The sequence below is a fragment of the Lycium ferocissimum genome, chromosome 12 (genome assembly GCF_029784015.1).
Source record: "Lycium ferocissimum isolate CSIRO_LF1 chromosome 12, AGI_CSIRO_Lferr_CH_V1, whole genome shotgun sequence".
Lineage (NCBI taxonomy): Eukaryota > Viridiplantae > Streptophyta > Magnoliopsida > Solanales > Solanaceae > Lycium > Lycium ferocissimum.
Window position 1 is genome coordinate 6,540,280 of NC_081353.1, and position 56,820 is coordinate 6,597,099.

At 38.6% G+C, this 56,820-nt stretch overlaps 2 protein-coding genes across 14 annotated transcripts; one reads left to right on the forward strand and one right to left on the reverse strand.

Moving 5' to 3' along the window:
- Nucleotides 1–25,212: 25,212 nt before the first annotated feature.
- LOC132041133 (probable plastidic glucose transporter 2) lies at nucleotides 25,213–46,853 on the forward strand. Of its 13 annotated transcripts, none has more exons than XM_059431935.1 (15): nucleotides 25,213–25,230; nucleotides 25,357–25,533; nucleotides 27,109–27,208; nucleotides 27,525–27,636; nucleotides 27,780–27,847; nucleotides 27,926–28,058; nucleotides 30,047–30,146; nucleotides 30,234–30,346; nucleotides 30,449–30,542; nucleotides 35,653–35,806; nucleotides 35,990–36,133; nucleotides 36,256–36,380; nucleotides 41,723–41,811; nucleotides 45,199–45,313; nucleotides 45,501–45,935. In XM_059431935.1, the coding sequence occupies exons 2-15, from the start codon at nucleotides 25,528–25,530 to the stop codon at nucleotides 45,681–45,683; spliced, it is 1,536 nt and encodes a 511-aa protein (XP_059287918.1). In that variant the 5' UTR covers nucleotides 25,213–25,230; nucleotides 25,357–25,527; the 3' UTR covers nucleotides 45,684–45,935. The 13 variants fall into 13 exon arrangements, 11 of the variants coding, with proteins under 11 accessions (XP_059287918.1, XP_059287921.1, XP_059287923.1 ...); XM_059431938.1 differs by having other exon boundaries at nucleotides 25,357–25,523; XR_009410915.1 differs by lacking the exons at nucleotides 25,213–25,230; nucleotides 25,357–25,533 and adding exons at nucleotides 26,522–26,804; nucleotides 45,986–46,202 and having other exon boundaries at nucleotides 45,501–45,827.
- Nucleotides 46,854–52,963: 6,110 nt separating this feature from the next.
- LOC132039038 (cyclin-dependent kinase F-1-like) lies at nucleotides 52,964–56,337 on the reverse strand. The gene is made up of 2 exons (XM_059429589.1): nucleotides 55,789–56,337; nucleotides 52,964–53,506 (listed from the first exon to the last, which is right to left on the reverse strand). The coding sequence occupies exons 1-2, from the start codon at nucleotides 55,909–55,911 to the stop codon at nucleotides 52,964–52,966; spliced, it is 666 nt and encodes a 221-aa protein (XP_059285572.1). The 5' UTR covers nucleotides 55,912–56,337.
- Between the last annotated feature and the right edge of the window lie 483 nt (nucleotides 56,338–56,820).

Genomic DNA, 56,820 nt, shown 5'->3' on the forward strand with positions numbered 1-56,820 from the left:
AAATTAATTTTCGCCCCAAAATTTATATTTTTTTTTTTAATTAAAGGCCACCATAAAGGTGGAATTTTATTAATAAAGAAAATATGTACACATCAATCCAAAAGAGATTGATCCAGTAAATACAAAGCAAAGAAAAAAGAAAAGATCAATCCAACAAGATTGATCCGTAGAAAGAGAAAGAAAATCTAAGACTTAGAAATAGACATGACACACCAACTTAGAATCCAAGAGCCTTGGCTTGATAACTTCTATCACACCTCGCAGTCTCACAGAGCTTCAAGTCAACCGAATCATTCTTCTGTGCAACATGAAAGTAGTTGTATAACGTCGTGTATATCACCTTCTCGCATGGAAACTGCATCACTATGATGCTTGATCCATAGCTAGTATACCGCTACTAGATCATGATCATTACAACATTTGTATTAAGGAATGATATGACAAGCACACCGATACCACCCTAATACATATACGTCGCAATAGCTCACAATCATTTAAAAACCGAACTTAGCAATGGTTTATAGTTCTCGTATAAAGCCTTTAATCGTGTGCTTTGTCTTGACGAGTTCTCGATTCTCAAGTTAGAATTCCTATTTTTTCCAAATTCGAATCTTCTTAGCTTGACTTTGGTAATTCTTGAAATTATGAAACCGAATCCGTACCTCGCAAAATCAAAAAACAAAGTTAGTTAAAAAATAGGTCACCTTCGTATATATGTCTACGCTCACTCTTTGATCTTCCATCATCCTTCGATATCATCCATCAACATTGAAATGCACCATGGCATCTTCCATTCAAGATTGATAATCATCTTCACTAATAATCACTTATGATTAATGGAAAGAGTCGCTTTTCCACACAATACAACAGACTATTCTAATAGATCTAAATTTCAAAGAACTATATTTGATCCATCACTCGTAGTTTTCATCGACGTACAAATCTCCATCTTCATATTTTACAAAATGCAGCAAAAAATTGGCCCCGGATTTCTTGTGCCCATCGCATTACACTAGAGAACCGACGCCTCATCCATTTTGTCACACCCCAATCTTGAATACATAGTCCCGAAGCGAACCCGTCCACCTCTACTACGTACTCAAATTTATTTTTTTTTTCAAACCTTTTAAGACAAGTAAACATAAATAGTTTATTGAAATATCCTTTTGTTGTTCTTAAATCAAGTAAAACATGCAATCGTATATAACTCGTATCCTAATACAAACCGACTCCCGAACCCATGACTATCGCAAAGTCTCTATCCGTTTAATACGCTAGCTCGGCGACACCTGCAAGCGGAGCTTCGCTAAAGCATCTTCTCGTCCCGGTCGCTATTCCTCCGGGAGTACCGCGTGTACGAATTCGAAGAAAAGGGGTCAAGACGAGCATTGTACCGAGTATGTAAGACATGAATAGTCCGATAAAGGCATTTTTTCCAAGTTAGATATAACTCGTACTAATGCCTTTCGTGCGGACGCCATGCATGCTTAGTTTCTTTCCGGTACCTCTTATTTACGTATGAAAATCGAACATTTCGGGGAACAAGCGTCCTTACTTATTCACGTACGCCGAGTACCTCGCCTCCCACCAACGTTGTCCCAACATAGTATACATGTCACATAACAGAAGCAAGATTTCCGTGTTCTACACTTACATTTCACACGCCGAGTGCATCGGCTCTCCCACCCCCATCCCCGCAAGTTGTCATAGAGTATATATCACAGATACGTACGCCGCTCTCGCTCTCCCATAAATCCCGCGTCCGGCATCCCGCGTCCGGATGATAAGCCACTCGAATCAGTTTGCCCTCCCCACTTCCATATACATACACATTTACATACTCACATTCATACACATATGTCATAGTAAAACATAGTCATAAATATATTCATGGTAGGTACATGCTCTTGACATACTCGTCATAGACATTTCCTTCCATATCTAGCATCATCGTTGTCATTATAAAATCATATTCGTCGTTTTAGTCGTAAAAACTATCAAAACGTAAAACTTGGATTTTGGAGAAAAATGAATATTTTTGAAAACATTTATAAACTTTTTTAAGAAGAAAAGTCACGCTTTAAAGTCATAATTTCTAACTTTTGAAAATAAGGACGTTGTAGTTACTTTCTCATATCTGGCATCTCTATTGCCATCATAGGAATATCCTTGTTAGCATAGTTACAGTACTCTTTCGATGACGGAATAAGAATCAAAAGTTTCCATTGGATTCTACATTATAATGAGTCAATAGAACAACAAAGAAATCCAGGAACAAAGGGGCCCACCTCGGGTCAAATGAGGCGGCGTATCAAGTTTACGTATATTACAACTTATGACGTCACTTGTAAGGATCTTAGGGTACCGGGTCTTATATATGCGAGTTGTTATATCCCGCACTTTTGTACGTCGGGACGTTTCGAGCTAATTATGAAAAGTTAAGGACAAGACTATTCAGAGACGCAAAGTTGAGAATTTTAACCACGATTTTTATTTTAAAGCATAAGTTGCTTGTTAATTTGTTGGAATGGGATAGTAAGAAAACGTGGGGTCGAAAGTGGAATTATGGAAACGAGTGTTTCATGAAATATGGAGCCAAAGTGAAGACTTGGAGAATTAATTTTCATGAAATTAAAAGCCATGTGACTTGCACATGACTTGTGGACCATGACACTTATATTATAAGATGACTTAGCTAACATTTAGTCATCTTCATAACTCTAGAAAGATGAAGAAATATGGAGAAAAAAAAAGGAGTTGTTCGGTTTGAAGGGGTGGTCGAGATTTGGCCATGGAGGATTCACCACAATAAATTATTTTCTTCCATGTTTTCCACTCCTTGGAAGGTGCTAAACAACATGAAGTAGTTGTTGAATCAAGCAAAGTTCTTATTCTAGCAAATCTTTGCCATAGCCGAATGAAGAAGGAGGAGGAAGAAGGTGAGTTCTAATCTTATTTTTCATATGATATAGATGATTTGTTGATGTTGTAGTACGTATGGAAATGAATGAAAAATCATGGAATATTGAAGTTGAGCTTGTGGCCTGGATAATGTATGTGTGGCCGTGCAAATATGTGTATTGTGTAGGAATGGAGAGAAATTGAATTCAACATGTTTATGTGTTGTTGTGATGTGTAGAAAATGAATGAAAATTATGAGAATATAAGATGTTGTGTGGTAAGGACACTTGGCCGTGCATAGGTATTGTATGATTGGGAATAATGAAATTGTATTTAGCATGTGTAGAGTGCGGAAAATGAATGAAACTCACGAAATGTTACTTGTGGATGATTGTGTGGTTTTTGGGGCAGCCATGGTGAGCTGATGTTATATGGTATTTTGGTCATTGTCGCCATGCGTTACATAAAAATGATGGTTAATGATCCCTAGTTGAAGCAAAATTGGTGCGGGCTGATTTAGGGATTAATATGACGTAATGCGGTTTCTTGAACTTTTAAGAATAATATTGTTAAAGCATGGTTTGTTGATGTAATTTGTGAATTATGAAGGAAGAAAATATGTTGTCGATATCCTTAATGTAGTTGATGGATTTCGGGTAAGTTGACTTGTTGTTTGAGTTGTTTGAACATTTTATAGATTCCTTGGGATGTTCCTAAGACGTATTTGAATGGCCTCGGATTATTGTTTGCATACGTAAGCATTGATGATAGTTTGAATATATGAAGTTGAATTGAACATTTGGAATGTTGTTGAAATATTTGGATAAGAGTTATTGGCATCATGATATATTTTGAATTGAATGGTAATGTTGTTAGAATGTTTGGTTGGTATTGTGTTGATGTAATTGGCCGAGTTTAATTCTCGGGGTGGCGTATTTATAGGGGAAGTGCTGCCGAAATTTCGGTAGCCAAATAGAAACCAAAGATTGGAAATGTCAACTCGCATGAATAGTAACTGGTAAAAGTGACCATTTGCAGATTTTTGACGAAACGGGACCGGAGTTTTGGAGAGCGTAAAAGGCGCAAAAGGTATGTAAAGCTTCGTTTTCCTTCTCTTGGCACGTCCTAGGTAAACTAGGCTTGAATTCGTACTTCAGGGACAACTCTACTCCTTGTAATCCCCGTTTGAAATTGTCCCACTTTCTTTCAGTAGAATTGAATTAGTTAAGTTGTAAGTAGTTAAGGAAGTGCTTAAACGCCTAAAACTTTTGTAAGTAAAATCCGATTACTTCAAGAACTTTCATAAGCAACTCCATAAAGCCTATTGTACATAATTTGTGTCCACCCCCTCGGTTGACCGAGGTGGGCCCCTTATTTCTCGATTTTACTCTTTTGTACCTATGATTTGTCTTCGAGCGGTTTTAAGAAATGTTTTAGCTACTAAACAAAAAATCATTTAAAATATTCCGTTAAGTCCTATGATGTTTTCGATATGTATCACGAATCCGAACGTTCGTTCCGACTTAACTCTCCGCGTGATGTCCGAAAGGTACGCACTATGACTCCGTCCGATTTCATTGATTCGATTTGTCATTTGATATGCCTCATGAGTCTCGGAAATATGCATGTCATTTTTATTGCATTAGTTTCTCACTACTCCACTCGTGGATGCCTCAATGTTTCCCACACCGAGCCGGGCCGGGATATGTTCTCAAGCGTATGTCTCGCATTGTTCGCCGCGCCCGGTGTGAGGGGGGCGGTATATACGTACATGGGTTGTGGTGTATGATGTGCCATGTACGCTTATGCCGATATCTCGTTGATTTTGTTCGATGTGGCCACTTGGTATGTTACGATCTCTGTTTCGGAGATATTCCCTACTCGAAGTATGATGTGTTTTGGCGCGGGACGAAGGGAGCGCCTGCTCGTTCACCGAGTCCCATAGCGGGGCCGGCTTTTGCATATGTTTTTCGTATGCATTACGTATGATTTCGGTACGCATTTTTGATTAGCTATGCGCCTCGTTCGTTTTCCGCACATTCTCGTTCGATTTTAGTTTTGTTTATTACATTTTTCGCTTTTTACATATTCAAGACATTTTCCGTACCGACCCCTTTCTTCGGGGGCCGTTTCGTGCCACGCAGTACGTACGTCCGAGTTGTTGATCATTCGCTTAGGTTATTTGCTCAATTTTCGAAGTGCTCCTTTGTCGGAGCCCATATTTTGGTATAGACTTTTTTGTTACATTTGTACATATTTATTCGGGTACGTGCGGGCCCCGTCCCGTCATATGATTACGTTTTGTTCCGTAGAGGTCCGTAGACATGTGGTGTGGGTTTCGTATATGTTCGTGAGTTTGCGTACGATTATAGCTTATCTATGTGTTGTAACGGCCTTATCGGCCTTCGTGCGCTATATCTGCTTGACCTGATTAAATTATTGTTTCCGTTTACTTTTAATATTTTGCTAATTTAGGGTAAGGTACGTATAAGTGCCCAGCTAGGGTACGAGTCGCGGCCTACGGAGTTGGGTCGTGACAAAAGTGGTATCAGAGCGGTTAGGTCCTCGGAATGTCTACAGACCGTGTCCGCGAGTCCTGTTTATGGTGTGAAGCCGGCCACACTTATAAACAGGGGGCTGCGGGGCATTTAGGAATCAATGACCTTTCTTCTGTCTTAGATCGTGCGATAGAGCCAAGTCATAGGAAATGAAATTCCTCGTACTAACATTTGATTTCAGCAGAAGACGACGCCAACAGAAGGAGGCGATTGATAATATTGGAGGTTACGAGCACGCGCGGTAAGCAACGCACGACAGTATATGTCAAATAAATATAGCGGAGTACGAGGAATGTAGAGCCAAAAATTTTGAAAAGGAAAAGTAAGCAGAAAAGCGTAACAGGTGCAGTCCAAGACGGACATACGAGGTAAAATTCCCTATTTTCATGCTATTGTCGATGCTGGGAGCCCTGTGTGGCTGTGATTTGGTGTGATATGTATATATATGTTGTTGGCCCCGTGAGGCAGTGTTGGTATTTCCTGTGTACAGGTTTTGCGATAGTCAGAGATATAGAGGAAACTCTGCCGAAATTCTCCCAGGAATAAAACGAGAATAAGGTAGGGATTTGTAATATGTCGTGAAAGGTCGTGTTAATGGTAAAGACAGAATACGCCTAAGTTGCAAATATGGTGGACCTAGAAAAAAACATGATATGGTAAAAAGAATTCGAAAAGGGATTGTGACATTGAGAAATGAGTTAAAGGAGGTTGGCAAATCTCGATAGAGTATTATATTAAGGTAACGAATTGATAAGCATGAATAAATTATGACGATTTTATGGCTAGGAGAAATAATAGCATGGTTAGGACAAGAGTACAGGCAAGGTAGTAATTGTGCTACGAGGGTGTTCGAGAGCGGGTAAGGCTCCGGTTTACTCCGGATTGTGTATTGAAGGTCATGCGGCGTGGTGGACGTTGTCCGACTAGCATTAAAGCCTCGTATTCCACCGGAATTCGAAGTTAAGCGTCTTTGGAGTAAGGGAAATTTCGGGATGGGTGACCCGCGGGAAGTTTCGGAAAATTTTACAACTTCGCCAAAGAAGCAAATGGGAAGTCGGAGTAGTCTAAAGGGACTTGCAATATACGAGTAGACGAAGATTTTAAGAGGTCACGTAGAATAAGGCAAATTAGACCGGTAAGGAAGAAGGAGATGTGTCACGATTTTGGAATTGAGGTGAGTTCGGCGTTGTTTGGAAATATTAGGTAAGTGAGACGATAGCGACTACGTGTCCGCGTAGTGTGTGTGTCCCATATATGGTTATATCAACAGATATGTGTATCCCGGCAATTCTCAGGGCGGCATGGAAAAGCTCTTAAGCGGACAGGGTAGCAAAGCTTAAGTGGGAAATAGTATAAGTGGCACAAATGTTATAAGACAGGTTGATGTTGTTTACCACGGGTTAAGTTTGGAAAGTTCGAATGCAATAATAGTTGGAAAGGAAAGAAAGCAAGTAGGTGGAAGGTCAGAGGACCAGAACATCAGAATCAAAATACCGCCGGATTGAAACTGGAAACTTAGGCATAGGGCAAAGTATAATCGGGAATTATACTAAGTACGCCCCTAAAGGGGGGAAGCGAGGGCGAAGGAAGCAATGTAAAATAGAGATAATCGACCCTACGACATCCTGGATAGGGTGCCGGGGGCTACGGTTAAGCTTCTAGCCAATGCGAGTCAATAAGATCCGAGAGCTGGCAATGGAGATAAAAAGTAAGAAAGGAAAGGAAAAGTTCAACTCGGAATGTATTGGATCTCGTTGCATTACTCGTGGGGTAAGCAGGTTGCGTGCCGAAGATGTGATGTGTGTTAAGGTGCTATGGCAGAATAATAGCGGAGAGGTAGGGACTTGAATAGCTGAAGAGAAAGTGGAGAAGGAGGAATAAGTGGTAGCTGAGACTGCAAATTATAGTAATAATGGTAGCCCCCCCCCGAGATGCTTATAAGACCTTGCAAGATAAAATTGAACATTCGAGGACGAATGTTCTAAAGGGGGGAAGGATGTTATATCCCGCACTTTTGTACGTCGGGACGTTTCGAGCTAATTATGAAAAGTTAAGGACAAGACTATTCAGAGACGCAAAGTTGAGAATTTTAACCACGATTTTTATTTTAAAGCATAAGTTGCTTGTTAATTTGTTGGAATGGGATAGTAAGAAAAACGTGGGGTCGAAAGTGGAATTATGGAAACGAGTGTTTCATGAAATATGGAGCCAAAGTGAAGACTTGGAGAATTAATTTTCATGAAATTAAAAGCCATGTGACTTGCACATGACTTGTGGACCATGACACTTATATTATAAGATGACTTAGCTAACATTTAGTCATCTTCATAACTCTAGAAAGATGAAGAAATATGGAGAAAAAAAAGAGGAGCTGTTCGGTTTGAAGGCCGAATTTGGCCATGGAGGATTCACCACAATAAATTATTTTCTTCCATGTTTTCCACTCCTTTGGAAGGTGCTAAACAACATGAAGTAGTTGTTGAATCAAGTAAAGCTCTTGTTCTAGCAAATCTTTGCCATAGCCGAATGAAGAAGGAGGAGGAAGAAGGTGAGTTCTAATCTTATTTTTCATATGATATAGATGATTTGTATGTGTTGTGAAGTATGGAAATGAATGAAAAATCATGGAATATTGAAGTTGAGCTTGTGGCCGAGTATGTATGTGTGGCCGTGCAAATATGTATATTGTGTAGGAATGGAGAGAAATTGAATTCAACATGCTTATGTGTTGTTGTGATGTGTAGAAAATGAATGAAAATTATGAGAATATAAGATGTTGTGTTATGGTGGGTAAGGACACTTGGCCGTGCATAGGTATTGTATGATTGGGAATAATGAAATTGTATTTAGCATGTTGTTGTAGAGTGCGGAAAATGAATGAAACTCACGAAATGTTACTTGTGGATGATGGCCGTGTGTAGACTGTTTTGGGGCAGCCATGGTGAGCTGATGTTATATGGTATTTTGGTCATTGTCGCCATGCGTTACATAATGTAAAAATGATGGTTAATGATCCCTAGTTGAAGCAAAATTGGTGCGGGCTGATTTTAGGGATTAATATGACGTAATGCGGTTTCTTGAACTTTTAAGAATAATATTGTTAAAGCATGGTTTGTTGATGTAATTTGTGAATTATGAAGGAAGAAAATATGTTGTCGATATCCTTAATGTAGTTGATGGATTTCGGGTAAGTTGACTTGTTGTTTGAGTTGTTTGAACATTTTATAGATTCCTTGGGATGTTCCTAAGACGTATTTGAATGGCCTCGGATTATTGTTTGCATACGTAAGCATTGATGATAGTTTGAATATATGAAGTTGAATTGAACATTTGGAATGTTGTTGAAATATTTGGATAAGAGTTATTGGCATCATGATATATTTTGAATTGAATGGTAATGTTGTTAGAATGTTTGGTTGGTATTGTGTTGATGTAATTGGCCGAGTTTAATTCTCGGGGTGGCGTATTTATAGGGGGAAGTCCGCCGAAATTTCGGTAGCCAAATAGAAACCAAAGATTGGAAATGTCAACTCGCATGAATAGTAAGCGGTAAAAGTGACCATTTGCGGATTTTTGACGAAACGGGACCGGAGTTTTGGAGAGCGTAAAGGCGCAAAAAGGTATGTAAAGCTTCGTTTTCCTTCTCTTGGCACGTCCTAGGTAAACTAGGCTTGAATTCGTACTTCAGGGACAACTCTACTCCTTGTAATCCCCGTTTGAAATTGTCCCACTTTCTTTCAGTAGAATTGAATTAGTTAAGTTGTAAGTAGTTAAGGAAGTGCTTAAACGCCTAAAACTTTTGTAAGTAAAATCCGATTACTTCAAGAACTTTCATAAGCAACTCCATAAAGCCTATTGTACATAATTTGTGTCCACCCCCTCGGTTGACCCGAGGTGGGCCCCTTATTTCTGATTTTACTCTTTTGTACCTATGATTTGTCTTCGAGCGGCTTTAAGAAATGTTTTAGCTACTAAACAAAAATCATTTAAAATATTCCGTTAAGTCCTATGATGTGTTCTGATATGTATCACGAATCCGAACGTTCTGTTCCGACTTAACTCTCCGCGATGTCCGAAAGGTACGCACTATGACTCCGTCCGATTTCATTGATTCGATTTGTCATTTGATATGCCTCATCGAGTCTCTGGAAATATGCATGTCATTTTTATTGCATTAGTTTCTCACTACTCCACTCGTGGATGCCTCAATGTTTCCCACACCGAGCCCGGGCTGGGATATGTTCTCAAGCGTATGTCTCCGCATTGTTCGCCGCGCCCCGTGTGAGGGGGGGCGTGTATATACGTACATGGGTTGTGGTGTATGATGTGCCATGTACGCTTATTTGATATCCGTTGATTTTGTTACGATGTGGCCACTTGGTATGTTCGATCCTGTTTCGGAGATATTCCCTACTCCGAAGTATGATGTGTTTTGGCGCGGGACGAAGGGAGCGCCTCGCTCTCGTTCACCGAGTCCCATAGCGGGGCCGGCTTTTGCATATGTTTTTTCGTATGCATTACGTATGATTTCGGCACGCATTTTTGATTAGCTATGCGCCTCGTTCGTTTTCCGCACATTCTTTCGATTTTAGTTTTGTTTATTACATTTTCTCGCTTTACATATTCAGTACATTTTCCCGCATCGACCCCCCCTCTTCGGGGGGCTGCGTTTCGTGCCACGCGGTACGTACGTCCGAGTTGTTGATCCGTCGCTTAGGTTATTTGCTCGGTCACTCGAAGTGCTCCTTTGTCCGGAGCCCATATTTTGGTATAGACTTTTCTGTTACATTTGTACATATTTATTCTGGGTACGGCGGGGCCCTGTCCCGTCATATGATTACGTTTTGTTCCGTAGAGGTCTGTAGACATGTGGTGTGGGTTCTGTATATGTTCGTGAGTTTGCGTACGATTATAGCTTATCTATGTGTTGTAACGGCCTTATCGGCCTTCGTGCGCTATATCTGCTTGACCTGATTAAATTATTGTTTCCGTTTACTTTTAATATTTTGCTAATTTAGGGTAAGGTACGTATAAGTGCCCAGCTAGGGTACGAGTCGCGGCCTACGGAGTTGGGTCGTGACACGAGTTCTAGAGGTCTAGGAAGTTTTTCTCACATTTTGCACAATTTCTATTTCAATTTTACTGAATGAATAGTAACTATTTTCAATCTAAGATTTCTGGGAAAGGAATTGTTCCCGAGGCCCGTGCTCAAGCCTACTATGTCTAGGACATGCCAAAGAAAGAAAGTGAAGTCTTACATACCTTTTTCTGCTCCTTCTGCTACTCCAAATCCGAGTTGCAAATCCGCCAAAATCTACAATTTGGTCATGTTTACCAAATGTTAACTTGAGCATCTAAGAGTAAATTCTCAAAGTAACACTCGTCTACCAAAATTTCGGCAAACATTTTCCCGTAAAATGCGCCATCCCCGAGATTCTAACTCGGCTAATTTTAATCAACAACAATCCGGGAATGTAACCCGGCCACATTATCAACAACAATACCAACGATTATATTCAATTCAACAAAAACAATAGCGACTTAATTCCTTCTTTCAACTTCAATCACCGCAACTCAACTTACGATCTTCCAAACAAATATTTCACTCCTAAGCTCATGCATTAAGTTTATTCTACACATTATCAATCTCATTCTTACAATTATGAGAAACCACACCAAAGTCACACTAACTTCTTCAATAATTCTCCAATGATTCCAAATTCACTTCGAAATCATCCCACCTTCATTCTCACCATATAATCCACAACTACGATAATCAAAATACTAAATAAAATTAATTCATCATTTTTACACAAACAACACTCCATTCGGCCACAACCAAGCATGCATATATTTCATGAATTTTTCATGCCTTATTATCCATATCTATACATTCCAACAACAACCAACATACTACACATATTTAATCCATTCTTTCCACATAACATTACATATACACTACCAACCATGCACTCCACACGGCTACAACACAATTTTTACAATTCATGGATTTCATTCATTCCTTTATAGTACAACATATACCAATCACCCATAATCACAACAACAATCAAAATACTAAATAGAAATTTATTCATCACATCCTACCATCACCACCATACGGCCAACACACACACAACACACCCTATTAACATGATTTCCATTCATTTCTATATACCATAACATACATAAACCTTCTAAAACATATAAGGGAGTCTAGTTCTTACCTTATTCCCTTCAAGTTTCCTCTTGGTTGATGTCATGAACTTTCCCAAATACATGATTTTCATATTCCAACAATTCTTCCATGTTGTAGAGGGCCTCCAAATGAGCTAGAATATTAGGAGGAAATAATTTTTCCTTATCAATTTCCCATGGCTAGATTTTTCTAGCCATGGCCGAACCTCCCTAAGTCTCCTCTCTTCATCTTTTTTTTTTTTTTTGTTCTCTCTTTCTCTTCAATTAAAATGATGACTTCCTATATATATACTTGTCTTCCACCAATTTCCCTTATTTATGCTTTAGCCCCTCAATTATGGCCTTATATCCTCCTTCTCCCTTTCTAGATTTTTCTTCTTTTCTCTTGATTTTTCTTTCCTTCTCTTGAATTTTTCTTGGAGCAAAAGATGACACATTTTTCTCTCTTATTATTTTTTTTTTCTTTTCAAAATTCGGCCAACATGGCCCCTTTAATGAAGCTTCTTGAATTCTTGTAAAATGACCATTTTGCCCCTCGCCTTTTTAAATATTTCCATGAACCATTTTTTTGTGAATTTTCCTTTTTCGCCCTCAACCTTTCTCAATATTCCATACCAACAATATTCACAATTAATATTCACAACCCACTTGTTTATTAAAATAATTTTTGAAACATAGCCTCGTCCTTACTTCTTACCATTATCTCGCAACACCCGAACGTACGAAGTACGGGCTATAACATCCTTCCCCCCTTTAGAACATTCGTCCTCGAATGTTCAACTAATCGTACGGAGTCTCATAACCACCTCGGGGGAGCTCCCTTTTATAGCCACTTTCCATCCTTCATATTAGCTCTTGAGCTATCCAATACCGTTCTTTTTGTCATACTGTTTCTCTTTATATACGTCCATTTCCTGGCGTCGCACTACTCAAAGTTCGTGCAAACTTCTCATATTACCTTAAATATTATCCAGACTTCTATCCATTTGGTGTCGGTTTTTCCCGACCTTACAATTCGCTTCAAGAAGGGGGGGGGGGGTCTCATTTGTAGCTCAAGCGTCCATATCACACATACTACCATATCAACTGTTTCCATCTCATCCTTGCGTTCCTCTCACCCGCTTCCCCCCTTTTTGGGGTGTACCTGTACCATTATCCGTTTATACTCCGTCTCATATCCTCATACCCAATCTTAATCTATAATGGACTAACAATAGCTTACTTAGCAACACTTGTACCATTTACTCTTGCTGTCGCTCGAACTTCGGTGCCCTTACTCGACTAATGCCTTTTGTATCATAACTTCGGTTGCTGGTATTCACATGTCCACCGATACAATCATATCTGAGATATCCTACACTTTCATATATGCATATTTAATTACTATTAACTAGCCCACAAAATACGTCCAGACGCTGTTCAAGCCTATCCTAATTCTAGGGCTGTGATGCGCCTCCGTCCCTTTACCGAAGTAGTGTCTCGTCTCACGCATCCTCTTATAGTCTCCAACCATTCCGTATGCTCTGATTTCCTTAGATCACTCTTAGCTTCTCATTTGTCCCTTATACCTCACTTTGTAAAACTTTTGGTTCGCTTCCCAGGGGGTCACCCATCCTGGATTTGCTCCCACCTGAGCACGCTTAACCCCGAAACTTTGGTGGAATTCAGTGCCTTAACACTGATAGAATCGCGTCCACTTTCTCATATGACCGGTTTCACATGATCTGAAGCCAGTTGAAGCCTTACGCCTTCCGAAACGTTTTCGTACTACGTCCTTTCTTCTACAATGACCGTTTTGCCCTTTTCTCTTCTCGATATTCACTTTCCGCCGGTGTATATTTATTTTCCTATCCGGCTCCCAAACTTCACATAACGGAACAAATATATCCATCCAGTCCCACCTCCGTTGACTTTCATGTCATCCCTCGCCTTTTTCCGCCGATACTGGATGTCTGCGGAATCCCACGATTAGTATAAGGGATCTTATTTCCTATGACTTGGCTCTATCGCACGATCTTATGACAAAAAGAAGGTCAACCATTCCTAAATGCCCCGTAGCCTCCTGTTTATAAATGTGGCCGGCTTCACACCCATAAACAGGACTCTACCTGGACACGACTTTGCGTACAACCCTTGGACCGACCCGCTCTGATACCACTTTGTCACACCCCAATCTTGATCAGGGTGTGATGGGCACCCGACCCCGTAACCGGAGCCGAGCGAACCCGCTGACTCCTACTACGTACTCATTTTTTTTTTTTTTCAAAACCTTTAAGACAAGTAAACATAAATAGTTTATTGAAATATCCTTTTGTTGTTGTTAAATCAAGTAAAACATGCAACTGTATATAACTCGTATCCTAATACAAACTGACTCCCGAACCCATGACTCTGTCTGCAAAGTCTCTATCTGTACTCGGAAATCCTGGCACCTGCACTCTAACTCGGCGACACTCCAGAACAAGTGGAGCTTGCCAACCTCGCTAAAGCATCTTCTGTCCTGGCTGCTATTCCTCTGGGAGTACCTGCGCGGCATGAACGCAGCCCCCGAAGAAAAGGGGTCAGTACGAGCATTGTACTGAGTATGTAAGACATGAATAGTAACCTGATAAAGGCATATGCAGTATGAGTAATAACGGTACAAACACATGGAGCTTATCTGGGTTAGATATAACCTGTACGAGTGAGTGCCTTTCAGGCGGATGCCATGCATGCTTAGTTTCTTTCCAGAAAACGGTACCTCTTATTTACGTATACAGAAAACAGAACATTTCGGAGAACAGTGTCCTTTACTTACATTCACAGACGCCGAGTACCTCGGCTCTCCCACCCCCTCCCCAACAGTGTCCCAACATAGTATACATGTCACATATACAGAGAACAGAGCATTTCAGAAGACGGTGTTCTTCACTTACATTCACAGACGCCGAGTGCATCGGCTCTCCCACCCCCCATCCCCAACAGTGTCCCAACATAGAATATATATCACAGATACAGACGCCGTTTCCGGCTCTCCCATAAATCCCGCGTCCGGGCATCCCGCGTCCGGATGATAAGCCACCGAATCGGTGGACACACGCTTGCCCTCCCCACTTCCCCATATACATACACATTTACATACTCACATTCATACACATATGTCATAGTAAAACATAGTCATAAATATATTCATGGTAGGTACATGCTCTTGACATACTCGTCATAGACATTTCCTTCCATATCTAGCATCATCGTTGTCATTATAAAATCATATTCGTCGTTTTAGTCGTAAAAACTATCAAAACGTAAAACTTGGATTTTGGAGAAAAATGAATATTTTTGAAAACATTTATAAACTTTTTAAGAAGAAAAGTCACGCTTTAAAGTCATAATTTCTAACTTTTGAAAATAAGGACGTTGTAGTTACTTTCTCATATCTGGCATCTCTATTGCCATCATAGGAATATCCTTGTTAGCATAGTTACAGTACTTGTCTTTCGATGACGGAATAAGAATCAAAAGTTTCCATTGGATTCTACATTATAATGAGTCAATAGAACAACAAAGAAAATCCGGGAACAAAGGGGCCCACCTCGGGTCAAATGAGGCGGCGTATCAAGTTTACGTATATTACAACTTATGACGTCACTTGTAAGGATCTTAGGGTAACCGGGTCTTATATATGCGAGTTCTAGAGGTCTAGGAAGTTTTTCTCACATTTTGCACAATTTCTATTTCAATTTCCGAATGAATAGTAACTATTTTCAATCTAAGATTTCTGGGAAAGGAATTGTTCCCGAGGCCCGTGCTCAAGCCTACTATGTCTAGGACATGCCAAAGAAAGAAAGTGAAGTCTTACATACCTTTTTCTGCTCCTTCTGCTACTCCAAATCCGAGTTGCAAATCCGCCAAAATCTACAATTTGGTCATGTTTACCAAATGTTAACTTGAGCATCTAAGAGTAAATTCTCAAAGTAACACTCGTCTACCAAAATTTCGGCAGCATTTCCCCAGTAAATGCGCCATCCCCGAGATTCTAACTCGGCTAATTTTAATCAACAACAATCCGGGAATGTAACCCGGCCACATTATCAACAACAATACCAACAATTATATTCAATTCAACAAGAACAATAGCGACTTAATTCCTTCTTTCAACTTCAATCACCGCAACTCAACTTACGATCTTCCAAACAAATATTTCACTCCTAAGCTCATGCATTAAGTTTATTCTACACATTATCAATCTCATTCTTACAATTATGAGAAACCACACCAAAGTCACACTAACTTCTTCAATAATTCTCCAATGATTCCAAATTCACTTCAAAATCATCCCACCTTCATTCTCACCATATAATCCACAACTACGATAATCAAAATACTAAATAAAATTAATTCATCATTTTTACACAAACAACACTCCATTCGGCCACAACCAAGCATGCATATATTTCATGAATTTTTCATGCCTTATTATCCATATCTATACATTCCAACAACAACCAACATACTACACATATTTAATCCATTCTTTCCACATAACATTACATATACACGGCCAACCATGCACTCCACACGGCTACAACACAATTTTTACAATTCATGGATTTCATTCATTCCTTTATAGTACAACATATACCAATCACCCATAATCACAACAACAATCAAAATACTAAATAGAAATTTATTCATCACATCCTACCATCACCACCATACGGCCAACACACACACAACACACCCTATTCACATGATTTCCATTCATTTCTATATACCATAACATACATAAACCTTCTAAAACATATAAGGGAGTCTAGTTCTTACCTTATTCCCTTCAAGTTTCCTCTTGGTTGATGTCATGAACTTTCCCAAATACATGATTTTCATATTCCAACAATTCTTCCATGTTGTAGAGGGCCTCCAAATGAGCTAGAATATTAGGAGGAAATAATTTTTCCTTATCAATTTCCCATGGCTAGATTTTTCTAGCCATGGCCGAACCTCCCTAAGTCTCCTCTCTTCATCTTTTTTTTTTTTTGTTCTCTCTTTCTCTTCAATTAAAATGATGACTTCCTATATATATACTTGTCTTCCACCAATTTCCCTTATTTATGCTTTAGCCCCTCAATTATGGCCTTATATCCTCCTTCTCCCTTTCTAGATTTTTCTTCTTTTCTCTTGATTTTTCTTTCCTTTTCTTGAATTTTTCTTGGAGCAAAAGATGACACATTTTTCTCTCTTATTATTTTTTTTTTCTTTCAAAATTCGGCCAACATGGCCCCTTTAATGAAGCTTCTTGAATTCTTGTAAAATGACCATTTTGCCCCTCGCCTTTTTAAATATTTCCATGAACCATTTTTTTGTGAATTTTCCTTTTTCGCCCTCAACCTTTCTCAATATTCCATACCAACAATATTCACAATTAATATTCACAACCCACTTGTTTATTAAAATAATTTTTGAAACATAGCCTCGTCCTTACTTCTTACCATTATCTCGCAACACCCGAACGTACGAAGTACGGGCTATAACACATTTAATAATTCTGCATGTAATAATTGGCTTATATCCTTCAAAGAATTAAACAATCTGATGCCATCTAGTTGGAATATTTAGCCCAGGAAACTGAACTTTACATAGCATATAAATGTTCAAATTTATTTCATATATCACTCTATTCAGATTCATATTGCCATCATGTAGCCTATTGTTTCTCCACTTCCATATTTGCCACACAATGAAAGCGAGAAGCGCTTTGTATATTCTCTTCAGTTTGAAATGGCATTTTGCTTCCCATCAACTCCTTATGGCATGTTTTACCAGAATACAATTCATGCTCAATCCAACCCCTGCATTAAAGATTCTCCATACCTGAGTAGCCAAATCTCCACACAAAAACAGATGATTGATGGTCTCAGTCTGAGCAGAATGACAGCAACAGCATTTTGAAACTATAGGAATGCCAATACTTGCCACCACTTCATCAATTGGCACTTTAAACTTCCACAATCTCCACAAGAAAAATGAAATTTTAAAAGGCACACCTTTAATCCACATATTCGAAATGGCACTTTCGTTACATTAGCTTTTTGTCTCAAATGTACTCCCATGCACTACTTATCGTAAACCTTCCGTACTTGTCATCATCCACCAAGGTCCTGTCCCATTCATTTGATGCATATTTAATATCAATTTCCTCTCGTTATGTCGCACTATATCTTCAGAAAACAATTTGCACGAGTTTGTTAATATCCCATCTTCCATTTGAGATAAGCTCGAAACATCTTCTCGCATGATCATTGATTTGCCAGGACTGGGGAACTACATAGCTGAGAGCTCCTAACTTAGTCCAATTATCAAACCAGATATTTGAACTTCCAATCTTTGGCTCCCACTAGATTTCCTGCTCAACACTTTCCCTTACTTCCAACATCATCTTCCAGACTTGTGACCCTCCCTTCCATTGAACCACCTGAGGAATTTGCTTTTTACAGTATTTGTTCCACATGAAATTGGCCCAAAGTGAACTAGTGGTTCTAAACTTCCACCAAAGTTTAGCACATAAAGCCTTGGACATGTCATAAATAGACCTGAAACCCAAACCTCCTTCATGTTTAGGAAGGCACATGTTAAGCCAAGATGACCAGTGTCTGCATCTTCCTTCCTCCTTATTATTCCAAAAGAACCTTGCAAAGATCTTGTGTAATTTTTTTATAACACATTTAGGAGGCCTAATGGCAGATAGAACATGAATTGGGATACTTTTAAGGACACTGGTAATCAACACTGATTTTCCCCCATAAGACAGTAACTTTCCTTTCCAGGTTTGTAACTTGTCTTTTACCTTCTTCAGCAATTGACTATAATCCACTTTCCTTTTCCTGGCATGAGTAATTGGTACTCCAAGATATGTAAAAGGAAATTGCCCTCTCTCAAATCCTGTTACTGCTGCAACCTGCTGACTTAACTCATTTGAAACTTTGCTGAACATATAAAAAGAACTTTTCCTCTTGTTTATCAGTTGTCCAGATATTTTCTCATATTCTTGAAGAGTATCCATGATCATCTGTAATGAGTAGTTGTCTTCTGCAGAAAAGATGATTATATCATCTGTATGCCAGATGATTCAGCTCAGCACTCCACTTTGGCATCCCATAACCAACAAAACCAGGCTGATCAAACAAAAAGTTTAATGCTCTTGACAGAACTTCGCAGCCTATAATGAAAAAAGAGCGAGGAGAGAGTGGATCCCCCCCGTTGACACCCCTTGTAGAATGAAAGAAACCATGTGCCGACCATTTAGAAGTACGAATACCAATTATTTGCCAACAGCCTCCATATAAGATCACTGAAAGCCTCAGAAAATCCCATCTTCTTCATCACCTTACATAGATATAACCATGAGACCCTGTCATATGCTTTTGTCATATCCAAATTAATCACAGCATTTGCTGGTTTTCCTCTTTTCCTTATATCAGTTACAATTTCTTGTGTCAACAATACATTCTCAATTATATTCCTGCCCTTGACAAAGCCTGATTGATTTGGAGAAATCACCCTTGTAAGTAGCTTGTCCAATCTATCATGAACTACTCTTGATATTAACTTATTGATAAAGTTGCTAAGACTTATAGGCCTCATATTAGAAAAAGATTCAACAACATTCTTCTTTGGCAACAAAACTAGATTAGTGTAAGTGATTGACTTGGGAAGAGTCTGTCCTTCAAAGAAAGCTTTAACAACACTAAATACATCAGCCTTGATCACCTCCCAACACTTTTGATAAAAGATCCCAGAAAAGCCATCAGGGCCACAGGCACTATCCCCATTTAATTCAAACACTGCCTTCTGCACTTCCTCCATAGTAGGTTGTTCAGCAAGTAGCATATTATCCTCCTCTCTAATCAGTTCAGGAATATGATTAAGAATTGGAGAGTCTTCACTAACCTCCTCCTGAGTAAATTGCTTATGAAAGAAATTAACAGCTTCAAAGAACAACTCTATCAAGCATCCTCTAGCCAATTTCCGAAGCATCCGAATCCTCTTAATGCGGATTCTTTTCCTTCTCCCTTTTACCGGACTATGGAAATATCTTGTATTTTTATCACCGAGAAACTTGATCCATCCCACTTTTGCCTCGAATTCTTCCTCATAGTGAAGATACAGTTTAAGTTCTGCTTGGGCCCTTTGCATGACCATTCTATTTTCTTCAGATGGGCTCTCCTCAAACAAGTGCTCTTTAATCTTAACTATATCCTCTCTGATGACCAGCTATTTAAAAATGTCCCCAAAAGTAGACTTACTCCATGAACTTAAAGCAACTTTCAGTTTCTTCATCTTGAGTTTAAAGGAAAGAAAAACATCATCAAATAAGTCTGCTTCCCATTGCTGCCTAATAAAATCAAGAAAGGTATCATGCTCTACCCAGAATTTGAGAAATCTGAATGGTTTGATAAAATTCTCCACTTGATCTCCACAAGATATAAGTAATGGTGCATGATCAGAACCAGTCCTTGACAAATGTTCCACTTGAAGCTGCCCAAACCAACTCTGGAATATATCATTATGCACAACTCTATCCAATCTCTTAAAAATACAGTCATTAGCAGTCCTACCATTCCACCAAGTGAAAGGACTCCCTTTGAAAGGCATCTCATGCAACTCACAAGAATTCAGACAAAAGGCAAAATCTTCATATTCTTATGGCAAAACTGGTAAACCTCCTATTTTCTCTTCTTCATTCAATATAACATTGAAATCTCCACCAATCAGCCAAGGAGATGTCATGTTACTAGCCAAGAAGTATAAACTATCCCATGCGCAATCTCTCCACTTCTGAACATTTAGCATAGACCATTGTAACCACCATATCTCTATTCCATTCATGAGACTTCAGCTTTACAGTAATGGATTGTTCGGTATCCAAAAGTACCTCCACCTCTACATTATGTTGAACAAAAAACCAAATTTTACCATTATAGTTGAAATTAGCATAAGGCATTCCAAGTCTTCTTCTATATTTCTGAATCTGTCTCTGATGCTGAAAAGGTTCCATCAGAGCCACCAAAAAGAACTTGTGATGCCTATTTAACATTTGTACTCTATGAAATGCTTGTTGTGACTTCACTGATCTTATGTTCCAAAATAAGGATTTGACAATCATTTAACGTATTTCTTAGAGCTATTCCTTGTTGAGTACCTTAGTGTTTGTGGAACATCGAATTTAGCTTTTTCTTCCTTTTCTTGGCCCTTTGCTTTGTGATTTTGGAGATAAACACATACGTGCATATACATTTGAAGATTCATATCAATAGCAGCACCATCAGCATCTTCTGTCTTATTTTTAACCAAAGCCAACTTTTCTTTTTCATCCCGTAGATTATGAGAAACTACATCATGCAAAGCTCTATTAGGTGACATCCTTATAACAACTTTTAGAGGCTGAGCATCCTTCACATCAGGAATAATAGCCAAAGCTAAATTCCTTTCTTCTGCATCTGCACCTTTTTCAGGATAATAACCAACCAACTACAAGTTACTACTAGAATTGTCTACTTCCTCATTAGAAATCTCTTCAGTCTCCCTATCTGCATCAACCTGTATGCTCATATCACCATCACTGTCATCATTCATGCTTACATTTGTTAATAAACCTTGAGAAACCTGTTCCTTATCCAAAGAAGATTCCATTTTGCTATCATTCTCGAGCGTGTTATCAGAATCACCACTCTTGTTATCAGGAATCATCTCTGATCCCATGACAACCTCCTCTTCTTTATCCAGGACCTTATCTTGCTCTATTTTCTTTTGATCACCTTGAGTTGAATCAACCTGATCATCCATAACTTTCAAAGTATCAGTTACACTTTTTGGCTTAGCCTCTAGATCATCAGATTACATGTCTTTTCTTTGCACCAACACCTGAAGAGAATTGACTATATCTTCATGCCCTTCAACACTGATAAGCTCCACTTCTGCACTTTTATGATAGTTATTTGAGACCATTTGACTTTGTGAATCCTCCAACTTGTTCTGCACTTTAACATTTGATTTCTTTTCTGAGTCCTCTTTCATTAATAAATTTTGATTCTGATCACCAATCCTTTTTTGCTCTTCAGAGATAATTAACACCTGCTCCTGGTCTTCATCTGCATTGTTATTTACCACTTCTACCTCAAGATCATCTCCATGATTCTGGTTTTGTAACACCTCAAACTTGTTTTGAATCATCACCTTTGTATGTTTAATCTCAATTGGGGTGATCTGTGACACCTTTGACTGTAAGTTATCCTGTTTGGCAGTCGAGAAATCCCTATTATCTTTAACAACATTCCAATTCCCAGGATCATCAAGTAGTTTCCCACTGGCCAATCTCCTAGCATTAAATCTCCTCCTATTCCGAAAAAATGATTCCTTTGCTTGATGTGCATCAACCGATTTACCAGTTGTTACCCCATCATGTTTCACCTCATCAATCACAATAGCCTTCCTTCGTTAACGAGACTCATTTTCCACTTTCTCGGAGCTCATTCACTACGGGTTCATCTTCCTTCTCCTTGTCCTCCTAAAATATTGCTAGTTACGGATGAAGTCTCCTGTATTCAGCCTCATTATGCCCTTGTAACTTGCATGCTTTACAATATTTTGGAAGATAATCATACTGTATCTTCACTTTTTCAACTCTAACCTCCTTAGAATCATCATCTTTAATTTCCATATTAACAAAATCAGGTAGATCTGCCAGTAAGTCCATAAGCACTTTGACTCTTGTACAACTTGGCCTTGTGCGATTAACAGTGGCAAGATCCAGGTGAAGAGGTATACCAACAGCAGATGCAAGTGAAAATAATGCCTCCTTGACAAAGAAAGTAGGCAGCAAGTATGGAAAGGAGATCCAAGAAATAACCTTTGATGTTTCTTGATCAACTTTAAACTTAGAATCATATATCAAAGGTCTCATTTGGTATGAGTACCCATCTCTAGATTGTAAGTAATACACACCTTTTGAACAAAGATTAACAAAGTCCTCCTTTGTCGAAAGTCTAATAAGCACATGTCTATCACGAAACAAGCCTATGGTGCACTTCCCTTTCATCCCACATTGAACAGGGATGATAGATCTTAGTTCCTCCAATGATGGTCATCCATATGAAAACTTTCCAATGACAGCATGCTTCAAATCTTCCAATTTCTCCATCTGATCCACCTCCCTCTCAGTTCATTGCAATACATGAACACCATTGCGATATTCCACCTTTTTAACAGAGATTTTCGACGTACCATTTTGCATGAGATTAGGGTTTTGTGGCTGAAGTATATGTCTATAATCCATCTTAGATGTTGTAGGTTCATTATGGGAGTCTTTCATGGTTATAGTAGGTGTAAGGGTAGATGACGAGGTCTGGGCAGCCACCAGAGATGACTGACCAATGGCCACGACGGCCATCTTCTTGCCGGCGGTAAAGGTTTAGAATTTAGGGTTTTGCATGGAACTAGGGTTTACGCTGAGAGCTTTTTTCTCTTGCTTTGATTACGTTTCCTTTGCTTGTAATTTTGCATTTTTAGAAAGAACCAAATCCAAAACCATGTATCCAAAATTTATATTACTGTGGGCCCCATTTGTTTTTCCATTTCAGACGTACGATATTAGTTCCTGCAGTTAAGAACCTAACACATTTTTGGCTTCATCAACAATTGTTACTTGAGTTTTTTTCTTACTTACCACTGATTAGGGCTGAGCGTTCAGTCGGTTCGGTTCGATTTCACAAATTTGGTTCGGTTTTCCGGTTTTTGGTTTGTAAAAAATGAGAACCGAAACCGAACTGAAATAACTTTGGTTCAATTCGGTTTTTGCAATTTCGGTTCGGTTTTTTCGGTTTAGATATGGATGACATAGTTAAGCATCAAGCCGATACTTCATCATTCCAGAAAATCCTAATAGAGCTCGGTGTGAGACAGTAGAAGTGTTGACTGTATAATAATCACTTCATCAACCAAATACAAATTAATGCAGTGGCAGAACTTTTCCCCACATTTCACTTAAGTCCACTATTACAAGTATTTCTTATTTATCAGCCAACATCTTCTCTACAATCCAAGAGATATGACAGAGGGAATGGAGATTATAAGTAGTTCCTACTTGTCAAACTTTGTTGTATCACATCTTCCTACCACTAACCAAGAAGAGTTTTTAATTCACAATTTGCAATGTTGATATTACTAAGATAACACCCATTGTCACAAGAAAATATGCTAATGGGTGTTCTAAGATACATTGTTGAGGAAATTTATTAAAAATCTACAAGGAATTGTACAAAGAATACATAATAGATGTTTCAAGAAAAAAGTGACTAGTTAAAATTCGGTTTTTCGGTTTAACCGAATTAAATTTTGCATAAACCGAACCGAATTGTTGAAATCTTATAAATTTAAACCAAACCGGACCGAATAAACCGATAAACCAAAACCGAAATTAACTTCGATTCGATTCGGTCGGTTTTTTCGGTTTGAACCATATTATGCCCAGCCCTACCACTGATAGCTAATCATGCACACGTTTACTTGTTTAGCTAAATTCAATAGATAATCTTAATTAAATTATTCTAACAATAATTCTTGCCATATACTCTATTCTTTTATCTATTTGCAAAGTAAAAAGACAAAACTAATAAAATCATATGTAAATGTGAGTTTTTGTATTGTTTTTCATTCTACAATGCAGATGATACGTACCTCAAAGGAAAAAAAAATATTTGAAATTTGTGATCATAAATATAATACAACAACAGTATATCGAGTGTAATTCCACAAGTGGGATTATAATTACAAAACAACATATGTGGTTGCAGGCTTTTCAAACTTGTGCTATTGAATATGTGATAAATTTTTCACAATAAAACTTGTTGTCAAGAGTAAAACAAAAAATTAAGTTAAGTTACTTCTGAATTTGCAAGAGATAATTTCCTCAAACAAACTTAAAAAATTGGATCAAATAAGTTGAAACAAGACACGCACTCTAACATAAATTGTAGGGCCCGAACTAGCAACATTTTTTATGTTTATGTATAAAGTTTTTGCAGCTTTAGCTAATGCAAACTAAGACATTGGGCCCGTGCCAACATCCCGCTAGTCTCTTCACAAGTCACAAATTACATACAATGGAAAGACATGTCAGCACTCACCACATTGGGAAGTGATCGACTGTGCCATCCTTATATTCGGTTGATATGTTAACCAACAACACGTGGCAGAGGCATCATTCTCGAACACCACAGAGATCGGACTTGAATTCTAGAAAAAGCACAAAGCAGCCATTAATTAATTAATATTCTTCCAATTTCACTTTCTTAATAAAACATGATTATTATTACTACTTAGAAAGAATATCACGCTCCTCCAAAAAGAAGAAGAAAAAATAATAATAAGACAAAAGAAAAGGTTAAGAGATGGACTCCTCCAAAAAGAATTACCTTTCTCCGAAGATTATCCCTCCCCTAAACTTAGAAAATAATAATAATAAGACAAAAGAAAAGGTTAAGAGATGGACAAAATAATACTACTTATATAGGTGCAGTGTCTTCTTCAACAATCACAGCAGGTCCTAAGAAAATGAAATCGATTTTTAAGACATTTTATTAGCATATTTTTAACAAATCCATTTTTCCATATTTAAAAAAAAATCATTTTTTAATTTTTTTTTTTAAAAGGGTTTTAAAAACCACAGATCACTGTTTAAAAAAAATCAAATTTTCAAATTCTTTTTCTATAATTGCATCTAAAGATAGAGTTATTCCAGAAGTTTCAGTGAAACGAGGACTCTTCTAGCGGTTGCTTTTACTTTGATTGGATATTTTTTCTCTCATCGTTGGATGATCGGATAGTAAGAGAAAGGTAAATGAAGGTATAAATCGTTAGATAAACTGTTTATATTGAATGTTCACGAATTCCTTACACTTTTCTTTTTATGCTTATATACTACTCTGTATCAATTACACTTTTCTTTTTATGCTTATATACTACTCTGTATCAATTTATGTGCCACGTCAAACAGTTTAATGTTGATGGGAATTCGGAAAAGAGATTTTTAAGTATTTTGAAATAAAATTTATATATTTGGAAATTACATGAAAAGAAAAACTATGTCACAATAATTGATAATTTAAAATATTTAAAAGATATATGAAAAAGTTATGGTCAAAAGAAGGCTTGTTTGAATCTCGAAATTCGAAAGATGCCACGTGAGTTGTGATGGAGGGAGTACTGTACTTTTTTTTTTTTTTTCTTGTGTAAGTTGAATATGATTATAGTGTGTTCTGATGTTTAGAATTATATAAGCATGCTTGAGCTTTGGTGATGAGAAATCTAGCATGATGCCTACTTACAGTAGAGTTTGAATATCGACAGTAATTGATGTACTTATTAGTACTTTGTTTTTGTTTAAACACAAGATTTTAGGATTTCTGGGGGATTTTATCCTGTTTGGACGTTGAGAAAGAGGATATGGAATGCTGCTTAATTTAATTAGTAGTTATATTTAAGCTGTTTATCTCTGCCCTATCAGTCATAGTACATATTTGGTTCGAGCAGGTTGGATGAGAAATCCCATAGGAGTACAGGAGTTATCCTTGGACTAGTTCTATTCCATGTTTGGCGTAGTGGTGGGGGTGGTGGTAGTAGTAGTAGTAGAAAGATGTTGTTAGTGAAATTCTAAGCAGAATAATATTTTGTCTAACACAATAAAAACCAAATACTAACAGAAAACAAGAAGAATAGTAACAATTTGGTGTATGATATATGTTTAGCCTTAGGCGCACGTCACGAGTTCGAACCCTGGCCTGGACAAAAGGATGGTATTTATGTGGAGAAGGGTAGAGGGGCGGGCCCATTATCCCAGTTTGAAAAAGGTTATCGAAAATATATGTTTGGCCTTTAGGAAAGATTTAGCCTAGAAAGATGGTTTCATTCCTGCTTGGTAATCAGTGTTAAGGCGATAGTAGTGCAAATTCTCTTTTTGGGATCATTAATCCCACTAACCAGTTTAAAATAGTCTCCTATTTCAGAAAAAGTGACTGACCTCAAGAATACTTTTCTCCATCCAAGCATAGGATGAAGGTTGGAGTCTTTCAGATACCTCCTCATTACATCACAGACAGTGAACGAAATAAGCACTTGGTATCTTAAATGTAATTCTGATGTTTGTTTTTATCAGAGAAATTGTAATTTTGATTTCTTAACCTTTTACTAAATTTATGCCAAACTTGCTTTTTCAGTTGCTATTGGTATGTACCTCTCTGTACTTCATTAGATGTGATTCCCCTGTCCTTTAGTCTTTTGGAATGATTTATTCTCTGGAGTTAAAAATGATTTATCTCTTTTATTGTAATATAAAACAGCTTCTTAATAAAGGTAGCAAGCCCTTACCATTGCTTTGGATTACCATTATGTGACACTGAGTGATTTTGGTTCTCTTTAACAGCTCAGTTGTGGTATGTGGGGACACTTGGGTGCTTCATCCTCAATATATAAGCGCATGACATCCAGGGATTCCATGAATTCTGATGTCGAAGCCGATTCAGGTGTGTCCACTCTCTTGTTACTAGCACTGCGTCTTATCTTGTGCACTAATTTTAGAAATCTATTAGAAGAGGATTATTCAACTAGGTAATATTTTGTTCCTTGGATCTGCCGGGTGCGTTTTTCAAGAAACAGTACTGTAATTTTAATAGTATATCTGTATATATGCTATTCTGGCTGCATTTCCTTTGCACAACCAATTAAAATGGAAAGGAAAAAAAAAAAAAAAAAGCAGAGCTAAAAGGATCTCTTATGATTTTTCTTTCTCATTATGATTCTTTTTCTAATGTTGTTTTGAATTCTTGCATTTCAACTTAGATCTTCTTCAGAATGGTGTAGAGCAAGAGATGACAAATCCTTCTTGGAAATATTCGTGTCCACATGTACTTGTGGCAACAATAGTTGCATTTCTGTTTGGCTATCATCTTGGGTCAGTTCTGGAAATTATACTCTTTTCTCTACAATGTTCTTTCTATAATCTTGAGTATTTTCTTTGGTTAGTTCTGGCGATTATTCTCAGAGATTTTCTCGTTGATTTAAGAGAAATTTGTCTTGTTCCTGTCTCCTCTGCAGGGTGGTGAATGAACCACTTGAAAGCATTTCAGTTGATCTTGGCTTCAGCGGGGATACATTGGCCGAAGGTACCTAACATTCTATTCTTTTGGAACATCTGTCATTTTTCTTGGAATTACAAGTTTAACATTTTCCTCTGAATGAAGGTCTGGTGGTGAGTACTCTTCTGGGTGCTGCCTTTGCTGGATCCCTGATTAGTGGTTGGATTGCTGATGGAGTTGGCCGTCGTCGAGCCTTTCAGTTGTGCTCATTGCCTATGCTTATGGGTGCTTCATTATGGTAAAGTCCAAATTTACTCCAATGCTTATATCCATGGTTTGGGTGGACTAAAGGTTCTTTCTGTAGTAACGAGTTTGTTGTGTTTCTTAATACAATCTCTTTTGTGTTCTACTTGTAATTTAGAAAGATGGCTGAATTGCTTACTAGGTTTTAGGAGAAATTGCCATGTTCGTTTTGGCATTAAGCTGTAGAGGTCTTACAGGCTCTTCGTCTAAGGAAGGCTGTTGCTGATAATGTTCCCGATAAAGATTCATTAGAAAGTCAGTGCACTGAAGAGTTTATGAAAAGAAAGAGGTCCATGATTTAGGCAAGGTCTGTGTAAAAGTTACTTGGGTATCTTCTTAAGAAGGAATCTGCAGGAACTCTAGTTCTGAGAGATTTTTCTCTGAAAGGACTGCCCGACAACAACAACAACAACAACAAGCCCAGTAGAATCCCACCATGTGGGGTTTGGGGAGGGTAGAGTGTACGCAAACCTAACCCCCACCTTGAAAGGTAGGGCGGCTGTTTCCGAAAGACCCTCGGCTCAAGAGAGGAAAACAAGAGGAAAACACGACAAAAGGTCAGATAGGGCCAAGCATATCAAAAACAATATGAAAACGAGGAATAACAAAAGCGAGAAAGTCATGGTAGAAAGGAGCATTAACTACCATAGATAAATAAGATAATCAAAGTACAAAGGCCCAACAAATATAAGCAGAAATCAAATGGCAATAAACGAATGAGCAAAACTACAACTACTATGGTGAAAGGATAAGCAACCTAGCCTTCTATCCTAGTCTGAGTCCTCCACAACCTCCTATCTAAGGTCACGTCCTCGGTAAGCTGAAACTGTGCCATATCCTGAAAGGACTGCCCAAATGATTAGAAAAGGAAAAAAAAAATACATCACAACATTAACTTTTCAAAAGAGTGCCGTTGGGAAGAAACTATATCTCCATTTGATGAATATAAAAAGATAAAGAGATGTCCCAAAAAGACCCGTGGCCATGGTTGGGTCTATTGTAATAGTGCAATTTCTGGCCATTTTTCTTTTGTTCATCAAGTTTCATGAGTAAGTTTCTCGCTGTCAATCTGGGTAACTGAAGTTCTAATTGCATATTTCTTTTTGATTGAACACTCGCCTCAACTCTTCATTTTGCAGTCAGGTCTTCTGGGTTACGACAAATGTCTAGTTCTTCTAACCTTCTTGCACCCGAAGCCAGTATTGCTTGCATGTGGTAGACACTAAAGCTTATAGTAGTGACTTCAGAAACATGTACATAGCCCATTGAGGATAATACTTGGAAAAGGGTTTATTCCTCTTACATAAGAAATTTTGCTTTGTAGTTTGTTCAGTTATGTGCATTTACCTTCTGGTGTCTTAGTGTATATTGTCAATCAGATGGTATGCTTACGCTAGGTAGTGATCATTATGAAGTACTCTGTGGAAGCCTTTGTAGTTCACTTGAAAGAAGCTGGTGGAGGTGTTGGTTGAATGTATGAACTTTTTTTTTTTTGGGGCGAAATTGAATAACTTAATGTTGCTTTTTGACATCTCAAGTGAACTCATGTTCTTTCTTCTCCCCTGCCCTCAAATCAAATCATCTTGCTTTCTTTCTCTCCTCTTTAAATTATTTTTCCTCTTCGCAACACACAGTATGCTTTTTCAGGTAATTAAAAATTACGTCATATAATACTATATACATAGTTTAGTGCTGGTTTGCTTACGAGGGAGAGTTCTTTTCGACTGGATACCGTGCATTTGTGAAATTAGAACTTTTAATAACGCTCTGGAAGACTTAAATCACTTAGAGTTACTCCAGCACCCTTTGCTTGGGAATTGAATTTTCTTCTCTTTTTCTGTTGGTCATTTTCCTTCTGTTTGAAAATGCTTTTATGTAAGTTTCTGAGTCCTGGTGATCTTGACTTAGGATTTCGAAAAGATGCTTTGCTAGTCCCACTAATAGTTACAGATTTGCTCTGGTACTGACACATGCATTTTCCAGTGCTACAGCCAAAACTCAAGCAAGCATGCTTACAGGAAGATTTTTAGTGGGATTAGGATTGGGCGTGGGTCCTCCTGTTGCTTCTCTTTACGTAGCAGAGGTAAAGCTACTATCAGCTTTAGGGTATGATGCTTTTAGTTATTTCATACCTTCTCAAATTCTGTTAAAACTCTTGATATTAATGCAGGTTTCTCCTGCTCATGTGAGGGGTACTTGTGGGAGTTTAATTCAAATAGCAACATGTCTTGGGCTGATGGCAGCTCTTGTTATAGGGATCCCCGTCAAGAATATAGTGGGTTGGTAAGACAAATAGTATATCTTGTGGGAAAACTTCTGTAAGTGACTTGTTTTTAGTAGGAATGAAGTTGTATCTGAGCTCATTATGTGTTCTAATACGTACAGGTGGCGTGCATGCTTTTGGGTGTCTACTATTCCGGCTGCAATACTTGCAATTGCTATGATGTTTTGTGCTGAATCTCCTCATTGGCTATACAAGGTATTCTAATTTATGCGTCTCTTGCACTTTTAAGATGATTACTCTCTACGTGCAACCTCTGACTCATTTCTAGGTTGCGATAGTTGCTAGGGTCTCTAAGCTAATCCATATGTAGATGTATAAATCTAATAAGTGAATTCCTTTGGCGCTGAAAATTCTGCTGGCTGTCCCATATCTTCTCAAGTCCCATTTCATTTGCTTTCTTATAATTATGCTACCTTGCTCATAAATGGTTGCATCACAACTTGCCTTTTTACCTTTTTGCTCCTCTCCATTGCTCTTTTCGTAAGGTTTAAGCTAATTTATATTCTAGATGTACAAATTCAACAAGTGAACTCACCTGTATGGTCATATGTCACTCCCCGAACCATGGCCTGGGCGAAACACGGCACTCGGTGCCTTACTACATGTGCCGAGCGAACCACATGGCTTGCTGAATCATTACGAGGCATATCATAAGCGGAATATATCGTAAATGCATGATGAGCCTTTATAAAACATAACAAGTCATAATACTTAATAGAAATACTTGTTTAAACATGAGTGCGGAAATAACATGAATGAGCGAAAGATGGCTATACGACTCTGAATATCGACATGACATAACGACTAGTCTAGTCTATGAAACTCTATCATGAGTCCGAAATGAAATCATACTTGCCGGGAAGCCCCGCCGTACCTTTAATGCATAACTACTATAGGGTAAATGACTGACTAAACCCCGAAGGAGATGGGGCTCACCAATAGGTTGATACAAGCAAATCCTACTGAGCTGATGCGTCGTCCTGTAAATCCGTACCTGCATCGTGAAATGCAGGCCTCCGACAATAAAAGGGGACGTCAGCACATTGAATGTACTGGTATGTAAAACAACTGAATGAAATAACATGTGACGTGGAAATAACATCATAAAACCGAAACCGAAACCGAAGCTCGGTCACGCACACGAATATATATGGATATAATACGAGTAAAACATTATTAGTAGGGAGAGTATAAATATAATTGACAATATGGTTCTAGTACTTGCACTTACCAAAGAAAGCTCCCATACCTTGCTAGGGGATATGAGATATAAATATAACATGAAAGGATCCAATCATTATTAAGGAATCGTCCTAAACATAAAGGAGCGATCCTCATCCTCACGGTGGCTAACATAGTTTCAGTCGTCGCAAGGTTTCTAATCCGCGCAACTCCTTAAAACATGAACATGGAAAATAAGTGGCACTTGAGCCCATGGTTTTCATAAATCATAACTTGCATGTACATGGATATCACCTCATAGTATTCTTGCATGAAAACGTGTAAAGCATATCGAGTATTTTCTTGAAAATAAACATAATAAATTATAACTTGTATGTAAGAACCCCATGGAATGCAAAGTATGGGTTTTCATGGATTATGGACAGATTGTCAATAATCATAATGAAATATCAAGAACTCAATAATGGATTAATAATACTTCAATACTTAGTATAGCATGGTACATGGACATAGGGTTATCAGAAACATGGTTAAAAACCTTAGTTTTGTATAAATTCACACTTTATGGAAGATATGTTCCCACACGTAGATAGTAACCCTACATACCTGGTAATGCTCCAAACTTGTATTAACAATCTGATTTTGAAAGAAGAGTTTCAAGGTTTAAGTCTTGAGTCCTTTAAATGGGTTTTCTTGAAAACCCTATGTTAAGAGCAATGATTTCATTGTTAGATTATGGCACCACATGTTAGAATTCACTTGGAATGGTTGGAATAGACTTAAATTGGTGTATTCTAATGGCAGGGAGAGAAGAACTTCGTACTAGGGCTTGAAGAATGTGAAAAACTGATTTTTAGAAGCTAAGTGTTGTATTTATATAAGTCCTGGCTCATCCCCAGGCCTTGATTTGCGAGAATTTAGACGCGCCAGGCCATCTGGGGGTGCCACAAACCAGTAAAGTGAGGCCAAGGCGAGGATTTTGGCGAGCCTGACTTTCTCTCAAGAAACGGCCATAACTTCTTGTAGAGATGTCCAGTTAACCTCCCTAATATACCGTTGGAAAGGTATTTCAAAGGGCTACAACTTTCATGTTTTAAGTTTCCTCAAATTCTTAACAGATTTTCACTGAATTGGGCTGGAAGGCAGACCTACCGAAAACTTAGCCGATTCTATCGAATCTGAGCACCCCTCTATTAGCCATTTTGAGACGATCATATCTCCTTGATCCGGACTCCAATTGGCCTAATCCTTATATGCATGGAAAGGTATTTCTATGTACTACAACTTTCATTAAGGAACCTTTTTCAAATTCCCAACGAATCAAGGTGTTATGGTTTCCCGAAGTAGGCCCCTCAGCCACTTTCTCAAAACGTTCAAACCTTCAAATTTCCTCTGAAACTCTAACAATACGAGTCTAACCTTTATTCTAAGATATGGGATGTAATGGACTTGATTAGTTTTCAAGAACACTTTCTACACCTTCCATCTTGGTTCCATTATAATATCATCTTACGAGTCAAACCTTAGCCCGAAGGTACGAGGTGTTACAATATCTCTCCCTTGGGATCATTCGTCGTCGAATGATAGATCATGATTGGAAGTTAGGCTGGACATGGCATGAATACATAAACGTGATGAAACATGACTTGAAACATAAGAGCTTGACATGATTACGTGGGAACATGGTCATGGATCATGAGAACTGAATACGTGATTACATCGAAACATGTACATGGGAACATGAAACTGAGTAGTACCTACATGAACGAGAATCGTGAAACATTTGTCGTCGATTTATGAATGGTGGTTAAGAATTACTACTAACTCTGGAATTTACAAAAATTATGGCAGGACTTCCTTCGTAATTCGGACTTCCATGACATTTCTCAAACGCCTGCCAGCTAACTAAAGTACCAACATACCAACACAACCTAACAGGGTATCTTAATACGCATGGTGTGTTATATCGTAATTACTGAATCTTGAATGTGGCTAACATGAATACTAAGCTGGCCTAAACACATGGATATTGGCTGAATGATTACATGATTACTATACATTGGGCTTGGAAGAGAATTCGTAGGCACGAATGACATGAGTACTGGAAAATAGGCACGAACATGACATGATTACCTGGGCGTGAGGAGCATGACGTGGGACATAAATACATGAAGACTGGCTGACATGAATACATAAGTGCTAAACTGTAATGAGATACGAATACGTGTAAACATAGGTATCATAACATGGGATCTGAATGTCTGAAACATGATTGTTACAACATGAGGGTTGAATACTGAGCGCGGGTGGGATCTGAACACTTAGAGACTTGATCATAGACGTTCGTATGTAACCACGGTAGACATATGAGATAAGAGTACGACTTAAGCCTTGAATAAAATCGCAAATTGGTGCAAATGAGTTCGACATGAGTCATAAAATAGAAATAGGATCCCACATATAGTGTGAAACTTGAGCATGGCATATCATGAGTATGTCAAATCTGAGTAGAGTACTCCCAAAAATAAGCACCATAGGGTGTGAAAGAAACTCTTGTTCGCTCTGAAACGTAGATGTGAATACCTTAGATTATCTTACTTTTTGTTCATCAATCCCCTTATCGTGAGCGGATCATAAAGGATCGTAGAGGAAAGGAATTCGTGGGTACAAATTATGTGAAATGCTTCATTTTAGAGTATAGGCGGGACATAGGTACATTGAACATGAAGGACGTAACTTAGAGCATGCGTACATGGAAACGTGATTAATATGACATGAAACGTAATTACGCGAATAGCATGACATGGGGAATAGGGACATAAGCAACATGTCATTTACATGAACACTTCGTTCGTCAAGGACCTAAGACATGGGTGGAAAGTCACCTTGATCATAAATAGTACATATGTACTTAGTGAAAGAAAGGGCATCCTTTGTGACAAGTGACGAGATGGTTTAAAACATTAGCCAGAGGAACATAAGCACAAAACATATAAAATCGTGAGTCGGACATCCATCTTGACTTACTTCCCCAGGCCTTGCTTCGCGAGAATTTAGACGTGCCAGGCCATCTGGGGGTGCCACAAACCAGTAAAGTGAGGCCAAGGCGAGGATTTTGGCGAGCCTGACTTTCTCTCAAGAAACGGCCATAACTTTTTTTAGAGATATCCGGTTGACCTCCATAATATACCGTTGGAAAGGTATTTCAAAGGGCTACAACTTTTATGTCTTAAATTTTCTCAAATTCTTAACAGATTTTTCACTGAATTGGGCTAGAAGGCAGACCTACCGAAAACTTAGCCGATTCTATCGAATCTGAGTACCTCTCTATTAGCCATTTTGAGACGATCATATCTCCTTGATCCGGACTCCGATTGGCCTGATCTCTATATGCATGGAAAGACATTTCTATGTACTACAACTTTCATTAAGGAACCTTTTCCAAATTCCCAACGAATCAAGGTGTTATGGTTTCCCGAAGTAGGCCCCTCAGCCACTTTCGTAAAACGTTCAAACCTTCAAATTTCCTCTGAAACTCTAACGATTCGAGTCTTAACCTTTATTCTAAGATACGGGATGTAATAGACTTGATTAGTTTTCAAGAACACTTTCTACATCCCATCTTGGTTCCATTATATTATCATCTTACGAGTCAAACCTTAGCCCGAAGGCACGAGGTGTTACATCATACTTAAAGTTGTCTCTATTTCCTACCAACCCCTATCCCCAAATAGATAAAGCAGGTGCGAGGGAAGGGAACAGAAGAATAAAACTATTCTACAGAGAGAGCTCAAATATTTATTAGATGAAACCATTATTGGTTTTGGAATATTGTTTTTGAATCCCAGGTACAAGGCTACGTAGCTTACTTGCAACTTGCATGTATAAATTTCTACTCTGTAGGTCAATGAATGCAGTAACTTATTGAGATGGTTTTGGAATATAGGTTTTCCATTTAGATCTATTTTACCCTGGGATTTTTCACAGCAGTTTTCTCCCAGAGACTGACTGATTCACTAATATACCATACGAAAAGGGATGATACCTCCCAGTATAACAAGGCTCAACTGGCTTTATCATGCTAGTTAATTAAGTTAGTTGCTTAATTTTCTGCTGTCTGCAGCAAGGAAGACTTGCCGACGCTGAAGTCCAGTTTGAGAGGCTTCTAGGAAGCTCACACGTTAAGAGTGCAATGGTGGAGCTTTCAAAGTCGGATAGAGGGGATGAGAGTGAAAGCGTTAAGATCTCCGAATTGCTCTATGGTCGGCATTCTAGAGGTAAAGAAAATGAATTTCTGGTTTAGTTCTACAGTTTGCTTATTTACAATCCTGGAGTTGGTAGTTATTCTTGCATTAGTGAAGTTTTGGCATCTCTAATACTGCCACAGTAGAATCTTCTTCATTTATTTAGTCCATTTTTAATTTTCCAAGTCCATTGTCATTTACCTATTCCTTTTGCAGTTGTTTTTATTGGGGCAACCCTATTTGCTTTACAACAGCTATCAGGAATAAATGCTGTGTTTTATTTCTCTTCAACTGTATTTAGACATGCGGGAGTATCCTCGAACCTGGCAAATGTTTTTGTTGGGATTGCAAACTTGACAGGTACAGACTAGTGAACATCCTCTTCTATCATCCCCTGTATACTTAAGTTTCTCCAATTTGGTCTAATGGTTTCATTTTCGAAGTCTGCAGCTAACTTTCTGCTCCTCTCCGTGTTTTTCCAGGGTCAGTTGTGGCCTTGCTTCTGATGGACAAATTAGGAAGGAAAGTCCTCCTTCATTGGAGTTTCTTTGGAATGGTAACATACCTTACTGAAGACTTTGAGAAGAGAGATTTTATCAATTCTCAAGTGTTTCTATACAACCAATTACAGAGGTATTTATACACAAAACGGAAGCCTAACTAGGAAATATACAATTAAGGAATCAAGATAAAATCTCTTTAATAATGGAAACTAAACCAGATAAGAATCTGTTTAATTATGATTTAGAATCTGATCATATCAGAATTAGATCAGAATCTGATCCAATCTTAATAGAATCAGATTTGTCAACACTCCCCCTCAAGTTGGTGCATAGATATCACACATGCTCAACTTGCAAACTAAGTTGTGAAAAGTTCAACTGCTAAGCCCTTCAGTGAAAACATCAGCTAGAGCTAGCTGCTTGCTGGATGTCACATGGAACAGGCTCAAGGTATAATCAGTCAACTTTTCCTTGATGAAGTGTCGATCAATTTCAATGTGTTTTGTCCGATCATGTTGTACTGGATTATGGGCTATACTGATGGCTCCCTTGTTGTCACAGTACAAGGATAATTTATTATCTCCAGACATTTTCAGTTCTTCTAGTAGCTTTCGTAGCCATAGAAGTTCACAGAAACCCTGAGCCATAGCTCTATACTCTGCTTCAGCACTTGATCTAGCAACTACACTTTGCTTCTTGCTTCTCTAAGTGACTAAGTTCCCCCCCCCCACAAGTGTGCAATAACCAGTAGACCTCCTATCATCTAGAGATCCAGCCCAATCAGTATCTGTAAAAGCTTCTATATGGAGGTGACCATGTTTGGTGAAAAGAAGACCTTTTCCAAGAGCAGATTTCAAATATCGCAGAATGCATTAGACAGCCTGCATGTGAGACTCACGAGGATCTTGCATGAACTGGCTTACCATGCTAACTGCATATGCTAAGTCAAGTCTAGTGTGTGAAAGATAAATGAGTCTTCCAACCAATCTCTAACATCTTTGTTTATCAACCGACTCTCCTATCCCTGCTTGTAGCTGGTGGTTACTCTCAATTGGTGATCCTCCTGGTTTACAACCCAACATACCAGTTTCTTCCAAGAGATCTAGAATATATTTCCTCAGAAATGAAGATTCCTTTTCCTGATCTAGCCACTTCAATTCCTAAGAAATATTGCAGCTTCCCTAGGTCCTTGATATCAAACTCATGAGCCAAAAGCTTCTTTAGCCGACCCATCTCTTCTTTGTCATCACCTGTCATCACTATATCATCAACATAAACTATTAAAAGAGTGATCTTACCGGGTCTTATAAAGAGAGTATGATCAGCATTGCTTTGTTGATAACCAAAAGAAAACATGGCTTTGCTGAATCTGTCGAACCATGCTCTGGGAGACTGTTTTAGCCCGTATAAAGATTTCTTCAATTTACGCACCTTTCCTTGACTTGTTTCATTGTCAAATCCAGGAGGAATCTCCATATACACTTCTTCTTCCAAGTCACCGTGTAAGAATGCATTTTTTACATCAAACTGCTGCAATTCCTAGTCAAGGTTGATTGCACAAGATAACAAGATTCTGATTGTGTTCATCTTGGCAACAGGAGCAAATGTCTCTTGGTAGTCCACTCCATATGTTTGAGTGAACCCCTTAGCTACCAATCTGGCCTTGAACCTCTCAATCGAACCATTGGCTTTATGTTTCATAGTGAACACCCACTTGCAGCCGACCAACTGTTTATCTGGTGGAGGAACAACTAATTCCCAAGTCTTATTTTTTGCTAGAGCCTTCATTTCTTCAAACATCGCTTCTTTCCACTTGGGATCCTTGAAAGCTTCCCTCCAATCCTGTGGAATAGACATAGAGGAAATGACAAGGCAAAGGCTCTATAGGAAGGGGACAAGGAATCATAGGACATAAAGTTAGAAATAGGATGTTTGGTACAGGATCTGACCCCTTTTCTTTGAGCAATATGTCTATCTAAAGCAGCAGAAGAATCAGAAATTAAAGATGACTTACCATAAGAGGAGGACCCTTGGCAGGGAGTAGGTTGCATGATGGCTTCTTGGCTCCTGTTTCTCCTTGAATATCTCATCAAATCAGGTTTGTCCAGACGTCCAATAGTCTCTTTGTGATCAGTAGTCTCCCCCGAGCAGTACTTCTTACAGTTTCCTCCTAAACACTCTCTAATGGAACTCTCACCTGGAGTAATGTCATCAAGAGATCCAAAATTAGGTATCACCTCTTCTCTTTCATTACTCTACCCCTGAGGAGGTGATTGGGTTCCATTGAAGTAAGGTTCAGATTCTCTAAAAGTAACATCCATACTTACAAAATACTTCCTTGATGGAAGATAGTAACACCGATAACCTTTATGTGTTGGAGAATACCCAACAAACACACATTTAAAGGCCCTCGGATCTAGTTTTCCTGCATTCCTACTCTGAACAAAACAAACACACCCAAACACCTTTGGAGGAATAGTATAGACACTATTCCCTCGTAAAATCTCTGAAGGACTCTTAAAATTGAGTGCTTTGAGAGGCATTCTATTGAGAAGATAAGCAGCTGCTAAGTAAGGTTTTGGGAGATTCATAGTGAACATGAGGGATCTAGCAACTTCCAACAAATGTCTATTTTTTCGTTCACTCCATTTTGTTTACTAGTGTAAGGACAACTAGTTTGGTGGATGATCCCGTTAGACTCCAAATAAGTACCAAATCGACTATCCATGTATTCGATGCAATTATCAGTTCTCAAATTTTTTATCTTAGTTTCAAACTGAGTGCAAACCATCTTATGAAAAGATTGAAAGCAAGAAAATACATCACTTTTTGCTTTTATCAGGTAAACCCAAGTCATTCATCGACTACCGGACACAAAGGCTGTCTGAGTAGGCCCCCAAACATCAGAATGGATAGTCATAAAAGGAATTGTGCTTTTATTATTACTATTACTTGACGGATAAGAGTTTTTAGTATGTTTGGCATACTCACAAGCGTCACAAAACAAAGAATCAACCTGAATCCTAGAAAACAAACTAGGATATAATTTTTCTAAGATACAAAAGGATGGATGCCCCAACCGCCTATGCTACCGTATAATTTCTTGATTGACATTCTTATTTTCTCCAAAAAAAAGCCTTGACATAGAACATCACCTTGATTCCTCTCCAACATATATAAGCCATCATGCACTCTATCATTGCCAATCCTCTTCCCTGTTTGAAGATCCTGAAAGACAATAATCAGGAAAAAACTCAATTTTGCAGTTTAAAGCTTTGGTGGTGGCGCTGACTGATAAAAGGTTAACTGGAAACTGAGGGACATGAAGTACAGAAGATAACTTAATATTTGGAGCACAAAAAAAAGAACATGTCCCGGTTATTGGGGAAAGAGAACCATCGGCTATCTAACATTGTCTGTTTTTAGACATGGAGTGTAGTTAAGAAGTTCTTTTGAGGAGCCTGTCATGTGTCTATTCGCACCAGAATCAATAATCCATGAATTAAGATGAGCAGTAAAAGCAGTACCTGACTTCACCAAATTACATGTTGCACCGGAGGAAGAGTCAAGTTGCGACAAAAAGGACTTGAGATGCTTGAGTTCACTAGGAGAGAAAATTCACCAGAGGTTGTCTCCTTAGATGACTCTACTGTCTCTGACAAATTTGTTTGAGCTCTCATTGAGTTGACTCGTTTTCCTCCACGACCTCTAGAGTCGACCATGTAACTTCCAGCAAGTTTCCTTGGTATGGTGTGGCTTCCCACAATAATCTCAAGGTAAGTGATCTTTATCATAATTGGTAGCCTTTATGTGCTCACGAGAGTCACTAGCGTTCAATCCAGACTTCTCAATTGGTGTTGTGTAATCACTAGCCGTCAACCCAGACTTCTCTACTTATGTTGTGTAGAGCATAGCACTCCTCCTGCTTTCTTCCTGCTAGACATAGGAATAGGCTTCCTCAAGAGAAGGAAAAGGGGTTTTACCAAGTACTTGAACCCTTATCTGGTCAAATTCGTGGTTCAAACCGGCCAAGAAATCGTAGATCCGGGCAAGAAATCGTAGATCCACTCCTTTTCAACCAGTGTTTGGAACTTTACTGCATCCGTAGTACAATCTGCTTGGAAGTCTTGATAATAATCTAGCTCTTGCCACAAACCACTCAATTCAGAAAAATAATGAGAAATTGACATCTCACCTTGCTTTGTGCCATGGACTTTGTTACGGATCTCAAAGATCTGAGCATCATTCGCCATGCGTGAGTAGGTGAGCTTAGTTGCATTCCAGATTTTTTCAGCAGTGTCTAGCAATAGATATTGTCAGGTAATCTGGGGTTGCATAGAGTTGATAAGCCATGACATGACAAGCGAATTCTCTGAGTCCCACTGGTTGTATGTGGGATCAGAGGAAGCTTGTTTTTTCTTATCCCCATTAATGTACCCTGCAACTTTCTAGCTTTGATAAATAATAAACTGGATCTAGACCAAGCAAGGTAAGTGCCACTACCATCAAGTTTCACAGGGTTAATCCGTAGTTGTGAATTAGTTTCTGACATGGTGGCAAGAAAAAAGCTAGAACAGTAGAAAACAAAAGGAAAATCAGAGAAAAACTTTACTGCGGCTCAACAGTGCGGGAGAGAGGAAACTCTATCTCCTAAAAAGGCACGAGCTCTGATACCATGAAGACTTCGAGAAGAGAGATTTTATTAGTTCTCAAGTGTGTCTATACAACCAATTACAGAGGTGTTTATACACAAAAACTGAAGCCTAACTAGGAAATATACAATTAACGAAACAAGAATATATAATAATGGAAACTAAGCCAGATAAGAATCTGTCTAATTATGATTTAGAATCTGATCATATCAAAAACATATCAGAATCAAATCAGAATCTGATCCAATCTTAATAGAATCAGATTTGTCAAAACTTACTTATTGTATACCTGCTTGACTGAGATCATTAATACTTGGAAAGCAACTTCTTACCTAAAAAATGCAGTAAGCTCAAGGAAAATATGCATTGAGATGAATCTTCCAATTTCTGAGTTCTTTGCGGCAGGTGCAGTTGATTGTTTGTTGGAAGGATATAAAGATGGCGAAAATGAGCTAATGTGGCGCAATCCTAGAATTCTAACTAGTGACCAATTATTGTATTTTCTAGTAATAGGGTACTCCGGGGTGCTACTTTTGTTAATACATTCAGTTACTTGAGCAGAAGAAAAAGAGAACCTATGTGGCTCAATATATGAATTGATTTTCTGGACCATAGTTCGGCACTGCTTGAATTATTGTTATTCTATTTAGTTCTCCCCCTTTTTCTTGTTCACAGATGCCTTATATTGGCAAATTTGGTGATAAAGACATCTCTTTTTTGTTTCTTTACCCTATTTGAGATAGTTGGATATTTATATCTGAAATTTGGCATGTTTGGGGCGTTGAATAAATCAGGCTTTAGCCATGGCCCTTCAAGTGTTTGCTTCAAGTGGAGTTGCATCAAATTATGGAGCTTTTTACTTCTCTGTTGGTGGCATGCTGCTGTGAGTAGTCCCTTGACTTAAAATCGTTTTGTTCAGGTTAATGTCCAGTGCTAGAATATGTAAGAGTATCTACGGTGAAATCGGTACTTTGTTAGAACATTTCTTATTAGCACCTACATCTTGCAGTTCCAAAAGATAAACTCAATACATCAACTTCTAAGAGTAGAGTACATGTGAACTAAAAACACGGTTGCGCCCTTAGTTGTTTGAATCTTGATAATCTTGTGTCATGTTTTCACCTGGATGCACAAGTTTGTACCCTTCACTCCTTACTAAGGACACAACGGATAAGAAAGATATATTGTTAGGATTTAAAATCCCAAATCCGACTTTTGTGAACATTCCCAGAAAGATTGGAGGTCACACTGGACCACTTAAATACCAATCTCCTTAGAGAACCTACTTACGCCGTGATTTAAGCGAAGAATAAATAACACACACAGATTTATAAATGTTCACCTCAACGTGAGAGCTACGTCCACGCGCGTGCATCTTATTAAAGAAGAAATATTACAAGTGTTTACAACACTCAACCTCACAACCCCAATCCCAATGACACTCAAGAATTTTACCACACAAAATTCTCTCATTTCTCTTAGATTTTTCTCTCTTTGGGATGTGTTGTCTTCTTCAATTTGGCGTGTTTAGCAAAGCAGAAATATATTGAACCTATTGATGTCATTGGTGACTTGACAATTTGCCAAATACAAGGAAGATGTTTTCTTCCTTAGTGTTTTCTTCCTCAAAAACATACGGGAAGTGTTTTCTTCCCTAAAATAAGTGGATGGACTCCAACAGGGGTCTCCCACTTGAAGACTAATTTTAATTTGTCTTCACACTTTGATCGCGCACAGCCTCTTTCCTAGTTTCATACTTCGTAAAGTTCACAGATGCCTTTCAACATCACCACCGTTGTCGCATTAACATTTTCCGGATATTAAAGATCGTCGACAACTCCCATCGTACGCGCAATGTTGTTTGTCTCTCTCTCTCTCTCTTTGAAGATAACTTTCTCACATATTCTTCTCTGTGTGTGTGTGTGTGTATCTCGACAGGAGTCCATCTCATCTTTCACGCGCTCCCACTTAGTCGATTCATTTGGCATGACAGCATTGGGGCGTGTCGGAAAGTCCCCTCAAATCGACTATTTCCGATTCCTTGTATCAAGACAACATTCCCTCGGATGATCTTCCGATTTTGTTCATCCCAAAATCGATAACCAACTGTCACCATAGCCAATGTGCTAAAGTAACTCGATTTTGGATCAAGCTTGCTTCTGTTTGAACACTTTCGAAACGAAAGATTTACCTTCTCGCCACCCGTACTTCTTTCCAAGTGGAGCATGGCCCCGAGTGTATTCTCATACTCCGAGCACGCTCGTTATGGCTCATTCTTTTCATCATCTTGATTCCATTATCGGCACAATACCGTTTGAAATCACCATCAATGTATTCTCCGCCGTTGTCGACCTCAAACACTTTCGAGGTTTGTTTCATTCTCGACCATGGCTTTCCATCTTTTGAATACACTAAACACATCGGCGGTTGAATCATCAACGAAGGTCACGTGTACAGATCCTCCAAGAGTAGGAACAAGCAGTAGGTCCCCACACGTCCGTGTGCACTAATTGGCCTTTTCGACCTTCAACTCCCCGCCCGCATTTGAGAAGCTTACTCGCTTTTGTTTTCCGAGAACGCAACTCTTAATGTCCATTTGTAGAATATTCCGTCGATATGTCCCCACTCGACAATGCCACAAATCCGTCTTCTTTGTGTTATGCAGAGTGCCAATCTTCTTTCCTTACCAACTACCATAGCACCTTTTCGCCACCTTCCAAGACCCATTACCAAAATAGATTATGTTCGACCTACCGAGAATTTGAACATCTAACTTTGTAATCTTCCACGAGGATCCATTTGACATCTTCAAATTAGCTCTCCATCGGCTAAATAAACTTGCCGCAGCTTTGTCATTATAAAAGATAACCGATAGCAACAACGCAGCCAAGATTCCAGCCCCCTCTTCACAGCTTTTTCTCGTTGACTCGGTTTTCCGCGGGGCCCACTCACGTGTTCGTCCCGGTCCGGATCGACCCTCGCCATTCTCGACTTCGATCCTGTAAGACTCGTCGACGCTCTCCGGTACCGTCCTCGCGCACCTCTCGCGCAAGGATACGATCCCTAACATCGTTGTCTAAACTAACACGGTAGGATGCCAACCAGCTTGCACTTCATCATCGAAATCAATTTTTACCGATGACAATTGATTTACAATGGTATTGAATTCATCTGAATACGAGCATTTTCCATCATCTTTAGATGAAATAGTTTCTTCACGAGAAATACCTTATTATTTGCCGAAGGTTTCTCATACATACGACAATACCTTCATCATATCCGCGGTGGTCTTTTCCTTTGCCACGTTGCGAGCAACGTTCTTTTGCACACCGAATGACTCGAACTTGTCCGTCGAGAGATCCCAATTTGCTTCATCTCCCTCGGTTTTGGACTCGCAGGTTCATGAACTGCCATATAAATAATCTTCAATTTCCGTACCATCTTCGCCTCCCATCGTTTCTAAATCACAACACAACCCGTTGCTCGATACCGCTTGTTAGGTTTTAAAATCCCAAATCCGACTTTTGTAAGCGAGATTCGGTGAAAGATCGAGGGTCACAACTGGAGAACCTACTTACGCCGTGATGTAAGCGAAGAATAAATACACACACAGATTTATAGTGGTTCACCCTCAATGTGAGAGCTACGTCCACGCTTCGTGCATCTTATTAAAGAAGAAATATTACAAGTGTTTACAACACTCAACCTCACAACCCCAATCCCAATGACACTCAAGAATTTTACCACACAAAATTCTCTCAAAGACCTTCTCTTACTTAGGCCTTTCACCAAGAGTATTTTCTTAGATTTTTCTCTCTTTGGGATGTGTTGTCTTTCAATTTGGTGTTTAGCAAATGAGAAAGCTTCCCTATTTATAGGTGTGAGATGAACCTATTGATGTCATTGGTGACTCAAGCAAGCACTTGACAATTTGCCAAATACAAGGAAGATGTTTTTTCCTTAAAACAAGGGAAGTGTTTTTTCCTCAAAACATGGGAAGTGTTTTCTTCCCTAAAATAAGGGATGGACCCAACATATATTACCTGTAGGCTTTACTTACAACATTACTTGTAGGCTTCTTTTCATTTTCTTCACCTGGGGGTGCTTTTTGGTTTTTCCTTTTTTTTTTTTTTTTTTTAAAGAAGGGCAAGTAAGTTGTTTAGTCTCTCTCTCTCTCTCTGTCTCTGTGTGTGTGTGTGTGTGTCAAATTCAGTAATGACAGCATCTATTAAAATACTGAATATGATGCATTTGAGACTTCCTTATGCAGGTTTGTCTTGACATTTGCTGTTGGAGCTGGTCCAGTTCCTGGTCTCCTCCTCCCAGAAATATTTCCCAGTCGGATTAGGGCTAAAGCTATGGCATTTTGTATGTCAGTTCACTGGGTAATTAGTCTTGTCAAATTCTCCATTTTTCTATTTACAACCGGAATCAGACCTCTGTTCAGATGATAGATTATGCCATTGTTCAATTTATATTGCTGAGTTAGGGAAATGAGGAGTGGAAAAAAAAAATGAGAGCACACAAATCTCTACAACTGCTTTTCTTAATTGTCTCTGCTGCTTTCTTTAGGTGGTTAACTTTTTTGTTGGACTGATGTTCTTGCGTTTGCTCGACCAACTTGGGCCACAACTATTATACTCCATATTTGGCACCTTCTGTGTGATGGCCGTGGTATTTGTGAAGAGGAATGTGATGGAAACAAAGGGGAAGTCACTTCAAGAAATTGAGATCGCGCTTCTTCCACAAGAATAAAGTAAGTTTTTGGAAACTAAATAAGCTTTTAGATGCTGTCGGAGCGACAATTGATCAAGTACCAGATAGTTCATTCGTGTTTGGCTGAATGCATATGCGGGCACTTAAAGTTGTCTAATTTTTCTATTTAGAGCTGAACTAAAGGTACGACCCATTGACCACATAAACTCTTCCAAAAGTGTACCACTTACACATTTTGCTGATATGGCAAAGTGTGTGTTTTACACTCCCTTTGTGCACGTTTAGTATCTCTTTTTTTTTTCTTTCCTTTTTTTTTTTTTTCCTCTGGTCTTTCTTGATAGATTACCTTGCCGGAAAAATTTCACGGCCCACAGCCAGTTCCATCACTGGCGCCAGACTCGCTTCTCACTTCTCCACCAGAACATACCCAAAAAAGCTCAGATATGTTTTTCCACCATAATCTGCTGCAGTTTTTTTGTAACTTTGATAATAGAGACCCCTGTTTAAACTGGTCGTTGGATGATATACAAGAATGAACTTCGGCAATTAAAATCTAAACGGTGCTTCAAAAGAAAACCATAACTCAAGAACTCAATTTCAACTTAAATAGTTGACCAAAAATCTTGAGAAGACAGCTCAAACCTGACTCAGACCTTTCAATTGAAAATGAGATATTGAATTGAAACCATTATGTCTACTAAACTTTATATTTATAAAAAAAAACAAAAAGAGGAGTAGTTTTTTAATCGAACTTATTAAGATCCTTCCTGTTGGTTGTGCATTGCAGCTATCGAGTTAATCTAGAGGGTCAAGTTCCTAGAGGAAAAGATATAGAGTAATCATCCTCCTCATGGATTCAAGTCTTCATGCAACTGTTTCTGGCAGTAGTAGCTTTACCCAGGAGGCGGGATGGTCTGCAAATAGAGTTAAATAGGGTATAGTTTGCGCTTTGTTCTCTTTGCAGCTCCTAATATTGTGCAGCAAAAATTATTACAGTAAGGACTCTCGCTGATATGGCGTCCCTGGCGCCTATATGATATAACAATAATGTTGTTACAGTAAGGATTTGGTGTACCTACGAGAAATGAGAATTTACTTTTGTGTGTTTTTAATTGCTGGAATTTCATATGTGAGATTTAGTGTTTGTTAAACCAAGAAGGCTAAAGGTTGTATATATATAATCTTCATCTTTTACTTGGCAAATATAAATGTCTGAAATACAAAGTATTGGAGAATGATTCTTGTAATATATTGAAGTGATTCAGCTGTCCATATACAGACAAAGAATGTCTTAATTAAGGTAACTAGATATCCTGATTTCTAGAAATATGCTATAGTAATCTATCAAATCTATGCTATACAAGGAAAGCGTTAATTGCAGCCTAGTAAATAGAGATTCTATAACACTCCCCTCAAGTTGGAATATAGATAATTTATCATGCCGAGCTTGTTACAAAGGTAATCAACTCGAGTTTCAATAAATGTCTTTATCAACAAATCAGCTAGTTGTTCTTTTGTCTTCACGTAGCCAGTGGAAATTAAGTTCTGCTAAGTCTTCTCACGAATAAAATAACAGTCAACCTCAATATGTTTGGTTCTTTCATGATATACCGGATAGCAGCTTGATTACCACACCAAAATTTTGCTGGAATAGGATGCTTTAACCCAATTTCAATCATGTGTCCACATGATCTCACATGTGGATCGTGACACCGCTCTGTACTCAGATTCTGCACTGAACCGAGACACAACATTTTTCTTCTTGCTTCTCAATGACACCAAGTTTCCACCAACAAAGACACAATAACCGGTAGTAGTTCTTCTACCAATTTTGGATCGGCCCAATCTACATCTGCAAAACACTCAATGCGAGAATGTCCATAATTGCTATATAAAATGCCGAGTCCAGGTGCTCTTTTTAAGTGACATAGAATCTATTCCAAAGCTACCCAATGTTTTAACTGTAGGTGCAGACATGAATTGGTTACGACACTTATTGCAAAAAATATCTGGACGAGTCACAGTGAGATAGTTTAATTTTCCAACTAACCTTATGTACCTCTCTGGATCATCGATGGGATCACCACCATCTTTCGTAAGATGTACATTAGGAACCATCAGGGTACTACAAGGCTTGACTGCCAACTTTCCAGTTTCTGCAAGTAGGTGAAGGATATACTCTCTCTGAGACAAAAAGATTCCCTTCTTACTTCTAAGTACGTCTACACCTAAGAAGTATTTAAGCTGACCCAAGTCTTTCGTGTGAAACCTAGAATGCAAGAAAGACTTGAGAGAAGAGATCCCTACATAGTCAGCTCCTGTAATGACTATGTCATCGACATATATAAGGCCAGCTACTGAGTGCCTGTAGAACACCGAGTGATCACAATTGCTTTTTTCAGCCCGAACTCCTGGATTACCGCACTAAACTTGCCAAACCAAGCACGAGGACTCTGCTTCTATCCATACTTTGCTTCAGTCCATATAATGATTTCTTCATATGACAGGCTTTCCCATACTCCCCTTGAGCAACAAAACCAGGTGGTTGCTCCATATGCACCTCCTCATGGAGATCACCATGAAGAATGCATTTTTGATATCTAACTGATGTAAATGCCAATTCTGAAAGGTAGCTAAAGAGATAAACGAGCGGACAGAGGTAAGCTTGGCTACTAGGGGAGAAGGTATCAGAATAATCAACTCCATAAGTTTGAGCATAGTCTTTAGCCACAATTCTTGCCTTTAGAGCCGTCAGGGATTAACTTTAACTGCAAAGACCCACTTGTATCCTACTACTTTCTTTTTCTTGGGTAAAAAATCCACCAAATCCCACTTGTGCTTTTCCTCTAAGGCATGTATTTCATCAAGCATTCCATCAGACTATCCAGGGTGATTTAAAGCCTCTTTCACTGTTTTGGGTATAGTGATGGAGTCTAGAGAAGCAATCAAAAATCTAGACGTGGAGGATAAACGGTCATATGAAACAAAATTAGCAATGGAATATGTGGCTTTGCAAGTACGTGTACCTTTTACGAAGAGCAATAGGGAGGTCAAGGTTTTCTGATTGATCAGGCGAAGGAGAATTTGACAGTTGAACTGGTGCAGGACTAGTATCATTGGCCTCCCCCCTCATCGAATAGACTGGAACAATTGGCGGTCTTGCTGGCACAGATGGAGTAGGTGCTGAAGCTCAATAGAAGAACTTAGAGATGTAGGAACAACATCCGATTGTTCTATCAAAACACGGGTGACCTAATAAACTAACCACTCATCTTCCTCCTCCTGACTTGTAGAAACGGGAGGTGCATAGAAAAATGGGGTAGTCTTTGAGAATACTACATCGGTTGAAACCAGATATTTCCCAAGTTCAGTAGAATAACACTGATACCCCTTCTGAAGGCGAGAATAACTCAGGAAAACACACTTCAAAGCCTTGGGATCCAACTTAGCAACAGATGGTTGAACATCTCAAACATAGCATGTGCTTCCAAATACCTTAGGTTCCATCGGAAATAATGACTTGTTTGGAAAAATAACACTCTAAGGCTCGTCACCAACAAGCACAGTAGATGGCATGCGATTAATCAGAAAACAAGCGGTAGAGACTGCATCAGCCCAAAATTGTTTAGGAACCTTCATTTGGAACAAAAGTGCTCAAGTTGTCTCAAATAGATGCCTATTCTACCTTTCAGCAACTCCGTTCTGAGATGGTATATCAAAACATGAAGACTGACGGAGCATACCGTGTTGTCTCATGTAGGAATGCAACAATTCTGACATGTATTCTTTAGCATTATCACTCCTTAGAATACGTACTGAGGTATTGAATTGAGCTTTGACTTCGGCATAGAAGGCAGAAATGTGAGTAAACACTTCATACGACTCTTCATAAATATATCCAAGTCATCCGAGAGAAATCGTCCACAAAAGTGGCAAAATACTTATGCCCAGTTTTGGAAACCACTGGACATGCCCCCCAAACATCAGAATGAATTAATTCAAAAGCTGACTCAGCTCGATTATTAATCCTCGGACCTAATGAGATGCGATGGTGTTTGCAAATTGACATGACTCACAATTCAATGAAGAAATATTCTGAAACTGAGGACAAAGCTTCTTCAACAAAGGTAGAGAAGTGTTGCAGGCTATGCGTCCACGAAACACAATATATGGAGGGACCTGGTTGTGTACCAGTTTCCTTATACAGTGCAGTAAGAGAGTCAACACAAGATTTTACCGTGGTAAACTCCTTGCTCAAGGGATTAAAAATCACGACCTATCCCAGTAGTATTTCAACTCCACTTCACGAGCAACTTCAGGTTACAATTCTATCGTAAGCTAGGAACTAACTCCCATAATCCCTCATCCTTACAATAACGCTTATGTAATCTAGGAACTAACCCCGTAGCCCCTCCTCACTTGCATTGCTTCGATAGCAAGTACCTCCACTTGACTAACTCTAGCCAAGGACAACTAATACACCTAGACAGCAAGCACCTCCACTTGACTAACTCTAGCCAAGGACAACTAATACACCTAGACTAACTCTAGCCTAGTGTACCACTCAAAAGCTTGCGCAAAAACACTTCCAGCAAGTACACTTTGAGACTTTTCAAACCACCTACAAACAGCTTCTTAACACAGAAGAGTAGGTTTACAATTTAAGCACAAATGATCAAAGATTCACAACAACTTAAATCACATAGACTAAATTTTGTATCTGGATCAGGTTCTTTAACTTGTAGGTGACTCTGTTCTTGAGAGATCTTGAGAACTTTTGTCGCAGCTTTGCACGATTTTAGAATAGGTTTTCAAGTCTGCTCGCATATGTTGCCATCATGTTGTATACTCAGTATGTTGCTATCATGTTGTATATATAGTAGGAGCATGCGGGATGGATAGAGACCACTTATTCACTTTGACCTAAAGCATAGGCCAACTCACAGTTGTACTTGTGTGCAGCAAGTGGCTCGGCTTTATAGTTGTCCTCGCCGACAAAGGCAAGGTGCAAGAGACAGACATTACGGACTGTGTCTCCCCGTCTCGGTGTCGAAACGATTTGACAATCATCAAAACACGAATGCACTTGGGACTATCAATTTCCCCTTTTTTGATAACGACAAGCTCATAGATGATGTTCCCTCTGAGAACCAGTTTCCCACTTGTTCCCCCTGCGAAGCAAACCATCATTGTCGAAGCACCTGCAATATGTTAGCAACATAATGTCGCTTATGTGTGAACCAAAAGAACAGCTTTTGAAACAGTTTGACAATTATCAAAACACGAGTGCACTTGGAACTATCAAGAAGGATGTCCCAATTGACAATATGCTTCAAATGGAGACACGACACTGGAGCAGGCAACAGATTGAGGTTCCTTCATCAAGGATATAGAGATCATCAGATACATGTCCCTTAATAATAACCTGATTTGTCGTAAGATCACGAAACAAACAATAATCAGGAAAGAACGAGATATAATAATTAAGGTCTCTAGTAAGTTTACTGACATAATTCAAATTAAAGGCTAACTTTGGTGGAATTAGTACAGATGACAGGGTAATAGAGGAGGTTGGTTTAACAGTCCCATATTCATCACTGTTACAGGTTGATCCATCAACTACAGTAACTGGAGATGGTGTTTTGTATGATCGAAAGCTAGAAAAATTAGTAGGATTACCTGTCACGAAATTTGTGGTACCCGAATCAATTACCCTTTTATTTGATGAGGTCATAAGACATGATTTTCGAATTCATCAAGGGTAGTAATTGAATTGATTCCTTAAGTGATTCTCGATACCGGGAGAATTTTGCAAATCCATCCGCTGAAACCATTCTTATATTATTAGAAGATAGACTTGCCATTATAAGTGATTTCAGCAGCAAGGAGGACTAGCAGATACCAACCAAAATAGACTTCAAAATCAGTAGAAAAGCAACCAGCGAATCAGATATATAGCAAGTCAACTTGGTTGACCCAACAAAAAAAAATCGCACTGATTCCAATAATAGAAACCCCACAGATTCCAATACAGTTACTTGTGAGAATATCTCCAACCATATAACCCAATAGACAATGTTCAAAAGGGCAGATTTCAAGAATTAGCAGACAACTCACCCAGCAAAATAATTGTTTAAACCAGAATCAAATACCATATTCCTAACAGAGCAGTGATGAGAAAGAACAAAGAAACCAGCCACAAAACAACAATAATTTGATATCGAGCAGAAGTTAGCAATCGCAGAAGCACCAAACAAATGCCAGATCTAATTTCGCAGAAGCTACAAGGAAAAATCAAACCTGGAAGTGACGAACAGCTCTCTAAACTGTGTTTCAACACCAGACAAAAGTTCAGGTATGCAATGACGAGTCGTATTTTTTTTTTTTTTAACTTACATCATGAAACGAACTTTCGCCCGACTATAAAATAATTTCATATGGTAAAGTTGATAATCCAACTGGCTTAGAAGCATCTCTGTCCAATAGGTCAACTGATGAAGTTCTCCTTGTTAAAAAGTTATTCTGTTATGATCCAACCGCTAGAGCTACCGCAATGGAATTGCTACATGACAAGTATCTGAATGAAGAACCTTTTCCAGTCCCGTTGTCTGAGTTGAGAGTTCCTTCTAAACACAGTGCTCAAGATGAGGATTCGCCTAATGAATGGGGTGACTATAGGGATATCAGCTCGGACTCTGACTTTGATGAATTTGGCCCCATGAAAGTTTCAACCACAGATAGTGGTTTCTCAATTCAGTTTTCTTGAGCTGTAGAGTACACTTCATCTGGCATTTGTTTTTCATTGTGAAGTTCATGCATAACTATAAGCTGCAACCTCTGCTAGTTGATGTACTCTTTATTTGTTTGAGGAGATTTTTAAGGTTTTGTAATAGTGCATTCAGAGCAGAAAGATTTTGTTGGATCTTGCTATGAAAATGTTGAGTGCCATAGCAAGTCGTCTTTTGTATTTTTTTTCATTGTCTTTTTGTAATATTAGTGTTCAGATGTTAGACGTTGGAGAGACCTGTCAAGGTTCCCATAGTCGAATACTTGAATAGAAGATTTTACAATTGTTTGTTTAAATAGAAGGTTCCTTTAGTCACGTTTGCATAATTGTTACATGAGATGAATTTTTTTGTTGAACAGTTCAACGCGAGAGCCCATTCCAATAAATGGGGTTGTCAGATTTTCTTCAACAAAAATGGTGAAAATGCGTACATAGTGTAGCGCCTTCAGTGTATTAGTTTAATGTCTTGCGCCTTCAGCATAATAATTTAATGTCTAAACATTGTCGGTTCATTATCATTATTGAAGACGCATCATCGAAGATCTGCACAACCAGGCCAGACTTCTTCAGACAAGTTCCCCAAAACACAGAAAATCCTGCCCAATTGATCAATGTCGGAATTTCCAGGAAAAAGCGGCTCCAAACTCAAAAACTCTACAAAACTGCAACCTAGTGACCAAAAATCAATCTTTGGCCCATAACTTGTGGACCCATAGAGTAACTCACTTGCCCTATACCACCGAGTTCCACCACAGGATGTAAGGGGAGCAAAACCATCAGTTTCACCCTCTTCAATATCATAGGAATATGAGCCTTTTAAGGGATCCCCAATATCACTCGTGGTACAAGTAGCTAAGCAAGAAATGTCTCCGTCTTGAACATTACTATCTCTATCAATATCATCCAAGGATCTGGATCTCAGCTCATCCGACTCTCTAAGGAGTTCTTGATCCAGATCTCCTTGCTTCCTAATGGGGTTCAATTGAGATGGATAACCCTCATCCGGAGTGCTCTGTTCATAAGGCTGTTGATTATTATCAACAGATACAGATCCTGGAGCAAGTAGTATCTTGGCCTGTGGGGAAGTAGAAAAGGCAAAATCATACGTTCAGAAATAAATAGAAAAACAACTCTGAGTGAAATTAGAAAATTTGAACATAGCCAAATATCAAAGTCCACATCGGATGATCGGAATGAGCCTAGGACACATCTATTGAAACACTATGCAAGATGAGCTCAAAAGCATCAACTCAGTAGTCAATAAAACAGATTGGGATTTCTTTCAGGGGTTCAAATAGGGTTTGACCACCCTCTATATGTGTCAATTTCAAAACCAACAACAACATACCCAGTATATTCTCACAAGTGGGGTCTGGGGAGGGTAGAGTGTACACAGACCTTACCCCTACCTCGAGGAGATAGAGAGGCTGTTTCCGAAAGACCCTCGGCTCAAAACCAACCTGATTAGATATTGTGGAAAATGGAGAGAGATTAAGGTAAAGAGAAGATTGAGGACTTTACTTGAGAAATATCAATCCCTCTACCAGTTTTGTTGTAAGAGGAACAACGGATAGCACAAACAATTAAAGCAAGCAGATGGCAGCTTTAAATGGGTCCGGCACTCTTTAATGTGCGGAAATCTCACCAGTGATTATAATTTTTATTTTAAATTTTTTTGCTCAAAGAGGGACGAAGAGGTTTTCTGTTTCCTCTAAACTCACTGGGGAACTGAAAGCTTTGAAAAGGAGATCCTGAAGGGATGTCCAGAAGTTTGTGCAGCAAAAGTCAATAAAATCTCAGATAGAACTATTTTTCCTTATATACATCTCATGGAGTAGAACCCCTGCTGTCTAAGCTTCTGAGCATTATTTGTGTGATCTATTAGTCCATAATTCATAAATATGTAAAATCTTTACTATTCACTATACTCTTGCATGTTGAAAACCACATAAATACAACAACAATGTTACCCAGTGAGATCCCACAATGTGGGGTCTGGAAGAAAAAACCACGTACTGCACCATTAGACAAAATGAATAAAGTATGAGACAAACCAACTGTTAAAGCACAAAGGATTGTATCTAGTACCAGAACCAGATAACCAAAACTCATACTTCACTCATTTTTTCGAATGAACTATCCAAATATTCTTGAAAAAATCATTTATTATAATCAATTAAAGGTGACTGAAGATTGATACGGACCAGCATAGTACACTTTTTGCATCATACTCAGTGAGTTCTTATCATTGTCAGTTCCATCCAATTGATATGTTAGCCAAGTTTACCATAACCATCTCGCATTACTTTCGCAGTAAGGTTTTCGTACACAAGAAACAAATTAGTTTCTTTTATGTGCTCTGTCAAGTCAAGAATTAGAACAAAAGAAAGAATGTAGATGGCCGAGTTGGTTGAGCAGGGGATCTCCCAAATGGGGGTCAGATTCGAAACCCCCTGCATGCTTTCTCAGTTGATCTCGTCGCATGGAGCTTGCCTAGTGCACTCTCCTAAGTGGTTTGCGGGCTATTACACTAGAGCAATATGCGCACCCAAAGGGTAGCGGCTGTGGGCTACCTTGTCATAAAAAAGAAAACTTATAACCTCTACACTTATCAAGAAACCCACAAAATAACAAGGACGGGACCCGCAAAAATTAGATTGCTAGGGCATAGGAAGCTGAAAATGGACATTAGTTACTGCCAATAAAGTTCAAATAAACCAAGGAGGATTGTGGTGGAGTGGCAAGTACTCCTCCATCCTTAACTAGAGGTCTCGAGTTCGCTTTTGTTAGGGAGCGTTTTACCCCAACTGTGGAACTTTCCGGCGCAAATTCAGATTACCAGGCAGCGAGTGGAAAACAAAAAAAAAAATTCATGTTCAAATAAGCCACAAGACAAACCATGTTACAACATGTCAAAATAGAGAGATGTGGTATTGCATAATTTTGATAAAGGAAAAGATATGCTTCAAGGAGAATTGTGATGTCTTTTTACTTAAGGCTGAATTTGACTCTACATCATATCCTTGGAGCATATTCCAGGAAGACTGTAATTCGCCTTGAAGCACAACCAAATATTATATGCAAAAAGTATAACCAAACATAACTCTAACTTCAAAAATCTAAATAAAGTGAAAAATATTTTATTTATACGGCCAAAAGCCTACTAAGTCACCTTGAAGCACAAGAACAAGAAGAACATATCTAGTGTAATCCCACAAGTGGGCTCTGGGGATAGCAGAGTGTACGTACACCTTAACCATAAACAAAGTTCTTCACACAATACAATCATGATACAGTGAAGTAATAATTTGTAAAATCATATAAAAACTAGAAAGGAGATGAAGATGAAAGGAAAACCTGTCCAAAATCAGCCAATTTGAGAACCCCATCACTTGATATCAACAAATTGTGAGCTTTCAAATCCCTGTCAACAATAGAATTCCTATGACAAGCATCAACCCCATAAAGTATCTGAACCATCCATCTCTTAATCTCTCCAACGCTCAACCTATTATTCCTCTTCCCTTATTTCACAACAGACACCAAATCAGTTTCCAAATACTCCAAAACAAGCACAGCATCTTCATCCTCTCTCCAGAAATACTCATACAAAAGAACAATATTTGGACAGTGTTGTAGTGTTTGTAATGCCTTAATTTCACGGAATGCAGATTGGTAATCGTGGACTTCTTTGAGAGCGACGATTGTGGAGTCGACACGTCGGCAAGCTTTGTAGATATCGGAGTAAGCGCCAAAGCCAATTCTTTCGAAGATTTTGTATTTGGTTGTGATTTCTTTACGGGTATGGATGCTCCAGCTCTTTGATAGTGGTGGAGAATCCATGTTGTTGAGTGATGGAAGGGAAAGCTCTGACTGAAAGATAGGGTATGTCATAGTTACAGATATTTCACGTGCCCTCAAACAAACCAAAAATAAAAACAAATTTAATAGTATGATAAATGGACATATTTAGCGCACAGAGTCTTCATTGCTTCTACTATTATACAATTTCGGAATAACTTGTTTCCAACTAACTGGCCTGTTAAATTATCTGTTTTAGTATTGTAACTTGTAAGAATAAATAACGGGGCAAGAAAAATGAATTGTGTACCTTTCAATTGCAGCGGAAATTGTTGAACTCCCCACCAAAACAACTGCTTAAAGTCGACTTCGTCTCTCTTGGAAATGTAGTTTTGTTCTTGAACAAAATATCTTTTTGTCTATAGCTTCCTTTTTCGGAGATGGACGAATTTACTCTCTGTTTTTCTAATCTCAGAGAAAGTAATGTTGTATCCCTTATAAAGAGAAAACAGTTATCGGAAGTTTTCTCCCATTACCTAGCCATAAACAGAGTTGTACGGGAGTTGTGTGGGAGTTATTCTTTTAGAT

Bases quoted from the DNA above. Each gene is read 5' to 3' on its own strand.
- LOC132039038 (XM_059429589.1), bottom strand. From the start codon at position 55,911: ATGGTTCAGATACTTTATGGGGTTGATGCTTGTCATAGGAATTCTATT. The intron at 53,507-55,788 runs GTTTTCCTTTCA...ACTTCCCCACAG, and splicing joins AATTGGCTGATTTTGGACAG to GCCAAGATACTACTTGCTCC.
- LOC132041133 (XM_059431933.1), top strand. From the start codon at position 26,739: ATGAAGGTTGGAGTCTTTCAGATACCTCCTCATTACATCACAGACAGT. The intron at 27,637-27,779 runs GTCAGTTCTGGA...TCTCCTCTGCAG, and splicing joins CTGTTTGGCTATCATCTTGG to GGTGGTGAATGAACCACTTG. The intron at 41,812-45,198 runs GTGAGTAGTCCC...TTCCTTATGCAG, and splicing joins TCTGTTGGTGGCATGCTGCT to GTTTGTCTTGACATTTGCTG.